The sequence below is a fragment of the Salvelinus namaycush genome, chromosome 16 (assembly GCF_016432855.1).
Source record: "Salvelinus namaycush isolate Seneca chromosome 16, SaNama_1.0, whole genome shotgun sequence".
NCBI lineage: Eukaryota > Metazoa > Chordata > Actinopteri > Salmoniformes > Salmonidae > Salvelinus > Salvelinus namaycush.
In genome coordinates, this window is record NC_052322.1 from 16719461 (window position 1) to 16791549 (window position 72089).

Genomic DNA, 72089 nt, shown 5'->3' on the forward strand with positions numbered 1-72089 from the left:
GTGTGTTACTAATGGTTTTCTTTGAGACTGTGGTCCCAGCTCTCTTCAGGTCATTGACCAGGTCCTGCCGTGTAGTTCTGGGCTGATCCCTCACCTTCCTCATGATCATTGATGCCCCACGAGGTGAGATCTTGCATGGAGCCCCAGACCGAGGGTGATTGACCGTCATCTTGAACTTCTTCCATTTTCTAATAATTGCGCCAACAGTTGTTGCCTTCTCACCAAGCTGCTTGCCTATTGTCCTGTAGCCCATCCCAGCCTTGTGCAGGTCTACAATTTTAGCCCTGATGTCCTTACACAGCTCTCTGGTCTTGGCCATTGTGGAGAGGTTGGAGTCTGTTTGATTGAGTGTGTGGACAGGTGTCTTTTATACAGGTAACGAGTTTAAACAGGTGCAGTTAATACAGGTAATGAGTGGAGAACAGGAGGGCTTCTTAAAGAAAAACTAACAGGTCTGTGAGAGCCGGAATTCTTACTGGTTGGTAGGTGATCAAATACTTATGTCATGCAATAAAATGCAAATGAATTACTTAAAAATCATACAATGTGATTTTCTGGATTTTTGTTTTAGATTCCGTCTCTCACAGTTGAAGTGTACCTATGATAAAAAATTACAGACCTCTACATGCTTTGTAAGTAGGAAACCTGCAAAATCGGCAGTGTATCAAATACTTGTTCTCCCCACTGTATATACACACACATATATATATATATGTGTGTATGTATATATATATAATGGTGTGTATAGACAGTATGGACAGTATATGAATAGGAAAGGTGTGTACAGCAGTAGTTATGTAAGATGAGCCTTGACTAGAATATAGTATATACATATGAAGTGGGTAAAACCGTATGTAAACATTAATAAAGTGACCAGTGTTCAATGACGATGTACGGTACATAGGGCAGCAGTCTTGGTCCTGGGCCCCCCACCCTGGGTGCACGTTTTGGTTTTTGCCCTAGCATTACACAGCGGATTGAAATCATCAAAGCTTAATGATGAGTTGGTTATTTGAATCAGCTGTGCAGTGCTAGGTGTGGGGGGGCAGGACCGAGTTTGGGAAATGCTGGGGTAGAGTACAGGGTGCTAGCCGGCTAGTAACAGTGACTAAGTTCAGGGCAAGGTACTAACTGGGCGGAGGCCGGCTGGTGACTATTTAACGGTCTGATGGCCTGGAGATATAAGCTGTTTTTCAGTCTCTCGGTCCTAGCTTTGATGCACCTGTACTGTCTCCGCCTTCTGGATGGTAGCGGGGTGTCTCGGATGGCTGAGGTTCTTGATTATGTTTTTGGCCATCCTGTGACACCTGTAGATCTCCTGGAGGGATATACTGGTTATTATATCAATATTTAAGCATAAAGGCACTTCCACCGCCATTTATCGCATAATTAATTTTAAAGACACAAAAAGAACCCACTTTCTCTTGTGTATTTTGTTTTGTCAACATTTGGAAAGTTTACCGACAAACGTGTCCTGTCGTGACATTTTTTATTCGACATAGAGGCTACTTTACTCACATAAAAAGGTTGGATGGAAATCTGGTTATTGTAACAAATTGACAGTGAGGAAAAAGTATCCAATGTTTCCCTTTAAACAATGTATCAAAATTCAGATACTGTTTCATTCAATCAAACATTCCTTTAGCTCAGGAAACATTCCATAGCTCAGGGGAATTTAACTGGGGTTCCGTGGAGGTACTGCAGGGGGTCCATGAAAAGAAAACACGATAAACACGATACTGTATATATATATATATATATATATATATATATGTGAAAAGAAGAAAGTGGAACACTTTTCCCCCAAAATATATTTTGAATTTCGCTAGCAACAGAATAAATCCTTTTGAATTACCTACCATAAAAGAGATGAGAAAGTCTCCTTTTTTTCTTGGCTAATAGACTATGTTAGAGTTTACACTTCCTCTTCCAATTATAACGTGGGCAGGTCAAACTAATGAAAATCTATCTACCGAATCTATAGTTGTTGATTACTTATCCTTGCCATTATCATTCACCTGATGATAAGACAAAACAAAATATTTTGCTAGCGTATGATGGGGGTCGCCGGTTTGCCTGAAAGGGGGTCCGTGGCAAGAAAACGTTGAAGGACCCTGCTTTAGCTAACAATGGATACATTTGATGCATGCAATTGTCTCTTGATTGATTGGCCTCGGAAATTACATAGAAAAAAATGCCTAATTTAGTTTTAGCTAAATATTATATTTGATTCCCATGGACTCTGCTACTTTTGGGGCAGAAGTTGCCATTGTGGGCTATGACGTACCCCCTTACATACCCATTGTCTCTATGTTTATTATGCACACTTTGAAACTAACAATAATTTCTTGTTGTGCTTGGATGTTTGTATTGAAAGCCAGTAGTTCACACAGTCACATGCCATTCAGATTTAGGCAGATTGGTTTAGGGAAAGGTTATTCCCAAGATTGACCAATGGTTCACCGGCAAAAAATCCTAGAATCTGCATGATCTAACCTGTAATGTCTTAACACTTCTCTTAGATGACATTCGAGACTCAAGAAGGCCTTTCAGTCCTCAGCATTTTATTCATATTAGTGGTTGTATAGGGATTCCATTCAGAAGGATTTGTCAGTTGTTTCAATTGAAGCAAAGGCAGATATCAGTCCGTGTCCCTTTGTGGGTGGTGGGAAATGATATAATCAGATGACAAATCTCTATCTTACTGTAAACCGTTGACTTCAACGGTGCCAATCCTACCAGTATTACAAGACAAGAAGGATAAAACATTCTTTGGCTGAACTGTGATGGATTGACCACTAGGCAAGAAGAACATGCCCTCATACTAAATGCATTCCTCCATTTCTACATTAACACCAATCTCCATCTACATTAATCATGAAAAATGGCCCAATGGTTTAGTCTACTACAGTGTGAGCAGCGGATTTCATCAGATAAATCCTATGTGTTTATTCCCAGGCTTTAGGCTCTATTTGGACTGTCTGAGTGGGACCTCCAACTTGGGAGATTTCTCATTGGGTTGCATGGGACTCTCAGGAAAGATGTCTGCCCTGACAAAGCTAAAAGAATTACGTGACCACAATGCAGCTCCAGTTGTTTGTATGCTCCCCTCCCCAACAAAGGGGAGGGAAATGGTAAACAAAGCAAAGCAAGGTGGGAAATAGGGAGATTATATAAATGGCCCACAACAAATTAGCAAGTCTCCACAGTTGTATGTGAATGTAGAATATGCTCACAATGAGTCCTTGTTCTCTCTTCCAAGTCAAAACAATCAATGACCAGCAAACCATATCCGACAAGAGCCTTCCTTGTAAAGAGACATGCATGCATAAGTGTAGAGGGTGGGAGACTAATTTAGAGTCCCACCTGTCTAATCACTTGAAATGATTGGGTTCACTCAATCTGTGTGTGTTTGTCATTAGGCTCCTAAACTGTGTCTATACACTCATAATACTCTCGTGTGGCTTCCCATAAAATCTCCTAGGACTGTGAGGTTGATACATTAGAAAAATAAACCTGAACAACACTTCCCTCTTCAGGACACAAAGACAACACCTCGTAATACTTGTGTGACTTCTTATCCCCTTTAACTGTATGATCCACTCTGGTACGAATGTTTTTGTTACTTGAAATGTATACCCCCCCCAAAAAAAAGTTTGAGGAAAAAAACATGAACCTGTAAATCACTGCCCTTTTCAGGACACAAAAAAATCCTACACACCCAAGTAACAAAGAACTTAAAGGAAGTTTTATTTAGGCCTACTATTACCAACTTCTGTCAAACAAAACTCCTGATGGAACAGGAGGGATAAAAGAGAAAGAGAGAAACAAAATGGGAAAAAAAGAATAACGGACCGGTAACAGTTCTTGCCTGTAGTTCTCATTTCCACTCTGTCCTTTATCGCACCATCAATGCCATAGTTCATATTTTGTCCCAAGGTTAGATGAATAAATAGGTAAATCAATGTTCAGTAATCCAGTACTCTCAGAAATGTAACAAAGACGTTACTTGACGCATCTACATCCACTACTATGGTAAAAAAAAAACATTTGATAAAACATGGACGGAAAACTGTAACAATTCGTAGTGAACTACAATGTGTGTACAGGTTTCTCCTTTTTTTGTTGCTCTGGAATATTTTTGACAGGTGTTATCCAATAGCTCTATAGACAGATTGTTGAGCAAGTGACATGTTTTCTTTTGTTTTAATGGTTTTCATTGTCAGAGAAGACCCCTGCAAGCACTTTCATGTCCTACTCCATCCAGGCTTTTCATTAATATCACTTGTAGAGTGAATCTTAATCTGTAAAATGGCCAAAATGTACAACCTCTTTTCAAGACAATGTACATTCCACATTGTGGAAAAATAGTGAAGACATCAAAACGATGAAATAACACATATGGAATCATGTAGTAACTGAAATTCTTCAAAGTAGCCACCCTTTGCCTTGATGTCAGCTTTGTCACAATCTTGGCATTCTCTCAACCAGCTTCATGAGGTAGTCACCTGGAATGCATTTCAATTAACAGGTGTGCCTTAAAAGTTATTGCATTTGAGACAATCAGTTGTGTTGTGACAAGTTAGGGATGGTATACAGAAGATAGCCCTACATGGTAAAATACGAAGTTCATATTATTACAAGAACAGCTCAAAGCAAAGAGAAACGACAGTCCATCATTAATTAGACATGGAGGTCAGTCAATTCGCAAAATTTCAAGAACTTTGAACGTTTCTTTAAGTGCAGTCGCAAAAACCATCAAGCGCTATGATGAAACTGGCTCTCATGAGGACCACCACAGGAAAGGAAGACCCAGAGTTACCTCTGCTGCAGAGGATAAGTTCATTAGGGTTACCAGCCTCAGAAATCAGCAAATAACTACACCTCAGATTGCAGCCAAATAAATGCTTTACAGAGTTCAAGTAACAGACATCTCAACATCCACTATTCATGGTCAAATTGCTGCAAAGAAACCACTACTAAAGAACACCAATAAGAAGAGACTTGCTTGGGCCAAGAAACACAAACAATGGGCATTAGACCAGTGGAAATCTGTCCTTTGGTCTAAATTTGAGATTTTTGGTTCCAGCTGCCGTGTCTTTGTGAGACGCAGAATAGGTCAACGGATGATCTCTGCATGTGTGGTTCCCACCGTGAAGCATGGCGTGGTGGTGCTTTGCTGGTGACACTGACAGTGATTTATTTAGAATTCAAGGCACACTTAACCAGCATGGTTACCGCAGTGATACGCCATCCCATCTGGTTTGCTCTCAGTGGGACTATCATTTGTTTTTCAACAGGACAATGACCCAACACACCTCCAGGTTGTGTAAGAGCTATTTGACCAAGAAGGAGTGATAGAGTGTTGCATCAGATGACCTGGCCTCCACAATCACCCGACCTCAACCCAATTGAGATGGTTTGGAATGAGTTGGACCGCAGAGTGAAGGAAAAGCAGCCAACAAGTCATCAGCATATGTTGGAACTCCTTCAAAACTGTTGGAAAAGCATTCCAGGCGAAGCTGGTTGAGAGAATGCCAAGACTGCGCAAAGCTGTCATCAAGGCAAAGGGTGGATACTTATATTTTCATTTGTTTAACACTTTTTTGTTACATGATTCCATATGTGTAATTTCATAGTTTGTCTTCCCTATTATTTTACAATGTAGAAAATAGTAAACAAAGATAAACCCTTGAATGAGTAGGTGTGTCCAAACTTCTGACTGGTACTGTATATTATGACATGGAACATTGAACATTTAACCATGATATCACATCTGCTAGGGACATGTCATGATGGGCCACTTAAAAAGACCAAAGATTTAGATTTAGAAAGATTTAGAAAGTTCTGACAGTGACAAGAAAAGCTCACATTTTCAACAACAAAAAGTATATCAATTTGTTTACATTTGATGTGTACAATCTTGGCTTTGGAATGTGACCCACGAGAAATAGACATTAAACCAATTATGTGTCCCAAATGGCACCCTCTTCCTTATATAGCGCACTACTTTTGACCAGTGCGCTAGGGAATACGGTGCCATTTCAGATGCAGACAGAGGTTTAACTGCATGTCTAGATATTATCCTTGTGATAGAAACACATTCAAACATCCTAAACTATTGAATACAGCAACCCCCCCAAAAAAATTCTCTCATGATTGTAGACCAAGGTAAACCCAATTGACGCCTACAAGAGGGAGTTGACCTCCACAGCCTGGGCCGTCTTCAGCACTGATCTGGAGTGTGAGTACGCCTCGAGTCACTCACCCCAACTCTACGGTACACCGTCTCCTGAACCTTCTCTTCTGTACATTCAACGACCTTAACTCTGGCCTTGTTTATTGACTTTAAACACCAAGGCAAAAAAATAAAAAAAGATTCAGATTTCTTGCTGTGAAACCATAAAAACAAAAACAATCACTTTGCGTTTTTCATCTGGCCAGGTCTTGCAAGCCCCTTGAAGGCGTGAAGCTTGCCGGCCCCGGTTAGCTCAAAGCTGTAGTCCATTGTGACGTAGGGAGGATCTCCCAGAATTCCTGTCTGTAACAGAAAGAGAATATGGACTAAGATGACGCAAGCATGAGTGACTGAACCAAAATACTTTGATAGGTAAAAGCTTACACCGATGGAGGAACAGGACAACAAATCAGTCCGAAAAAAAATTGAATAGTTTGGGGCAGTTTTATTATAGTTGATATTCAAGTGTGAAAGTCAAACAAAGACATTGAACAGAGGTTTAAGGAGCAGAGAGTATGTCGGTGGAGTGCTTAGTGTGTGGGAGGTATCATCTCGTCTTACCTGGCCTGTGAGGAGGGTGTTGGGCAGTGTGACAGCCCCCAGCAGAAGACAGTTGACCTGACGGAGGATGGAGGGAGCTACAGGTGTAACAAGGAAGTACAGGCCCCGTGCCATGTCCACACCTCGAAGGACACCTGCGGAACAGAGAGAAACACTACTTAATAGATTGCTCTCACCAGCTTGTCATCCATGTGGAGATGCCAAACTTTGTTATTGTTCTAGGTTTGATATACATGTATTACTGTTGTTACCACACATCAGAAGACTGAAAGAGAATGTGTTTATGGTTAATATTGTGTATATACGCGTACCAAAGCCCACACAGGGACAGACAGGGGTTTGGGAGAGCAGTACTGGGCTTCCCCTGCCTGATACCTTCTCATTCAGACAGCACAGCCCCACCAGACTGGCATTGGCAGTGTAGAGCACATGAGTTGGTGCCACCTCGCAGTGTGTCACACCCACAGCCACTGCTGAATGGGGAACCTGCAGGGAGAGGACAAGAGATGGACGTAGTGGCATTTGTTTTTATTGTTAAATGCTGACTTGAATCCTATGCTTATCATAAATAAACATGATTTGGCGCACGCACCCAGGCTGGCAGAACAGGACACTTCAGAATGGGTTGCATCAAAGCTTCAGATTGTGGCAACATTCTTCTTCAAAAAGTGATGATGATGATTTCTTACCTGGTAGGGGGTGAAGCAGTGTAGGGGTCTGACAGGGCCTGGTTCAGGGGACTGCAGCTGGCTGAAGTAGCCCAGCAGAGCCAGGTCACGCTGCTCGTTGCTGCGCTGGTGTCTCCTTTGGAAGAATAACACACACACAGCAGAGGAGAGAGAGAGGAAGTCAGAGAAGTAGGGCAGACGAAGGCTCAGCTTAATGGACAAGTGTTCCTGGCAAGAAGTGCAGGGTGAGTTTGTCTTTTCTCTACAAGTAAAGGGCAAGTATCATCCATCAGCAAAAAAATGTATATCCATGGCAACCAAGAAAGCTGTTGTGTTGTTAGGACTCTTACATTTCGCCCGGGCGCCCTGCTCCTTCAAACTCTGAGTGAATACGGAATAGAGTATAACTCCGCTGGGCAGGATGAGTTCCAGAGTTGTCCTCCCCCAAAGCTGACTGGACAGGAGGGTGTGTCTGCCAGCCGTGGGATGACCTCAGGAACTCAGGGGTGAGTTGGGGGCACATGACTTTATCCCCACTACTGAGCTGCACCACGTGAGAAATGGAGAAGAGGCGAATGATGTCCACCAACAACTGAAAGCCAAAACCTGAAGAAGCAGGCACATGTTTAAACGGCAGTATGAAAAACATTTGTAAATAATACAAGTATGAATTACTATGCATTATTTCTGTTAAAATGTGTGCTTGCTTTCCCCTGTAATTAAAGATTGGGCTATACATGAACATGGCATTTGAGACAAATTTTGCCCCCAGGTTGCCAAGAATACTGTGCTACTGACCTTTGACCCAACCCATGGTGTTGATGACGATGGGCGTCTCTCGGTTGTACAAGCGCCACAGGGACTTGAGGGACTCAAGATAGCGGTCCAGGTCTGTTTCACAGGACGACTGGCCATAGAAGATCATGTGCTCTGGGGCCCACTGGTGTGTAAAGGGGGGACCTGGAAACAACATGACAGACAGACCAGGCTTAGTTTGGATTAGTTAAGACCCCAAACGTTTATAGGACCTTTGAAAATATTGGGAAATACAGGTAGTTGCAGTGTATTTGCCATGTGTAAGGAAAACTCACTCACTGCACTAAAATGTATTGTACACATGATTGTAAAGGAAACAGTTACGATACATACCCAGCAGTGGCTCTCTGACAGTAGACAGGGAGAGACAACCTGAAGGAGTGAACTCTGTCTGGCCCAGGTCACACTCCAGGTATTCTACACTTGCAGTGCTGCACACACAGACACACAGGGAGGGTTATTGCTATAAGCATTTTATCACTGAAGAACCTTCCAACCAAACAAACATAAATCAACAACACACTACTCACTGGTTAAGTAAGGTATTGATGAGGTGACGGTTGAAGGTGGACTTTCCAACATTCTTAGCACCACATACAAGAATAACTGGACAGCCATCTAGCTCCTCTGTAGACGAAGAACAAAAACAGTCCATAGGTCATCAGGTTGAAATATCTCAGTCTCCATCATGTGGAATACAACAGAAACATGACATACTTGTCTATTGAAAAGAACTGAAGGGGGCCTGTTTGTCATGTTAAAGAGGGGCTGAACTCACTCATGTCACCTCACTTCTCCACATCCTCATTAAGAAATGCTAGAAGCAATGAGAGTTTGAAGTGGGTGTATTATGTTCTCTACTGTTGTGTGTCGTTTACTTGAAATATCCCAAACAGCCACCGTACATGTGACGAATGGCTTAGCAACCTGGGCCACATTCATGATTGCTTGGTCTACATGTCAGAGGTATGTTTTGTTCTATAGTACATATTTCTATTTGAACGTTCCCAAAGATTGTGTCCTGCTGAACGCGGCCTGGTGACACAGCATATGAACGTGATTGGTCAAGAATACCAAGCTCAGAGGATTTCCTGTTTTCTGTACCTTCTCTGGTATCAGTGTCTTTGATGACAGTTGTGTTTGTGATGCTAACGTTAGCTCACGAATGTGAGGATGTTTGAGTTGGAAAAAACCCAAGACCTTGATAAACACCAAGTCTCGTTCTTTCAACATAACATTGGCAACGATTTATGTATTGTTGTCTCATGTAAACAATCCCGAGGCGCTGCATGCTAATGGGTTTACTGTAGGTTGATTCTGCTGCTACAATTGGATAGAGCACACTTGGCGCAACCGGTTCGCCGTGCATGACAATACTCCCTAGGCATTACCATCCCGTGTTAGTGGGCAAGACTGGGCATGATTGAAATCAAAAAACAACTCTCAAATATCCAAGGACTTAGGAGTGTAATAGTTTCCCCTAAATGTCACAAATCTCCCTTTTGGAAGACAGTATACTTTTGGTTATAAAGTCAGTATTTACACTTTGTAGTCAATGTTGGCACTAGAATAAGTGTTTCTAAATAATACTGATGCCACGTAGATCTTTTTCAACCAAATAAGTCATTTTTTGGGGTTCATCTTTAAGATAGCAGGGCTGTGTGTGTGTTTACCTGCACATGCGTTAACCAGGCCGTTGAGAGCCTCCCTGTAGGTCTGTGACATAACCATGCCTCCGGCTGTTTTCCGCAGTGGGGTTATGCCAAGGCCAGAGAGCGGAGTGTCCAGCATAGCTGAACTGTCTCGGATGTCCCTCTATCATTCAAATAAATCAAATGTATTTATAAAGCTATTTTTACATCAGTAGTTGTCAAAACATGCTTTACAGTAACTCTACAAAGAAGAGGTCGGTACAATAAAAGTTTGTATGAAAAGGCCAGTAGTAACATGCTGTAGATAGATGACAACATAGGATTATCAGAGTCAACCCACCGAACTGAGTCCAAACAGCTCTTTGAGGTCTGGGAAACTGGTGAGGAACCGCGTCAGAGGGGTGTCCAGGGGCTCCAGCAGGATCACACAGGAGTCTGAATCTACTTCGCTCAACAACCTATTACGTGACTCTAAACAGAACACAGAAAATAAAGATTAAATGCTGCTTGTTTGTAAGGTTTCTTCAAACTCAAACCAACAATTTACTCCCTCAAGGGTGATCTAACTAGGCCTATAACTGGAAACAAATCACTCAAAGAAGGCAGCTGAGGATAGTGTCATGCAAATTATTTAAAGGGTGGATGGTCTCATTCAAAGGCTATCCTTACCTGTAGAGAGGTACTTGCGGACAATGGCTTTGGCCTCTAGACGGCCCGCTTTCTTGGTCTTGCTGGGGTTAGGGGAATCCCCCAGTGCTGTGACGGTGAGGGGGCAATGTGAGGAAGGGGAAAACAGTGGGTAGGACTGCTGACCCTCCTCAAGTGTGAAACCATGCACCTCCACCCGACCGTACAGACATGACAGAAGGCACTTCCCTCTAAAACACAGGGTCTGCAGGAGAAAGAGATCAGGGTGACTTAGAATAACTTTAATCCACACAGCATGGACAAAATTAATAATACCATTTATAAGAGACAAAACAGTAGCAGGAGGCATTAGTGAAAGCACACAGGAAGTAGCTTATAGCGGGGAGTGTAGTTGCCACTGAAAAGTAAAAAGTGTAGCTGAAAATACTGCGTAAGTACCTGACCCTGTTGCATGACCAGCACTGTGCGATTATGGATGTAGTCTCGCTCTGCACAGTGAACAAAAGCCTCCTCCTCTATCCTGCCAGGCGCAGCTTTGGCTGAGACACAACTCTCCTGGCCCTCCATACTCTCTCCACCACCATTTTGATGTAGAACAGACTTGGCAAAGGAGCTCCAGTCCTGGGACTCGTCTGAGTCACTGCCCTGCTCTGGTCCACCTGCTCCCCCGTTGGTCAGGTGACGAGTGGGGGTCCTCTCCGTGGCAGCCGGAGTCTTGACCTGTCTGAAGGACACAGCCTTGGCCGCCTTCTTCAGTCTCTTCAGGTTAGGCTTGTCCTTTCTAAGGTTAGATGCGTGGTGCTCGAGCTTGGCCATGGCTGTGCTTGGGCTGAGGTTTGAAGAGTCTGAGTTTTTGGGAATTCTTTTGGGCTTGAACCACTTGCCATTACATTGTTGCCTCTTGGACGTCTGCTTGGTTTTGGGGAGAGATTTGTGCGCTTTCATGGTTTCTTATGGCTTTCCCTTTGCAAGTAAGATGTAAGGTGGGGAACCCTGGAGAGAGAATTGTACAAATTGAACACGACTAATGCAATGGGCAAGCATCGATCTAGCTATCTGTACATACTATACTAGCAGGCAAGTTAAGATTGATTGTTGTTAGCTAGCGTTGGTGTAAATAGATAAAACGTTAGCTAGGTAAGTTATCTGTAGCTAACTAACCCAGCTCACCTAACTACTAGTAGTAACAAATTGAACTTCTCTTCGCTAAGGTGAATGAACACAGTTGCTGCCCAATACTACAATGATGTCAATATATCTCTGGTTAGCTAGCTAAGATAGCTTTTGTTACATTAGTTAGCTAGCCAAAAAACGTTACTGGTGTTGTATTGGAGAGCATATACCACGATCGGCAAGACGAAGGTTGGATACCAAACAGTACCCCCCCGTAGCTTCTCAAAAATATGCTTGGAGAACCTCTATAGCGAACGAATAAAAATCGTGTTGCTACAGTATACTGTTAGCTAGATAGCGTAGTGGTTTCACCATGTGAGCCAGCCAGACGCCATCCTGAGTAATAATTGGCCAACCGGTATCCCACAGCGACGGGTTACAGCGTTTGCTTCAAAGTTAGCAAGCTCATTTTGCAGTTACCTACCTTATATTAGTTACAAATACCTAAAATATGCATTTATTCAATTAACGCAACCTGGATACAAAATATTAACTGTAGCTCAGGCTAGACTGCCCAATTTTTTTTTTTTGGGGGGGGTGAGGTTATCGATAAAATAGGATGGACAGTAAATACCTTCACGGAGTTCACGCATGCTCAGTTGTTCGCGTAGCTAGCTGCTAGCGTAGACAGCTAACCATGCATCCACCAAAGAGAACATTAGCTCGAAATGTCATTATTTAGTCGATCCCCAAATAATGCAATTATATAACTACACAATCGTGTAATCTGAACGTGATGTTAACATGCTACCCACCATTCAATTTCAAAGCGTGTATTTATGGTTAGCTAGCTCGCTTGCATGATGCTAGCCTAACCGTCACATCCGGTCCCTACCGCCTGGCCTGGACGAGACATAACGCAATACATGTTCCTGATACGTTAGTCAAAATAACTGTTTATAAATTATATTAAATGCAATGCACCATTCCAACAACCGATAGCAGTGACACGATTGCCAGCATCCTGCAAAGGTAAACCGCGTCTCTGTTGTTTCTACTGGACAGATGAACGCTTAGGGAGCGTCTGTATAATGTCGGAAACGTCGAGGTGCGTAGCTAGTTAGGGGCCTACCTACTAAAAATGTCTGGGTAATACATTGTCTAATCTTAAACTAATTCTATTTATTTCAGTATTATTATCTCATATGTGTTGGCATATTTAGTACTACTCAACCCCTTCTGCAAATGTCCCATACCAGGTTTAAGTGAATATCTAGCTAATAATGCATCTGAAGTCTGGACTATGCATGACAAATGACTGATGATGCTGTAGTTAAGACTTAAGATTGCAAGAATACTAATAGCCTAATGATATTAATAGAAGTTACAGACAGTAGCCTATTTTCTATTAATTTCTTCAACTGTCATCTGTTTTCGGACTCTTTTTCAAGCAACTCCATGACACTGAATCCAGTGTCCCTTGAGAAGCAGCAATCTACTGTCAAGGGTGAGAGATGCTTACACAGGTGAGCAGCACCCATGCCCAACGGGTGTTGTCTTTTCTGAATGAGCAGAGGGGTCTTGGCTGGTTCTGTGATGCCAAGCTGACTGTAGGAGGAGATGGGAGGGCATACAATGCCCATCGCAACATCCTGGCCTGTTTTAGTAAGCTTTTCCAGGAATCTGAGCCAACCACTACCATGGTTAAGAAGGTCTCCCTCCCAAAGGAGTGCCCCACTGACGGCCTGGAACTACTTCTCGACTTTTTCTACACAGGGAAGTTGAAGCTTGACTCTCTGAATCTGGACAATGTGCAACAGGCTGCAGACAGCCTATGTGTACCAGATGCGCTCGCCCTCTGTCAGCAGTTCGCCACAGAAGGGACAGTCTCTCCAGAAGAACCTCAGTCTGCAGATCTTCTTGGTGAAGATGATGGCCTAATCTCACCTGTAACTTCTACTGAAACCAAGGTCCCCCTAAAAAGGGGGAGGCCCCCCCAAAAAAGAGGGAGGCCCAAAAAATCCCAAACCCCTAGTAGCGGCTTAAGTAAGAAGGATCCTCCAGAAGCAACCGCCACCACAACTCGCTCTGGGCGTAAGGTGAAGGTCTCCAGAAGGCTGCTTGGAGAGGGCCCCAGGCCGCAGCTCCTGCCCCAGGGGACCACCAGCAGGGGAACACCACAACTAGTTATCAGCCTCCCTCAGCCTACAGATACAACAGAGGTAGGCTAGAATACGTAACCTTATCCTAAAGTGTTAACGTAAGAATAGATTAGGAGGATATGTTCCTACAGATTTGTAGATTTTATACTAGAACTATAAAGTAGGCCAGGGATAGGCAACTAGATTTAGCCGCCGGACGGTTTTTGTCAGAGCAAATGGTCGGGGGGCCGGAACATATTTATAAGAATTTGTACACTGCAAATTGGCCACAACTATGCCCAAAAAGAGATTGTATTTGAAAAGAATTTCATACCTTATTTCTGTTAAGACACAATCATGTCTCTTTTTTTTTATTCATGGGAATACTTGGGAACAGATTTCCTAAATTAGATATATTTTTTAGCTGAATTCCTGGTGTTTTCCCCCAAAACCTTTTTTATAATAATAATTTACTAAAAACTTTGGCGGGGCCAAAGAAAATCACTCATAAACCGGTTTTGGCCCGCGGGCTGCCTGTTGCCGACCCCTGCAGTAGGCCTATACCTTACTGCAAGTGCTTAGGCTATAACTACAATATGATGGATAATGCATGAAATATTGTGTCTCCCAGTTACAGGTGGATGGGCCAGAAGATGTGATGAATGACAACAGAGATGATGATTCATTGTGTTTGTTTATTTCACAGGTAACAGACATGGTCACTGGCATTGTACCAGATGTTAGCTATAAAGCTAATTCTCATTTGCAGCCTCATGATGATGATGACGAGGATGATGGTTTGATGGAGGGGGTGGATGAGGACACTGATGAAGAGTATGTGCCCCATGCCCTACCGACTACCACCTCCAGCCCCCAAGGCAGACGTAAAGGACCAGGTAAAGCTGTCAATAAAGAGAACAGCGAGGAGGTGGCCAAGGGCTCCAAAAAGGGCTCTGTTCAGTGCCCCACCTGCAATAAGACCTTCCTCAGCAAATACTATCTCAAAGTACACAACAGGTATGCATCTCACTGCTATCACGTTGCATTGACTTTGCATTGATTCTGTCTTTATTATACAATCTTTTGTTTTTAAAGGTTGGTCCTGTTGAGATAAAAATATCTTGCAAGAGAGACCTGAATAATGAAAAAGACTGGTATTATTGAGTGACTGGTGTTGGTGTGTTATTTATGTTCTTCCACTGTTCACCAGGCGTCATACGGGTGAGAAGCCCTTTGCATGCTCTAAGTGTGGGAAGAGGTACTACAGGAAGGAGAATCTGATGGACCACCAGGCCCGGAACTGCAAATGTGGTGAAAAAGTAAAAGCGGTGAGTGATCAGCAGGACTAAAGTCATGTCCGCTAGTCATCAAAAGGAAGAAAAGTGAGCATAAAGGGGAGGGACTACCATGACTTGTCCAATAAGAAATGCTTATTTTTGTTTTCGGTTGTAAAACATTTTGACACTGTGTGCCCTAAATTATACAATACCTTACATTTTCCCTCATGCACTGTATGTGTGTATTCTTGTTGTTACTACAGGTGCACAACTGCCTTCAATGCCCCATGTCATTTGACAGAGTGGTGGATCTACGGCTACACACGGTCTCCCATACAGGGGAAATGCCCAATAAGGTCCAGCATCTACCACCTCACACCCTTGAACACGCCCACAGGACAGTAAACATCAGGGTTGGTGTCAAGTCTGAATTGAGTTGCGAATTGCTCTTTAATTCCAACCCAATTCTTGAATTTGTATTGGCCACACACCACAGGAAGCATCATTTGAATTGAATTTGAATTAAAGGAAGTAGAATTTTATTCAATGAAATTCTAATCATTTATTCTACACGTCACCATAGTAATGATTATTTTGACATCATGTACTGTATGTTTACCAATACCATGTAGCATAAGGTTGAAACATTTTCATTTGTAAAACTCATTCTCCTAAAACAATTGTAAATCATTACAGTGATTTGGAAATATTCTAAGATCAGGTTGTCTATAATAATTCATGAATTTGTTTTTAAATATATGAACAAAAATACATTTCCCAGATTACGTTAGATCAAACACTGCAATATGGAAGGGAACAATCTAACAACTCATGTCAAAGAAAAATAATCAAACTAATATTTAAAATGGTATGTGTATTCTTTGCATTAATTATGTGGCATATCCTTTTGATAAAACATTAGTCAAATGAATTAGAGTCATGTTTCACATCTCAGTTGAATTAGTTTGAATTGCTTTGAATAAAATTATACTTCCCCCAGTTCAAATTCAATTCAAATTCTGCTTCCTTTGGGGTGTGGCCAATTTAAAATGAATTGTTTGAATTGAATTAATATATTCCAAATTGACCCCAACCCTGGTGAACGCGTCATTAATTTACATTTGAAGACTTCTCTCTCTAGTGTGCTTTGTATCAAACGCATATTGACATATTATCGCTTGATCTTGTATCTATTTCAGTGTACGTCATGCTCGGAACAGTTTATGCGTAAAAAAGATTTGAGAAATCATGAAATCAAAATCCACGGTGCACCCAAACCACATGCAGTAAGTCTTCTCTCTTTCATTTGCGTTAATTGGTCGGCCTTTTCCTCTATTCAAACCTTTTTTGCTTCTGCATTGTCGTCTAACCTGTGATTTTAATATTTCCCACAGTGCTCTCTGTGCAGCAAAGCCTACCTGTCTAAAACGGAGGTGCGTCTGCATGAGGCTTCCAAGCATCGAGGCGAGAAGCTCTTTGTGTGTGAAGAGTGTGGCCATCGAGCCTCCAGCCGAAACGGCCTGCAGATGCACATCAAAGCCATTCACAGGTGGGGCCGAGACTGGGCATGGTAGTGGGTGAGGAGTTTGTTACCGTGGGGGAGCTAGACTGTTTGACTTAACCGATATAGCCTACTGTCGTATAATGTGAAGTAATGTATCAAATAATGTGATGTCCCTGTTTGTTTGTCTCACTTTCTCAGAAATGAGCGTCCATTTGTGTGTGAGTACTGCAACCATGCGTTTACCCAGAAGGCCAACCTCAACATGCACCTGCGCGTTCACACTGGAGAGAAGCCCTATCAGTGCCACCTCTGTGGGAAGACCTTCCGGACACAGGGTAAGAACTGCCGTCCTCTCTCTAGGCCCTGCAGATACCATAGCAGGACACACCCATTTCTAACAACGAACATAGTTGCACAGGTCCTACAGTATGATTTAGTCTCATAGTTATCATTTAGCTAGACTAAAACACACTCTGTCTCTCAGACTAACCCATAAACTCTCACATTAACATCCAGTGAGCTCTCACACTGCCTATTCCAACGCTTAAACATTGTGCTTGTGCCGATGCCTATGTGTGTGTTTGTATGTCATTCCAGCCAGTCTTGACAAGCACCATCGCACCCACACGGGAGAGCGGCCTTATAGCTGTGAGTTCTGTAACCAGCGCTTCACAGAGAAGGGCCCGATGCTCCGCCATGTCGCCAGCAAGCACCAGGACGACCGCCCTCACTGCTGTAAGATATGTGGCAAGACCTTCAAGGGTGAGAGAGGAACTGTCATGGTTGACAAGAGATTGTGGCATCACTGATGATACTACCTTTTCAGTTGAAATAATATTTTCTGTTATGTTTTAATCTAATCAGTAGATTTCTTCCTGAAAAGATTCAATCCTGACTTTAGTTGAACAAAATGCAGCAAAACACGTTTACTGTATGTTTTCTTATTGTCTTGTTTGTTAAATCCTCCAGCCATCGAGCAGCTCCGCGTCCATGTGCGTCGCCATCAGGGCATGAGGAAGTTTGAGTGCGAAAAGTGTGGCTACAAGTTCACCAGACAGGTAAGCCATGCATTTCCAGTGTGCTAGCTTGGTTCCTCAAATTTCCATGCATGTTTAATGCTCACCCAGCCACTGAGGGGACAAATGAAGCTGTATAAAATTTGAATTGAATACCGAAGTATCTCCTCTATTCCTCCAGGCCCACTTACGACGTCATATTCAGGTCCACAACCGTACAGAGAACTACAACCCGCGGGAGAGGAAGCTACGGAACCTGATAGTAAAGGATGAGGGTTCGCAGGAGGAGGATGAGACTAGCCCCTCACCAACACCACCCACTGAGAAGGGGACACCTGAGGGTCTGGCACCTGTCTCTGCACCCAGTGTCCCTCTTCCTGTCTTTGGACCTGGACTCAGCGTGTCTGGACCTGGAACTTTACCAGGAGCCAGTGACATCCTCAGGGTGATTATCCAGCCCCTGGTGGAGGAGGTGGTGTCCAGCCAAGGGCAGATGGTGGTGGGCTTTAACCAGGCTGTGGTGGGGCATGGGCCTGGCCAGTTGGAGGTAGGCTTAACCCAGAGCCAAGGTGTGGTAGGCCAAGGCCAGGTAGAGGTGGGCCTTACCCATGGCCAGGTCGGCTTTCCCCAGGTTGGGGTGGGACAGGGGCATGGCCAGGTGGAGGTGCTCTCCTCCCAGGGTTTGGGTGTGGTGGGGCATGGTTTCATTGTGACAGATGTGATGGACCAGACTCTCCTGGTGGCAGGAGACTACCCCATCCCTGAGACCACGGTGGATCTAGAGGACATACGGGAGGATCCTCCTGCTAAGAGCAAGGCCTGAGGCAACGTATTGTGACGTGGAATCTACTTGGGAAAATACATGGGATTTGAAAAAAGTAATTAACTGTTGTTTTGAGGGTGAAATTTCAACCACAGGATTATGTCATCATAGTAATCAAATTTCAACATAGTATAAAATCTGTTGAATTTGTACCTTTAAAACAACGTCAGATCTTCAACGTTATCTCCACTATCAGGAAAAATAAACAACAGGCTGGGCAGCACCTAGTGGAGAATCTATCTACAGCAGGGCTGACCAAACTGGGGCTTGTTTTAGTTTTTTTTTTTAAATGTATTTATTTTTTACAAAGTCAGTCGGGGTCTCAACTTACTGTTTAGAGATACCATAGTAGAATACAAAATGTGCAATTTCAATAGTTTTCTTCTTGTTATGTCAGTCACTGACAGTCAATCAATTAGCCCATGTCAGCTAACATTTTATAGATTGCTAGGTAAGTCAGTCTAGCCAGCTATCTAAATCTTGTTGTAATCATGGCCGAGTTACTGACCGGACACCCAAGGCATGTGCCCAGGGGCCCTGACCTCCAATGGGCCCCCATTGATTTTTGTTAGTCACTCTCACACAGATATCATAAGAACATGCAGGGAATTCACATAAAAATTGCTACATTTTCTCTCCATCCCATGGCAAAATGAGTAGAATTGCATTCAATTAGTTTTGCTTTCAATTAGTTTTAAAACTGCAAACTGTTCTTTCTGCCCCATGAAAAAATGTGTATAATTGCAGAAAGCCCTGATTTAAAACGGCAACATTTTCTCCACGCCCCAAGGAAAGTGTGTCGGATTGCAGGACGTTAACTTTAAAGTAGCACATTTTTCTCTCTGCCCACCAATAGAGGGGCCACTAAAAGGTTTTGCCTTTGAGATGGGTAAAAATCTTTCATGGGGCCCCCAAAATGCTAGGGCCCTGCACATTTGCAAGTTATTAGCGTTATGAACATAGAAAGTAATACATCTTTAATGCTGGCAATCAGAATGTGTTGTTTGGTGTCAAGTTATATGGCTACAATTTGGTTAATGTTTGAAATGTATGTATATGATTACAAAAAAGCAATTGTTTTAAGACCCTAAAAAGCGATTGTTTAAATTGTTATATTTCTAAATAAATTATGTCTATTTGTTCAGCCCACCATTCAGATTATACTTTGGCCCACCAAGCCCAAAAGTTTGAGGACTCCTGAACTACAGCTACCCTTTAGTCTCCCATCCAGGGTTTTAACCAAGCCTAGCGCTGCTTAGCTATGATATTTGTCACTATTACCAATGCGCTATCTAGAGAATGATTGTTGAGAGATCTAAATAGATTCACTGTTGCTATCGAAGTCATTCATTAATTTGTAGACAAACTGGAATTAATGCCAGACTAAGTCAACACAGATGGAACTAGCCAAGCAGAAGATAAATCTCCTTCAAATGTTGACATTTTGTGTTTTCAAACAAACACAATTCAATATTACTTTTCTAATACAGTAAATAGCCTAAATTTAAGGCCATTTTACAAACTAATGTAACATTCAAATTAGTAACACATCCATGGCCACATTTTGAGGTTACTGTAACTTTACATTTCTTCTTATGTAATCATATAAAGCATGCATTTTCAAGATACAGATAACTGCCAAACTAATGGAAACACTTGAGTAAATGAAGGTAAGTGTGCTTCCTGAGTTAATTAAGCAATTAATATGCCATCATGCTTAGAGTCATGTATAAAAATGCTGGGCAGGTTATTATTTTGGCTCCCATGGCTATGCCCCCACAGGATGACAATGGCACCATCCACAGGGCACGAGTGGTCACTGAACGGTTTGATGAGCATGAAAAATATGTAAACCATATACCATGGAGTGTCTCAGTCACCAGATCTCAACCCAATTGAACAATTTTGGGAGATTCTGGATCGGCACCTGAGAAAGTGGTTTCCACCACCATGAACAAAACACCAAATTATGGAATTTTCATGAAAGAATGGTGTCACATCCATCCAATAGAGTTCCAGCCACTTGTAGAATCTCTGCCACGGTGCATTGAAGCTGTTCTGGGTTGTGGTGTCCCAATGCCCTATTAAGACACTTTATGTTTGTGTTTATTTTGGCAGTTACCTGTACCATGCATAGGCCAGTGGGGATGTTCACAAGTGCTGTTATAATCTGCCAGAATCTTGAACAGCATTGATCACTTGCGCCATGTACTTTTAATGTCATCTCAACTGCAATCCAGGTCATTTGGTTCTGCTATTAGATGATAACCCAATCTGTTGTATAAATAAACAGAAAATCTGACATGTGCTTTTAAATGGTTGAAAGCATAGTGATGGATATTTGGGTGACAACTAAACCAAAAATCAGACATTGTTTTTCCATTGGAATTTGGTGGTGCTTGTAGATGGTTGAAAGCATAGTGATAACACATTGGAAATTCCAACTAACTTTAGACTGGGTGAATATAGGTCGTAATGTCATTGATCAACGTTATCAACTAATTATACAATTATCTGCGCTGAAATGACGTGGTGTGCCCGGCACAGTGGGTATTGCAGTAGCCATGTTTGTCTAAATGAATGGCACACTTGGAGAGTTGCGCTGTACAGAAGAACCTCACCCAGTGGAAGCCTCTACTCAGCCCAGTAGACTATGAAACCCCTCGAGACATTTCCCTACTCTGTGGACTTCATATTCATTTTGCCTGTGCATGGGGTCTGACAATGAACTACAACTTGTTTTAGGCTGCTTCCAGTCATCACTGGCCAGGCCATCATTGTAAATTAGAATTTGTTCTCGTCTCACCTTGATAAATAAAAGGTTACATTTAATACTTAAGTAATTTAAGGTTATGTATTAAGGTTTTTATTAAGTTCGTGTTTTTACACGTACATCAGTGATGAGACAAATCAAGCCAATAGGTCAGTTTGTGAGAAGTGAATGTAAATGAATGGGAGTGTCTTGCATCAACAAGTCAAGCAGTAACCAGAACTAAGTAACAGTCCTGCCTGCAGTTTTATTGTGATAACACTCACTGTAAGGACATCACTACAGTATACCAACCCAAAAATGTTTGAACACAAACAACTTGTATGAAAACGAAGAAAACACAAAAAACATAATAGCATAAGGTAAGTAAACAATACTAAAAATGACTTTAGTCAAACAATGTTACAGAAATAAGCTGAGAATATGTTATTACTTCCAGTTGACAGTGGTTGTTTTACCATGACCTATTTTCATATGTACCTGTGCCTCCTGTTGCAATGGAAAAAAACGAACATTATCAGAAATAACACTACAAAAACATATACATTTTCATAAATAAAATTAAACCACTAATAAAATAAAGCATCTATAATGAAGGCAATCTTCAAAGAAAATATATGACCAGTAATTCATGCAGGCTACATTGGTAGTCATGCCAACAAAGTCTGAAACAGTCAGTCCGGATGAGGGAGAGGAAAATGGTGATCAGCATCTGATAGAATATTGTCATTAGCCCCATTTATACCTGCATCCTTTGTCCTGATCTTGTCCACATTCTGATTGTGCACACATTTTGAGACAGGTGTAGATAATCAAAAGACACATTGTGATCTGATTGTGATCAGATCATCCTGCCTACCTCCAGATGTAGTAAGACACACATTGTGTCTGGATATCTTACAAGTCTAGACAGATCTGGACAGAGAAACCATTTATATAATAATTATTCCGCCCTCTGAAAACATTGACAGGTGGGACCATTAACTGATTAGATCAACATGTCTTACAATAAATCAATATTATTTTGAAAGAATAGCTATGAAATCATTTGTATATAAAGGAAGGGACCAGAAAATCTGGTCACAATGCCGACACAGTGGGAAAGGTGACACCTAGACAGTCAAAGGTGACACCTGAATGCATTCAACCGTAATGTGTCGTACGTATTTAACCCAACCCCTCTGAATCAGAGAGGTGCAGGGGGCTGCCTTAACGTTCAAGGCGACTGGGGAGCAGTTGTTATTGTTGGTGCCTTGCTCAAGGGCAGAAAAGCAGATTTTCCCACTTTGCCAGCTCAGGGATTTGAAAAAGTGACCTTTCAGTTACTGGCCCAACGCTCTTAACCTCTAGGCTACCTGCTGCCCTGGACGAATAACAGACATTTTAAAACCACGTGTAGACACGTTTCTTGAAATGTTTGCACAATCAGAATGTAGACAAGATCAGGACAAAGGACCCATGTTAGCACCAGGTATAAAACAGGGATATAGAAATAGAATGAGAACTAATCTACGGAATTTATCAGCCCAGTCCGAGTTGCATCATATGCAACCATGTTCTGATTCCCCCTTTGGTTCCATAACAGGTTCCTAGCAGTATAGCTCTGGACAAATCTCCAGATACATCTCTCAACGGTTATCAAATCTGGTTTAGTGCTGAAAAACCTTTTTGTGGTTGTGTTGGCTTTTGGAATGTATGGGCTCATGCTATTGATTCTGAAGGATGATGTTGGCTCTCACTCTAAACAACCGAAAAGTGGAAAACAGCTCCATAGTTACTTGATTATGTAAAAAAAAATATATACAACCATAATCAAGACGAAACACTACTACTGCCTGCCATAGATGCCCATGTATGGGGCAGCTTGTGCTTTCCCCAACATGAGACCTTCATACCCAGCCAGTCTATTAGTCCAGTCAATAATAGACAAACTGATCGTGAGCTATGACAGAGTGGCAGGCAAGTAAATAACAAGGGGATGACAAACTGCACACATGCTCTGTCACAGAAGTGGCACAGTGTAATGTAATGACAGTCCTATAGTGATCATCCATGCAGGACAATTTGATCATTATAAGCAGTTCATCACTATAACCGCATTCACTATAAGCAGAGTGCACTATAACGTTTTTCTACCGTCTATCTGTAGTATCATAATGAGGTGTATGTTTTCACAGTAAACCTAAAATGGCACTAATGGTTGAAACAGGATGATATCCCCTGAACCATTAGTCCATGTAGTGTGTTACACTGGGTTGACGTCGTGGTTCTGGTTGAGATTGAGGTTGTGGTTGTGCAGGGCCTGGTTGCGGTGGTGTCGGTGCAGGTGGATGGAGTTGGCCTCGGGCAGGTCGATGGGTTCGAAAGTGTTGGATACGGCGGGCATGAACTGGCGGAAGATACTGACACTGCCATGCCAGAAGGTGGGCTGGGGCAGGCGGCCCGTGGGGGTCCAGGTACGGGTTGAGGGGTCGTAAGCTTCCACCACGTCAGACAGCTCAAACGTGTTGTCATAGCCACCAGACACGAAGAGACGACCGCCCAGGGCTGCCACACTGCCTCCTACATGGACCTGAAGAAGGTAAAAATGTTATTATCAGTTGAGAATATGCCAATCTTAAAACAAAACTTGTGTAGTCTGCAATTACAGATACACATGCATTACATATGTTGATAAGAAATACTATTGTCAAGGCTGATGGAAAAAGTGTGTCAAGCCATAAGTCTTAACACCTCGAGTGTGTTACATACCTGTGTCATGGGACTGATCTTGTCCCATCCATTCTTCTGAGGGTTATAGACGTCGACCTCTGCCGAGTCATCCCTAGAACGCAAGAATCTACAGTGAGAAATGTCACGCCTAGGCAAAATCATATACCATTCATCCTCCTTTTGTCTGTTTGCTGATGATAGGCAGTTTTTTAAACATTAGAACAGAATAATTAACCTGTATGTAATACCACATTATGTAGAGTTCATTTTTTTATCTCATCCAACTGTTATAAAGTTGATCCCATTGAGATTAAAAACATTTTTTATAAAGTGGCACATTCCTGTCCATATTCTCCTCACCTGACAAAGTATATGAGCCCATTGAGAGTGACCGTTTTGGGAGCGAAGGACCACGGCGGCAGCTCGCCACAGTTGACTAGGGTCCATCGATTGGCTTCCGAATCATAGCACTGGATGGCCATGTTATCCTCCCCAGTGGTGGTCATGGAGCCAATGGCGTAAAGGCGCCCCCTGCAGGGGGTGGTGGAACAGTTGTCCATGGCGTGCAGCATGGGGGGCAGGGCCTCCCAGCAGTCCAGCGCGTGGTCATAGCGCTCCGTGCTGTCTGGCGCCACCACGTACAGCTGGCCCTTGAGGACACAGGAACTGTGGTACTCCCGGGCTTTCAGCATGGGCGACACCTCGGTCCACTCATTGACGCTGGAGTTGTAGCGCCACACGCCGTCATAGAGTCGTGAACCGTCAGATCCTCCTAAGGACAGGAGAGAAGGGTGTCAGAGATGGAAGAGATCCACAAAAATACAAGTAGCTACAGTGCATTCGGAAAGTACTAAGACCCATTGATTTTTCCATATTTTGTTACGTTACAGCCTTGTGCTAAAATGAATTAAATAAAACATTTTCCTCAATCTACACACAATACCCCATGATGACAAAGTGAAAACAAGTCTTTAGAAATGTTTGCAAAAATAAATAAATGAATAACTTATTTACATAAGTATTCAGACACTTTGCTGTGAGACTCGAAATTGAGCTCAGGTGCATCCAGTTTCCATTGATCATCCTTGAGATGTTTCTACAACTAGGAGTCCACCTGTGGTAAATTCAATTGATTGAACATGATTTGGAAAGGCAGACACATGTATATATAAAAGGTCCAACAGTTGACAGTGCATGTCTGAAATGGAAGAAGTTTGGAACCATCAAGACTCTTCCTAGAGCTGGCCGCCCGGCCAAACTGAGCAATCCGGGGAGAAGAGCTTTGGTCAGGGAGGTGAACAAGAACCCGATAGTCACTCTGACAGATCTCCAGAGTTTCTCTGTGGAGATGAGAGAACCTTCCAGAAGGACAACCATCTCTGCAGCACTCTACCAGTCAGGACTTTATGGAAGCCACTCCATAGTAAAAAGGCACATGACAGCCCGCTTGGAGTTTGCCAAAAGGCACCTAAAGACTCTCAGACTATGAGAAACAAGATTCTCTGGTCTGATGAAACCAAGATTGACCCTTTGGCCTGAATGCCAAACGTCATATCACTACGTGACACCATCATTACAGTGAAGCATGGTGGTGGCATCATGCTGTGTGGATGTTTTCAGCGGCAGGGACTGGGAGACTAGGGGAAAGATGAACAGAGCAAAGTACAGAGAGAGATCCTTGAAGAAAACCTGCTCCAGTGCGCTCAGGACCTCAGACTGGGACGAGGGTTCACCTTCCAACAGGACAATGACCCTAAGCACACAGCCAAGACAACACATGAATGGCTTCGGGACAAGTCTCTGAATGTCCTTGAGTGGCCCAGCCAGAACCCGGACTTCAACCCGATCAAACATCTCTGGAGAGACCTGAAAATAGCTGTGCAGCGACGCTCCCCATCCAACCTGACAGAGCTTGAGAGAATCTGCAGAGAAGAATGTGAGAAACTCCCCAAATGCAGGTATGCCAAGCTTGTAGCATCATACCCAAAAAGACTTGAAGCTGTAATTGCTGCCTAAGGCGCTTTAACAAAGTACTGTGTAAAGGGTCTGGTGACCCATGTAAAATGGGATATTTTTAATTTTTTATATACATTTGCAAAAATGTCAAGTCTGTTTTTGCATCGTCATTATGGGGTATTGTGTGTAGATTGATGAGAAAAACGATTTAATCAATTTTAGAACAAGGCTGTAACGTCACAAAATGTGGAAAGAGTAATGGGGTCGGAATACTTTCCGAATGCACTGCGGTGCTTATTGAAAACCCTTTGCTGTTCGAGCAGAAATCCCCAAGAGGTCAACCTGACATGAGATCTGGGCATCAGCTTTATGCGGAAGTGGCCCTCCACAATATTTGCAGTTTTTTACATGATGAATAACTTGGAAACTGAATAACGATACGAGTCCACCAGACATCCCACCAGGGGTCTTTTCACAAATCCAGAACAAATTCAAGAAAGCGTACAGTATTATACAGAGCCATTATTGCATGAAACTCCGTTCCATCTCATATTTTTCAAATGACAGCAAACCTGGTTTCAAAAAACAGATAAAGCAACACCTCATGGCACAACAATTTGACCTAGATTTTTTGTGTGTATGTATGATAGTTTGTGTGTATGTATTGATATAGGCTACGTGTGACTTATTAAAAATTGATGTAGTTCTGTCCTTGAGCTGTTCTTGTCTATTAAAGTTCTGTATTATGTCATGTTTCATGTTTTGTGTGGACCCCAGGAAGAGCAGCTGCTGCTTTCGCAACAGCTAAATGGGGATATACAATTTCAATACTTTAATCAAATGCAATATCTTCTTTCAGTTTCCTGGCCATGTGCTGTACTCACATTCTGTGTCCGTATGTAGTTTCACCTTGTAGATGTAATGACAATATTGCCACAAGGACATTGAATCAAAGGTACCCTACTAAATCAACCTGTCAGCATGAAGACACCTTTCATAAAACCAGCCCATTCCCCAACCATGTGTTCTGTGCTGCAGCCATATGCGCCTTCTGCCAGCGATGGTACGGTATGAGAGCACTACTAATGATTTATGACCCCTATCACTGACCAGAATTACAGGCAGCGTTCGAGGGCCTGGGATATTTTCTCAGTGGAAACACTGTCTTTTCCTGAACCTGAAGGCCACTCGGTAATGATGATTGCCCCTCATTTAGACCTGGGTTCAAGTAGCCTACTATTTAAAATCACTTCCAATATGTTATCTGTGCTTGATTGAGCTTGTCTGGCTTAACAGACAAGCTCAAAATGGCAGTCCCAAAATGGCAAACCCTGCATGTCTAGCACTACAGGCAGCTTCAAATACATACTCAAAGTATAATACAGATTTCAAATTGTATTTGAACCAATGATGTACACTACCGTTCAAAGGTTTAGGGTTAGACTTAGAAATGTCATTGTTTTTTAAAGAAAAACGTTTATGTGTTTTATTCCCATAAAATAACATCAAATTGATCAGAAATACAGTGTAGACATTGTTAATGTTGTAAATGACTATTGTAGCTGGAAATGGCTGATTTTTAGATGGAATATAGGTGTACATAGGCCCATTATCAGAAACCATCACTCCTGTGTTCCAAATGGCACGTTGTGTTAGCTAATCCAAGTTTATAATTTTAAAATACTAATTGATCATTAGAAAACACTTTTGCAATTATGTTAGCATAGCTGAAAACTGTTGTCCTGATTAAAGAAGCAATAAAACTGGCCTTCTTTAGACTAGTTGAGTATCTGGAACATCAGCATTCGTGGGTTCGATTACAGGCTCAAAAATGTCCAGAAACAAAGAACTTTCTTCTGAAACTCATCAGTCTATTCTTGTTCTGAGAAATGAAGGCTATTCCATGCGAGAAATTGCCAAGAAACAGAAGACCTCGTACAATGATGTGTACTACTCCCTTCACAGAACAGAGCAAACTGTCTCTACCTAGACCAGAAAGAGGAGTGGGAGGCCCTGGTGCACAACTGAGCAAGAGGATAAGTACATTAGAGTGTCTAGTTTGAAAAACAGACACCTCTCACAAGTCCTCAACTGGCTGCTTCATTAAATAGTACCCGCAAAACACCAGTCTCAACGTCAACAGTGAAGAAGTGACTCCAGGATGCTGGCCTTGTAGGCAGAGTTCCTCTGTCCAGTGTCGGTGATATTTTGCCCATCTTATTTTTATTGGCCCGTCTGAGATATTGCTTTTTCTTTGCAACTCTGCCTAGAAGGCCAGCATCCTGGAGTCACTTCTTCACTGTTGACATTGAGACTGATGTTTTGCGGAGGAGTATTTCTGTCTGTAATAAAGCTCTTTTGTGGGGAAAAACTAATTCTGATAGGCTGGGCCTGGCTACCCACTTGAGAGCCAGGCCTACCCATGGCTGCACCCCTGCCCAGTCATGTGAAATCCATAGACTAGGGCCTAATTCATTTATTTCAATTAACTGATTTCCTTTCGTTGAAATTGTTGCATGTTGCGTTTATTTCTGTTCAGTATAATTTCAAAACGATGCATTAAGGTAATCATAGTATAAATGTGGAAAACTAAATGTAGACATTAATAACTGCATTTCTATATCTTCCAAAATACTTTTTACAATAGTGGGGGGGTGCCAAGATGGAGGAACAGTGGCTCTAAACAGTGTCAGTCATCTAGTGTATATATAAATATTTGATGTGAATCCAGATCTGTCTCTCAGTGATGAGCCCATGGACCACTGCTGCAGTCTTAGCAGGACACCATATCCCTCCCGCCTAGCTAACTTACCTCAATTCTCTTCTCTCTCACATAGAGCAAGAGTAGCTGGCTGCTGTGGTTTATTTATACTCACACTGCCTGCCTGCTATTTCATAAGATGCAAAATGGCTGGAAAGCTGCAGAGCATTCTGGTAACAGAGTGACTAAGACACCACACAGCAACGGTAACCACTTATGTACACTGCAGTCCATTGTAAAGTTAAACTCAATGTAGATTATAGCTGGATACAATGTGTTTAAACATATAGCCTGTGTTACATCTTAAAGATGTTATGCTGCTTTATCCAGTAAAATCAAACTCCAATACCTTTTATACTTTGTCACATGTAAAACTACTTATTACCCTTCATAAATCCATTATAAAGTATACCTCAATGATAAGTGTTACCAAAACATAAATAGTGTGTGCAAGAGTGTACAGTATGTCAAGGCATTGTCAACTTACCTGTGACATACATATCGTTGCCCAGGGCAGCTATACTGTAGCCCCCTCCCAGGTGATCAGGGAACTCAGCAAGATAGCGCCACTGTCCAGTCTGAGGGTTGTAACAGTCCACAGTGACCAGCTCGTCGCAGTCCTGGTCACAGCCTCCCACCACCACCAGGATCTCAGCCAGTCCGGTTGAGGGCCGTGGCCGCATGCGTTGGCAGGGTCTGTCGTGGCGGTCGTACTCACACGACTGGAAGCTCCGGGCCTCGCTCACCATTCTCAGGCAGGAGGGGGAGAGGTAGACCAGTGGGTCGCTCTCCACGTGGGCGAGTAGATAAAACCGGCGCACGAAGGGTAGTCTGACCTGCTGCAGCAGCTCGGGCCAATAGTGGAGCCGCCTCTGTAGGTCTGCTTTGATCCAGCGCACCGCAATCTGATAGGCCGTCTCCTCCTTGTCCACACACAGCGCGTCGTCCGACACAAACTCCAGCAAACGTTTCCAGGGCAACCGCTCAAAGTCCTTGCCTTTGGCCAGATCCACAATGTTCTTGAGGACAAAGCGGCGTGCGCTGACGGCTAGATCGCGGCAAGCGTAGGCCTCGGCAAAGTCCTGGATCTCCAGGCAGTTGGAGACGTCTAACCTCTGCTCAAGGAAGGCACAGCAGGCCTCTTTGACCGAGGGGAACTGGAACAGGTCGGCAGTCTTCAGCAGAAGATCTACATTATCCTGGGTGACTGTGACTCGGCCCGTATAACAGAAGTCCACCAGCAGGCCCAGCAGTTCAGCAGACACCTCGTGAAGGACCACACGGTCCATGGCGCTCTCTCTCAATGTCCCGGCGAACATGGCCCTGAAGTAGGTGCTGGCTGCGGCCAACACGGTGCGGTGGCAGTGGAACTCCTGGCCCTCGGCGCACAGAGTGATGTCGAAGAACTTGCGCTCAGCACGGAGCTCGTGGATCCCCCGGAGAAGGTTGAAGGCGTGGGCCGTGTCGAAGAAGGGCAGCGTGGACGGCTGCGTCTGGATCACTGGCTTCTCAGATATCACTCCTCCCTCTAACCCCCCTCTGTTCATCACCCCTCCCTCCATCTCTCTGTTTGGATATCTCAAAGAGGTTGTACTCAGAAGACTGGGTTAATCTGAAAAACAGAAACAGCATTATCATTTCTCTTACAATCACTTCTAAACGGGTTCACAGATTCAGATTCACTCACTGTACCATAACTCTTAATACATATCCTACAAACCAAAAACACAGTAAATAAGCAACACTGTAAAAATTCAACAGAGTTAGCGTTAGCAAGGCAAGCTACTTACAGAAACCGGTTGTATTTTCAACACAAATAACAACCAGCTAAATTACAGTAAAATAAACGATGAGGATCCCCCTGCCTGATGAGACCTACTGGGCAAATTAAAACAGGAAAACAACACTGTGAAAAAACAGTTGCCTGTGTTCTAGAAGGTACCACTGCAATTTGGACAGCTCCAGTGACTATGAGCAGCTCCCTGTCCGTGTTTAAGAAAGAGAGCTCTGGGTCTATAAATACACCAACAGTCAGTGTCCATTTCCACTGTGTGGGGAGGGGTGTGTGTGTGTGTGTGGAGTACGCCTAATACGTTGTGGATTACCTCAACTCCCATATCTCTGTCTGCCTAACGTACATCCTCCTATCAGCCCCCCCGAAGTTAGTTGTCAAACTAGAGCCTGCCACTGGCCTGCTGACAGTCACCCTCAGACCCAAACATTGCACTTCCTGTCATAACACCCACAAATCAGCTTGTTAAAAACTCCGGACAGACTAAAGCTACCATGTGTTCTAACCAGGCCAAACCCAAGAAATACCTACTTGACAAAAAGAAAGTCTCACTGTTCTCTGAAAACTGTTGTAAAACTATTAATCACCTAGCATGCCGCAACATAAGGAGAGCTCCCTGGTTTCGCACTGAAAAGTTATAACAAGTCTGCTCTAATAAGGAGAACATCCATGACAAGGAGGGAGTCTCAAAAGAAAATGTTACAACGTTTTAGGAGCTGGTTTAAAACTGTGAGTCACTGTGTCATGTCACAAGATTCACACATTTAAATAGAAGCCCCTGGATTCTTACTGGAAAGTTATTTCTTGCTAATGTTGCCTTTAAATCTGTAACCTTCTAGACTTAGCCTATTTCTAAGACGATTATCAGGTCAAATTGTACAATTCATATTGAACATCGACACGGAAGTTGACTCATCATCAATGCTATTCTACATGTTATGTCATTGGGGAGCTTCAACAACAACCAGTCATCTGAAGGTTCAGTAAAACCTTCATGGCTATTAGTATCCAACATGATTCCAGGTGGGATACCAGGAAAATCATGCCTACTTAAAATACACAGGTCTTTACAGAGTTGAGCTTCATAAAGGCCTTCCATTGCAAAAAAACAAAAGACGCAGTGCGTAGAACCTCAGCGGAGCACACAGCTCACATTCCACACCAGGATTCAACAATGCAGCCAGCCGTCAGTCGGTGAGCCCTGAACCAACTCCCAACTTTTTTTTTAACATTCTGAGAACGGAAGTAAACATTTTGCCAGTTCTGAGAACGTACATTTTTAGTTTGCAGGGAGGTTCTGGGAACATTTTACTATGGTTCCTTGAAAGTTTCCCTGGCAGGTTATTTGAATGTTCTAAGAACAGAAATTATAGGTTATTTGAAGGTAATTCAATAATGTTCTGAGAACATATTATTTCAATAAGACTTTTAATAACACTACTAGCTTAGTTTGGGTTAACTGTTTTGAACTTCAAGCACAGATACTGTAGGACACATGGAAATTAATTTGCTTAGACATTAATCATGTGAACAGTTTTTTTGATTGTGACACGGTACCAGTGAGATTCAAACCTATGATTTTCTGTTCTCTATCCCTGGAATTAGTCTGGTAAAGTAATGAAATGTCAAGAAAATAAAGTTGTTTTGTTTACGTTCCTTAAAACTTCTTATGGCTCCTTAACTCCTTAAAACCGTTAACGGGATCGATATGACAACAGCCAGTGAAAGTGCAGGGCGCCAAATTTAAACAACATAAATCTCATAATTAAAATTCCTCAAACATACATGTGTCTTATACCATTTTAAAGGTAATCTTGTTGTCAATCCCACCAAAGTGTCCGATTTCAAATAGGCTTTACAGCGAAAGCACCACAAACGATTATGTTAGGTCACCGCAAAATCACAGAAAAACACAGCCAATTTTCCAGCCAAAGATAGGAGTCACAAAAAGCAGAAATAGAGATAAAATTAATCACTAACCTTTGATGATCTTCATCAGATGACACTCATAGGACTTCATGTTACACAATACATATATGTTTTGTTCGATAAAGTTCATATTTATATCCAAAAACCTCAGTTTACATTGGCGCCATGTTCAGAAATGCCTCCAAAATATTGCAGAGAGCCACGTCAAATAACATAAATACTAATCATAGACTTTGATGAAAGATACATGTTTTACATAGAATTAAAGATACACTTGTTCTTAATGCAACCGCTGTGTCAGATTTCAAAAAGCTTTACGGCAAAAGCACAATATTCAATAATCTGAGAACAGCGTTCAGTCACAAAAGGAAGCCATATAGTTACCCGCCAAATTGTGCAGTCAACAAAACTCATAAAAAGCATTATAAATCTTCACTTACCTTTGCTGATCTTCGTCGGAATGCACTCCCAGGACTCCCACTTCCACAAGAAATGTTTGTTTTGTTTGGTAATGTCCATCAATTATGTCCAAATAGCTATTTTTGTTAGCGTGTTTGGTAAACAAATCCAAAGTCAGGAAGCGCGTTCACTAAAAGCAGACGAAATGTCAAAAGGTTCCGTAACAGTCAATAGAAACATGTCAAACGATGTATCGAATCAATCTTTAGAATGTTTTTAACATAAATCCTCAATAATGTTCCAACCGGAGAATTACGTTGACTTCAGATGTGCGATGGAACAGAGCTCCCTCTCATGTGAACGTGCATGGTCAGAGCATGGTCACCTCATGGCAGACCTGACTAATTCCTGTCTCCTTCGGTCCCACTTCACAGTAGAGGCATCAGACAAGGTTCTACAGACTGTTGACATCTAGTGGAAGCCGTAGGAAGTGCAAAGTCATCCATATCCCACTGTGTATTCAATAGGGGCTGGGTTGAAAATCGACCAACCTCAGATTTCCCACTTCCTGTTTGGATTTTTTCTCAGGTTTTTGCCTGCCATATGAGTTCTGTTATACTCACAGACATCATTCAAACAGTTTTAGAAACTTCAGAGTATTTTCTATCCAATGCTAATAATAATATGCATATATTAGCAACTGGGACTGAGGAGCAGGCAGTTTACTATGGGCACCTTTCATCCAAGCTACTCAATACTGCACCTGCAGCCATAAGAAGTTAAATGTGCTGAGAATGTTCAAAAGCCAAGCAACTATCCTGCACCATTCTCAGAAAGTTGTGGGAAGGTTGAATGCAAAATAAACATATGACAACCACGCTCTCACCAAGCTCTAAGAAATATATGGTTCTCAGAACGTTATGTGCTAGCTGGGTACTCTGTAACTGTACATGAACAACACTGTTTTTTGACAAACATACATGTTAGAACTATATCTGTGGGACACATAGAGAGTAGGTTAAGTGATTTCCAAAGACCCGAGAGGGGTATTAAGCAATTTACGAGTAGTGTTTACCAACCTAGAATAGCAGAGTGAAAGCGATAGCCTTCACTCAGAGCGAGAGAGAGAGCAGAGGTGGGTGGAAGGAAAGAGCAGAGGTCGGTGGACTAACTTGCTGGTACGTCAGGACCAGGAGAAGAATACAGAGAAAGTATTGTGACCATCAGGCACCATGTGACTAGAACCTACCCACCAACCCACACAGGAAGCATTTTATGTTTATTGGCAAACGTGGACGATACATGCCACCACCCTCACCACGTTTCATAACAGTAGTGGCCTGTGTGGCTGGCCCAGGAACTAGGAACTTGAATCATGCTCTATAGTTAGGGGGTTTCACCAAGGAGGTCATACTTCCTAAGATAGGGCCAACACAGTCAGTCACAGTCAGTCATAGTTCTCAATAAAAAGCCAGTCGTCATCTAATAAGTTGCTGGACTATTTTTCTTGGGTGGAAATGGGGAATGGCTGATGAGCTAAGCTTGGTAATATAGTGGTAATAGATGAATTGCTAGGTGTCATTTCCTTCTAAATACACTTGTTGACACCAATGACTGTAGGGTTGACAGTTCAAAATACCAAGAGGTAAATGTCAGACCACATGGTAACAAACAATTTGTTAAGAACATAGAAGAACAAGGCCTCACTTTCAGCCTGAAAGTCTTCTTTAGGTTATTTTTCTAGAAACATAATATGGCACACATCCTGAAGCCGCAGAGTGAAACCCTAAACAAAATGTTTTTAAAAAATCCTCCCCAGTGATCCTGGAAAGAAGTACATTGATCTCCATGAATGTGTGCCTACAGCCAAAAGAGTCATTATGTTATGAAGTATGGTTTCAGAAAGTCTTCGAATCCAGCTATGAAATGTTTATTTGGAAGCTAGGCCTATTCTGTGTACATGGTTGGGGTAAATAAAAACCAGACTGAACTGTTTTCCTTCCAGTGGGTCCAACTTCACTATTCAGCCAAAACAACAACATATTCTGTTGGCCCCCTGCTGGTAGGCCCTGGTAAACACCAAAGAAGCAAAATCCTATACCTAATTACTCTCAGTTCAAAAGCAACACCAAAACTATGGTTCCGTAAAGTGCCTAGTCATCACTTAACCTAGCTATAAATAATATAAAAAAAGAAAGAACAGTGATTAGAAACCCAGGATACATTTGAAAAAGTACTAGCCACCAGCAGGCCAATATAAGCCTGGTCGCAGATCTGTTAGTGCTCTCTAATTGCCACATCATATGGTTTGGCAAGACAGCACTAACCGAGCTAGGACCAGGCTAATATTGCACCTGGTAGGTAAATGTCCATGACAACACAGATGCTGCAGGGCCTGCATACTAGGGGCCTGGAGAACCAACAGAGTGGAGCGAGCTAAAGCGCCGGGTTCTCCACAGCTGATCCCCGTGCAGCCTGGCTTTAAAAAGAAAACAAACCCAGTCAAGCACTTTTCACATTCCATCTGGAGAGAAGAGGGACAGTTTGAGCCCTGAATGTGGTGGGGCTACTTAGATAAGAGTAACACTGGGTGGAGTGGTGGAGGTGGAGGGCAAAGCCTTGTATGCTGACTGATAGCACATTGTCTTTGCTCACCAACCTATAACCTTAAAGTACTTTTCCATAAAAGGTGAGTTCATGTTCTATTTGTCACATGCACAAGTACAGTGAAATGCGTAACTGGCAAGCCGTACCCAACAGTGCAGTATTCAATATCAAAAAAGTATAACTAATAACAAAATATAATTAATAAAAAAACACATGAAATAAGAGAGAAGCTACAGTATATACAGGGTCTGTATATACCAGAACCAAATTTACAATGTGCAGGGATACTAGAGTATTGAGGTAGATATAGGCAGGGATTAGGAGACTGGTAGCAGGATAAATAATAATAAATAGTATGGCAGCAGCATAAGTGGTGGGTGTGTGCGTGGTGAGATTGTGTAGGTACAGTGGGGAGAACAAGTATTGGATACACTGCCGATTTTGCAGCTTTTCCTACTTACAAAGCATGTAGAGGTCTGTAATTTTTTAATCATAGGTACACTCCAACTGTGAGAGACGGAATCTAAAACAAAAATCCAGAAAATCAACCAACCCAAATCCATAGTAAAAGCCAAATCCATGCAAGTGTTTCAATTTATGATACAAAGAAATGTATCAAGACTACATTACTACAATATCATAAACCCCATGGCATTAATCTTTTTTTCCCCTTTCTAGCAGTAAAGACAGTAGGCCCAGAGGTATCACGCCCATAGGGGGCACAGAGGCACATGCCCAATCAGATTTGTCCTGTTAAATAAAATAAACATTTGTTTCTTTATTATGACTTTTTTTTTCTCTCTATGAAATACTAGCTTCTAGTCACATAGCAATTTTATGAAGTTGGCTTTAGCTAGCCCAGATAGGTTCCCAATCTCATAACCAGCTACCAAGAAACCATTTCAGGCTATCAATCAGGTTAGAGTAGCTAACTTGTTAGCCTCTTTTAGAATTTGAGAGTGAAATACTTACACACTTGTCTCTAACATATAGGCTCAACATTCACGAACAGTCCCATTACAAGTCAGAATGTTGAACAAACTTCATTTAAACTTACTTTACCTGTTGTCCGACAATTTTGACTCTATGTCGGAGGTAATCTGATACAAAATATCTACAGGGAAGTGTTATCAACCCAACCTTCAGTATGCTGGTCTGTATATTGGTTTGTATTTTCAATATTGATGCAATTCGCACGTGACAAACACTTGCACAATATGGCCGAGCCTAACCAAACCACAGACCGAACGGCAAACACTTCCATCTGATTGCGAGGAAACGTGCTTCGGTCGACTACGTTCGGTTACATTCGGCTATTGTTAACATATACTCTTTACAGACAGACATTACAGTATGTTGCTTGTAAAAATACAAGGCTATGTTTTTTAGGGCCCAATTCTTAACAGTCCCATTTTTACCACATTCTTGCCGGGATAAGCCTTTTATATGTCCCGTGCACATGCCAGCAAGTTCAGGAATGGGAGTAGGCGTGGGCCGATGTAGGTGAACATCTATTTGAATAAATCCATTGAATATACACCGTCACAAGGAAATACATTTTTTTATTATTTTTAGGCAGGTCCTAAGAACATTATATTTATTTCCAAAAGAATAGAATGGGATATTTTGAGATGAATTATGTTACTGGTCTGTGCCCCATGCACATAAAATCAAAAGTTATTATGTTCATTAAACAGACAAGACAGTCTACCCTGATCACAGTCACACACACAGCATTTAATAGTGGGCTATATTATATAATGAAATATAACAGAGTAAAATACAAATGTTTTTCCCAAACAACTTGCGTCATGGCAACGTGTGGAACCGCTGTCATATAAAAAGTGATATTTGGAAACAGCCCAAGGCAAGCCCATGTTCTTTGAGCCACATTTCATCTCTTTCCTACTCTCTTAACGGCAGGTAGCCTAGTGGTTAGAGTGTCGGGCCAGTAACCGTAAGGTTGCTGGGTCAAATCCCTGAGCTGACAAGGTAAAAATCTGTCGTTCTGCCTCTGAACAAGGCAGCTAACCCACTATTCCCTGATAGGCTGTCATTGTAAATAAGAATTTGCTCTTAACTGACTTGCCTAGTTAAATAAAGGTTAAATAAATGTTTTTAAATGATACTCTCACTCTGCTTTGTTAGGGAGCAAGCGTAGGGTTGAGAGTCCTTCATCATGATACCGAAGGAAAATAATATCAATCTATATTTTAAAAAGCATGTGAGTCTGGTTTTCATATTTCACAACCTCTGCAGGCTTTTGGAGTTGCCTTTACGCGATCAAGTAAAATAATAGGCCTTCCGTGCATGTGGTGGGCTATGCGAAGAGATGGATGAAGTAACATGCCTAGCAACCATTAAGAGCTTAAGAGCGTAGTGCATGCCAATTAAGCATTAAGGCTGCATTTCATACTAAACCGTAGGCAGAACTTTACCGCAATAATGACTAGATCGGTTGGCGGAAATAAAAGTAAAGGCGTTTGTCTCCGGCAATACCTTTCATTTATAAAGAAAAGTTGAAAAAAAGTTGGCGGGATGCTAAAGCTGGCGGAACAACGTCTTGGTTTGAAAGGCGTAATATTGTGCACCAGGTGCAATGCGTCAAGAGATTGAAAATACAGGCGACAGAAGCTACCGGCGTCACAAAAAGTTGGGTAAACAACACTTTCCTGTGGATAGCCTATCTCCACCTACCGCCAATAAGAATGATGTTATTCAACATTCTGGCTTGTAGAGACTATAGCATCTTTTGTAAGGCGACTTCAGTCAGACTGAAAATCCATGGAGTAACCACGGTAACAGTCTGAACTTTAGGCAACTACCTTGTCTAACTATCTTAGCTGGCTTGCCTGCAGGAACGGTTGGTAGACTTTAGAAAAGCAAGCAATAACTAAACGCTGGGGTCGCGTTAAGAGTTCAGAAATCTGCATTTTCAAAACTCAGACCTTCAAAAAACAAATGGTGTTTTAAACCATTTCTCCTGTGTTTTATATTGAAAGTCAAAAGAAAAAAATGCTTGCTTCAATAGTGATCATGGGCGTGCAACTATAGTTTTCATTCACAGATAATACATTAGTAGAACACATTCGGCTGAAAATAGCTTCATTTTCATCAGATGACAACAGAAGTGCAACGCTATTGGCTAGCAGCACACATGAGCTAACAATGAAAAGGTAAGGTATCTTTTGCAAAAACGATGCACATTTTCTAATGTTTATCCTAGAAAGAATGTAGCCAGCTACATTTCCTAGTGTTTTGGTTGAAATCAATCTTGCATTTTACCAAAGAAATGCAGGCTACACTGAGAGAAAAGTAGCTACACATCAATCAGAGCTCTGTCTGCTGATAGAATGCCTGATGGTGAATTCTCAGAGTGGAGAAGTGTAACTGAAACACAAAATGAGTCTGATGCCGAGCAGAAATTACAATAAGAAGAATATTGTATAGGATATTTCTTGTGTTTTATATTTTTTTGTGTGTGAAAAACGCAGAATTGTTTTAACGCGAACCCTGCTAAATGTAACTTTACTGAAAAACAATGAAACTCCTTTAAATCTTTTACCCAGATTTTAGCAGAGATGCAGATACGCATATTTAGTTTCTTTAAAAATATAACCAGCCAGGAGGATACAGACATAGAATTGGGCATGCTGATTATTGCTCTACATTGCAAGAAAAAGCTGTTTCGGGTGTTTGAATGGAAAATTATCAAATTTATGGACGGGGGCTACCACACAGGTATTCACTTTGTGCCCCCTCCGATTTTTGGGGTGCATGTCACCCGAGTAGGCCTAATCCGCATAAGATTCTGTTCATTATAAACAAGGAAAACTATTAAAAGATTGACAGGTATTCTACGAGTTACCAGTGTCTTTGTTTATGCGATTATAACAGCATATACTACCTCCTATATCATGTAGAAGTCCATTATTATTTAATGTCAATATACTGTCCAATCACGACGGTCTCCTTTCCATCGAGGAAAAACAAAACCTTCTTCGCAGACATAAAATATATACATCATTAAGTAAATACACTTACCAAATGTAACGTATTCTAGTCAACGAATGGGTTATAGTTTTAAAAGCTTTACATTTGTTTACATTTCCTATCTGAAAATAAACTTTGATGTTGCTTCTCTTCTCCAGTTATCTGCGCCATGATTCTGCGTCGTGTGAAGAATTGGGACAGTCACAGATTATCCATTATATTTCCCAGATATTCTAGTGGCCGCTCTAACCATGAAAATAAATGTCTTAAAAAATGGAAGGCAGGAGGCAAGATCAGGTGGGATCATTCTAGCCAATGAGAGGGCAGAAGCATGTGAACAAGTACAACTGTTTCCACTGGTTACCAAAGCCACAAAGTCAAAATTGGCTATATCGGAAGGTGTTTTTTTTTGTGTGTGTTTTTTCGTCTTCATTTAAAGTTAGGGTTAGGCATAGGGTCAGCAGCGTGATACATGTTAGGAAGATAACTTTGTGGCTATGGTAAATAGTGACGACCAGGCATAACTCACAAATAAAGTGTTTTTTCTCTAAATGACCGGGATGTCACCTCTCCTACTTATATCAGTACACTCGTAACAACCTAATCATTACGAAACGTATATTTGATCAAATAAGCCACACGTAGCAAATAAGCCATTACATGTGTTGTTCACCAAATTCGACACACATTGACCACACAAAAACTCCTCGCTTGGTGAGTGAAAAAAACGAAAAACCGCCACCTGCTGGAGATGATACATTTTGGGCCCAGTTATCCCTCTCGCTTCGACTCTTCCTCTCTGGTACAGCCTCCAAACGTGCTTCTTCTTCTTCTTCGGTATAGTGACGGTCCACACAAACAAACGTTTAGTGTGCATGCCGCCACCTACTGTGCCAAAGGCCTGTGCTATCCCAGGATCCTTTGAAAGTCCCTACCCCATTGAAGCTAACATTTAAAAGGTTTAAGGTAAGGGTTAGGATTAGGTAAGGTTTATTTTTAGGGTCAGGGTAGGGGTTAGGGTTACGTTTTAGGGTATGGACATCCCAAGTATCAAATATTGCACTGACCCTGTGCCAAATGCTCCTCATTGGATACAGTAGTTGGCACAGTGTGACATTCACAACTTGTTACAATGTGGTTACATACAATGTAGCAAGAACCTAAAACCTAAAACTACTGGATATATTTTATTTTGATCACCATATTTATCCTTAACAATCATTTTTTTTTGGTGTCTTCTTCATGCTGTTGCTTGAATCTGCATCATGCAGTTATGGGTTATTTTTTCTTATTTAAATAGAGAAAATCTGTTGCAAATTAAACCATATTGCACACATGAATTGTCAACATTTAGTTATGCTCTTGTTATAAAATGTATATTTTATTTATTAGAAGCGCCCCCCTTGCCAAGAAACTGAAAATCTCAACACTGTGTACTACTCCCTTCACAGAACAGTGCAAACTGGCTCTAACCAGAATAGAAAGAGGAGTGGGGGGCCCCAGTGCACAACTGAGCAAGAGGACAAGTACATTAGAGTGTCTAGTTTGAGAAACAGACACCTCTCACAAGTCCTCAACTGGCAGCTTCATTAAATAGTACCTGCAAAACACCAGTCTCAACGTCAACAGTGAAGAGGCGACTCTGGGATGCTGGCCTTCTAGGCAGATTTGCAAAGAAAAAGCCATATCTCAGACTGGCCAATAAAAAGAAAAGATTAAGATGGGCCAAAGAACACAGACACTGGACAGAGGAACTCTGCCTAGAAGGCCAGCATCCCGGAGTCGCCTCTTCACTGTTGAGACTGGTGTTTTGCGAACCCACAAATACTTAAGATACTCAACTAGTCTAAAGGCCAGTTTTATTGCTTCTTTAATCAGAACAGCAGTTTTCAGCTGTGCTAACATATTCACAAAAGTGTTTTCTAATGATAAATTAGCCTTTTAAAATGATAAACTTGGATTAGCTAACACAACGTGCCATTGGAAAACAGGAGTGATGGCTGCTGATAATGGGCCTCTATACGCCTATGTAGATATTCCATTAAAAACCTCCCATTTCCAGCTGCAATAGTCATTTACAACATTAACAAGGTCTACAATATATTTCTGATCAATTTGATGCTATTTCAATTGACAAAATATTGCTTTTCTTTCAAAAACAAGGACATTTCTATGTGACCCCAAACTTTTGAACAGTAGTGTATATATATATATATATATATACACTGCTCAAAAAAATAAAGGGAACACTAAAATAACACATCCTAGATCTGAATGAATGAAATATTCTTATTAAATACTTTTTTCTTTACATAGTTGAATGTGCTGACAACAAAATCACACAAATGATCAATGGAAATCAAATTTATCAACCCATGGAGGTCTGGATTTGGAGTCACACTCAAAATTAAAGTGGAAAACCACACTACAGGCTGATCCAACTTTGATGTAATGTCCTTAAAACAAGTCAAAATGAGGCTCAGTAGTGTGTGTGGCCTCCACGTGCCTGTATGACCTCCCTACAACGCCTGGGCATGCTCCTGATGAGGTGGCGGATGGTCTCCTGAGGGATCTCCTCCCAGACCTGGACTAAAGCATCCGCCAACTCCTGGACAGTCTGTGGTGCAACGTGGCGTTGGTGGATGGAGCGAGACATGATGTCCCAGATGTGCTCAATTGGATTCAGGTCTGGGGAACGGGCGGGCCAGTCCATAACATCAATGCCTTCCTCTTGCAGGAACTGCTGACACACTCCAGCCACATGAGGTCTAGCATTGTCTTGCATTAGGAGGAACCCAGGGCCAACCGCACCAGCATATGGTCTCATAAGGGGTCTGAGGATCTCATCTCGGTACCTAATGGCAGTCAGGCTACCTCTGGCGAGCACATGGAGGACTGTGCGGCCCCCCAAAGAAATGCCACCCCACACCTTGACTGACCCACCACCAAACCGGTCATGCTGGAGGATGTTGCAGGCAGCAGAACATTCTCCACGGCGTCTCCAGACTCTGTCACGTCTGTCACGTGCTCAGTGTGAACCTGCTTTCATCTGTGAAGAGCACAGGGCGCCAGTGGCGAATTTGCCAATCTTGGTGTTCTCTGGCAAATGCCAAACGTCCTGCACGGTGTTGGGCTGTAAGCACAACCCCCACCTGTGGACGTCGGGCCCTCATACCACCCTCATGGAGTCTGTTTCTGACCGTTTGAGCAGACACATGCACATTTGTGGCCTGCTGGAGGTCATTTTGCAGGGCTCTGGCAGTGCTCCTCCTGCTCAAAGGTGGAGGTAGCGGTCCTGCTGTTGGGTCGTTGCCCTCCTAGGGCCTCCTCCACGTCTCCTAATGTACTGGCCTGTCTCCTGGTAGTGCCTCCATGCTCTGGACACTACGCTGACAGACACAGCAAACCTTCTTGCCACAGCTCGCATTGATGTGCCATTGATGTGTGATTGACTTGGAGTTACATTGTGTTGCTTAAGTGTTCCCTTTATTTTTTTGAGCAGTGTATATATATATATATATATATATACACTTGGAAATCCCGTTTTTGACTGCAGTGGGCCTTTAAGAATTATTTAATCAAGATGGTGTATTGTCTTTTGTCTTCTGAATGTATTCAGTGAATCATTCCAGCCTCTTCCATCATGTCTTTGGGTGGGTGGTCAAAGTCCCACATTGTCTAATGAATGCCTGGCTTGCAACCAAACCAGGCCTCATTATCATGGGTTTTCTCCTAGCCAGGGCCCAACTTGGAAATAAATATTTATTTAGATAAAGTCTCTGCCTCAAGGCTTGTCAAACCTTATCTTGATGTCAGTAGAACATGTGTGCATATATTCATGCCCACTTCCCACTTTTAATCCACTTAAAAGCTTCTGATGCGTGAGACGTCTATTTTTAGATAGTGGTATGGCATTTAATGATGTGCCTTGCTGTTTGATTTCTCTTTTTATTTGTCTTGGAATATGCTGGCTGTCTTGATCCAAAGACCGACTGGTTTTGAGTGGACAGAATAATATCCATACAGCAATTTGTATTACCATATCCTCAATACATAATAACAAAATAAAATACAAATGTTATAGTATGATTTTTTTTCTTCACATTACAATTAATTGAATGCCTTGAGACTGATAGATGCTGGTGATAGTCAATCAAAGCGAATCCTCTTTGTAAAGGTCTCAGTACGCAGAAAATGCAGCTTGTAAAGGCATCACTAGTTACTCAATAACCATTTTGAAGCATATGAAGGAAAACAATGGTATACATGACCTTCATGCTTAATTTACAGAACTGCTTATAATTCAGACCATTCTTTGTACCACTCGTTCGTAAGTGAACAATAATACGATAATGAGCAAAGAAAAGGGAGTCTTGAATGTAAAATAAGGGTTAAATTACCCCTTGCAGTGCAATTAAAACTGGCCTCTCCATGAACTTTCTCTGGGCTCACTTGAGGTTCCCTCAGGCTGTTTAGGCCAGGGAAATGCTGACAGCACAGTACAGGCTCTACTTATAGAAGGAACATTGATTGCATTATCACTGCAGTTCTCAATTCATTACTTATGAATCTGAGGATACAGGCAAGAGATTGGAGTTGATAACTTTATTGTCTATGTTTATTGCTATTGTTCAATTTGTAGGATTCTTCATTAAATTCCTAGTTTAGATTTGCCCTTGAAAAATATTATCCAAATCCTATTTGTTAAAAGCTTTTGTGTAATTCTTATTTCTGTAAGACTTACCTCATTATATGTCTATTATCATGTATCATTGTCACACCCGGATCTGTTTCACATGTCTTTGTGATTGTCTCCACCCCTCTCCAGGTGTCGCCCATCTTCCCCATTATCCCCTGTATATTTATACCTGTGTTGTCTGTTGCCAGTTCGTCTTGTTTGTTAAGTCAACCAGCGGTTTGTCTCAGCTCCTGCCTTTCCCCAAGTCGCTCAGTTTCTCATCCTCCTGGTTTTGACCCTGTTCTGTCTCTGAACCCGCCTGCCTGACCACTCTGCCTGTGCCTGCCTGCTGTCCTGTACCTTTGCCCCACTACTCTGGATTATTGACCCCTGCCTGCCTTGACCTGTCGTTTGTATGCACCTGTTGCTGTATTAAACATTGTTACTTCAACAGTTTGCATCTGGGTCTTACCTTCATACCTGATAGTACGAACTGGCCATGACTGACCCAGCAGACCCGGACCAGCTGTGCAACGCCATCTCCTCCCAAGGAGCCTCCATTGGTAGGCACAAGCAATTACTTTGTGGTCTTATGGAGGGGGTCCAAACGTTGGCTGAGCGCCATGACCGGTACAGGTCGGTAGCGTATTGCTGCCACTCAGATTTTTTTTTTTTTTATGTAATTATTCCGAGATGAGATTACGTTACTACGAATTAATTGAATAACTCATTATATCGAGAAAGAAAACGTTATAACAAGAAAGATGTCATTATTATGAAATAATCCAGTTGCACATTATTGCTTGGCTTCCTCTCCTGCACAGGTTGACCTTATGGCTGGTCGATCAACTTTTATTTGCTCCTCGGTTTGAAGCATTGGGATATATTAGTGTCATTGAGCAATATAGACGGTGTTGTCATTAGTTTATGTATATTGCGGAGAATTCTGTTTTCTCTAAGGCTCTACAGACATAAAAAACATTCAGACCTCCTTAACATAGGGTTATTCCTTATGGATCAACAGATGCAGCTGTAGGAGTGGTGGTGGCCACTGGAGGGCAACTTTAACACTGGAGCATATGTAGGAGCTCATCGTCATGAAGTTCATCTATCAGACTGTTAAAAAGTCACCACTAGCCCAGTACCCTGCCCTGAACCTTAGTCACTTTTCTAGCCAGCTACCACCCTGTACCCTACCCTGCACTCTAGAGACTGCTGTTCTATGTACATAGTCATTGAACCCTAGTCACTGTCACGTCTGCTCCTGCTATATATATATATATATATATAGTGTATTCAGACCCCTTGACTTTTTCCATGTTACAGCCGTATTCTAAAATTGATTAAATCGTTTTCCCCCCTCATCAATCTACACACCAATACCCAATAATGACGAAGCAAATACAGGCTTTAAGAAATATTAGCAAATTTTAAACAAATAAAACAATGGAGATATCACATTTACATAACAATTCAGACCCTTTACTCAGTACTTTGCCCCTTTTTTAAATTTTCGCCTAAAATTCTATACCCAAAACTAACTGCCTGTAGCTCAGGACCTGAAGCAAGGATATGCATATTCTTGATACCATTTGCAAAGAAACATTTTGAAGTTTGTGGAAATGTGACATGAATGTAGGAGAATATAACACATTAGATCTGGTAAAAGATAATACATAGAAAAAACCAACCTTTTTTGTATTTTTTTTGTACCATCTTTGAAATGCTAGAGAAAGGCCATAATGTATTATTCCAGCCCAGGCCTCATTTTTTATTTTGGCCACTAGATGGCAGCAGTGTATGTGCAAAGTTCTAGACTGATCCAATGAACCATTGCATTTCTGTTCAAAATGTTGTATCAAGACTGCCCAAATGTGCCTAATTGGTTTATTAATAACTTTTCATAACTGTGCACTCTCCTCAAACAATAGCATGGTATTATTTCACTGTAATAGGTACTGTAAATTGGACATTGTGTAACGTCCTGACCAGAGTTCTTATGTGTTTTGCTTGTTTAGTGTTGGTCAGGACGTGAGCTGGGTGGGAATTCTATGTTGTGTGTCTAGTTCGTCTGTTTCTGTGTTCAGCCTAATATGGTTCTCAATCAGAGACAGCTGTCAATCGTTGTCCCTGATTGAGAATCATATATAGGTGGCTTGTTTTGTGTTGGGGATTGTGGGTGGTTGTTTCCTGTCTCTGTGTTTGTATTCTGCACCAGATAGGACTGTTTCGGTTTGCCACATTTTGTTATTTTGTTCGTTGTAAGTGTTCACTGTTTTTGTTTAATTAAACATGTTGAGCACTGGCTACGCTGCGTGTTGGTCCGATCCCTGTTTCACCCTCTCTTATAGTGAAGAGAGGGAAGGCTGCCGTTACAGAACCACCCACCAAACTCGGACCAAGCAGCGTAGCAACGGGCAGCAGCAGCAGCAGCGGGACCAGGAGAAATGGACATGGGAGGACGAGCTGGACGGAAAAGGACCCTGGGCAGAGCCAGAGGAGTATCGCCGCCCCAAAGCAGAGCTGGAGGCAGCAAAAGCAGAGAGGCGGCGTTTCGAGGAGCTAGCTCGGCAGCAGGAGCCGGATCTGGGTTACACCACTTGGGAGGAAATAGACAGGTGGTCGGTTGACCCAGGGAGAGTGCCGGAGCCCGCCTGGGATTCGATGGAGCAATGTGCAGAGGGATACCGGCGAATGAGGTTAGCACGACGACGCGGTAAGAAGCCCGTGAAGAAACCCCAAAAATGTATTGGGGGGGGGGGGGCTAAAGGATAGTGTGGCGAAGTCAGGTAGGAGACCTGCGCCCACTTCCCATGCTTACCGTGGAGAGCGGGAGTACGGGCAGACACCGTGTTATGCGGAAGAGTGCACGGTGTCTCCTGTATGTGTGCATAGCCCGGTGCGGGTTATTCCACCTCCCCGCACTGGCCGGGCTAGATTGAGCATTGAGCCAAGTGCCATGAAGCCGGCTCTACATATCTGGCCTCCAGTGCGTCTCCTCGGGCCGGTGTACATGGCACCAACCTTACGCATGGTGTCCCCGGTTCGCCAACACAGCCCAGTGCGGGTTATTCCACCTCGCCGCACTGGACGGGCTACGGGGAGCATTCAACCAGGTAAGGTTGGGCAGGCTCGGTGCTCAAGGGAGCCAGTACGCCTGCACGGTCCGGTATATCCGGCGCCACCTTCCCGCCCCAGCCCAGTACCTCCAGTTCCAGCACCCCGCACTCGCCTTATGGTGCGTGGCCCCAGCCCAGTACCACCAGTGCCTACACCACGCACCAGGCTTCCAGTGCGTCTCCAGGGGCCTGTTCCTCCTCCACGCACTCTCCCTATGGTGCGTGTCTCCAGCCCAGTACCTCCAGTTCCGGCACCACGCACCAAGCCTCCTGTGCGTCTCCAGAGCCCTGTACTCACTGTTCCTTCTCCCCGCACTCGCCCTGAGGTGCGTGCCTTCAGCCCGGTACCACCAGTGCCGGTACCACGCACCAGGCCTATAGTGCGCCTCGAGAGTCCAGTGTGCCCTGTTCCTGCTCCCCGCACTCGCCCTGAGGTGCGTGTCTCCAGTCCAGTACCACCAGTTCCGGCACCACGCACCAGGCCTACTGTGCGCCTCTAGCAGGTCAGAGTCGGCCGTCTGCCCAACGCCGCCTGCACTGCTCGTCTGCCCAGCGCCGTCTGAGCTGCCTGCCTGCCCAGCACCATCTGAGCCATCCGTCTGCCCAGCGCCATCTGAGCCATCCGTCTGCCCAGCGCCATCTGAGCCATCTGTCTGCACAGCGCCATCTGAGCCATCCGTCTGCCCAGCGCCATCTGAGCCATCCGTCTGCCCAGCGCCATCTGAGCCATCCGTCTGCCCAGCGCCATCTGAGCCATCCGTCTGCCCAGCGCCATATGAGCCATCCGTCTGCCCAGCGCCATCTGAGCCATCCGTCTGCCCAGCGCCATATGAGCCATCCGTCTGCCCAGCGCCATCTGAGCCATCCGTCTGCCACGAGTCTTCAGAGCCGTCCGCCAGTCAGGAGCCGCTAGAGCCGTCCGTCAGTCAGGAGCCGCCAGAGCCGCTAGCCAGTCAGGAGCCGCCAGAGCCGCCAGCCAGTCAGGAGCCGCCAGAGCCGCCAGCCAGTCAGGAGCCGCCAGAGCCGCCAGCCAGTCAGGAGCCGCCAGAGCCGCCAGCCAGTCAGGAGCCGCCAGAGCCGCCAGCCAGTCAGGAGCCGCCAGCCAGTCAGGAGCCGCCAGAGCCGCCAGCCAGTCAGGAGCCGCCAGAGCCGCCAGCCAGTCAGGAGCCGCCAGAGCCGCCAGCCAGTCAGGAGCCGCCAGAGCCGCCAGCCAGTCAGGAGCCGCCAGAGCCGCCAGCCAGTCAGGAGCCGCCAGAGCCGCCAGCCAGTCAGGAGCCGCCAGAGCCGCCAGCCAGTCAGGAGCCGCCAGAGCTGCCCTACAGTCATGAGCTGCCACTCAGTCATGAGCTACCACTCAGTCATGAGCTGCCACTCAGTCATGAGCTGCCACTCAGTCATGAGCTGCACTCCAGTCATGAGCTGCCACTCAGTCATGAGCTGCCTTCCAGTCATGAGCTGCCTTCCAGTCATGAGCTGCCCTCCAGTCATGAGCTGCCCTCCAGTCATGAGCTGCCCTCCAGTCATGAGCTGCCCTACAGTCATGAGCTGCCCTACAGTCATGAGCTGCCCTACAGTCATGAGCTGCCCTACAGTCATGAGCTGCCACTCAGTCCGGAGCTGCCACTCAGTCCGGAGCTGCCACTCAGTCCGGAGCTGCCATTCAGTCCGGAGCTGCCATTCAGTCCGGAGCTGCCATTCAGTCCGGAGCTGCCCCTCTGTCCTGAGCTACCTCTCTGTCCTGAGCTACCTCTCTGTCCTGAGCTACCTCTCTGTCCTGAGCTACCTCTCTGTCCTGAGCTACCTCCTAAGTCATGTGGGGGCCTTGGGGAGGATTCTTAGGCCAAGGTCGTGGGCGAGGGTCGCCACTCAAAGGACGCTAAGGAGGGGGACAAAGACAGTGGTGGAGTGGTGTCCTCGTCCACCGCCGGAGCCGCCACCGCGGACAGATGCCCACCCAGACCCTCCCCTTGAGTTTTAGGGGTGCGTTCGGAGTCCGCACCTCAGGGGGTTGGTACTGTAACGTCCTGACCAGAGTTCTTATGTGTTTTGCTTGTTTAGTGTTGGTCAGGACGTGAGCTGGGTGGGAATTCTATGTTGTGTGTCTAGTTCGTCTGTTTCTGTGTTCAGCCTAATATGGTTCTCAATCAGAGACAGCTGTCAATCGTTGTCCCTGATTGAGAATCATATATAGGTGGCTTGTTTTGTGTTGGGGATTGTGGGTGGTTGTTTCCTGTCTCTGTGTTTGTATTCTACACCAGATAGGACTGTTTCGGTTTGCCACATTTTGTTATTTTGTTCGTTGTAAGTGTTCACTGTTTTTGTTTAATTAAACATGTTGAGCACTGGCTACGCTGCGTGTTGGTCCGATCCCTGTTTCACCCTCTCTTATAGTGAAGAGAGGGAAGGCTGCCGTTACACATTGCAGTTAGATGAACAAGAATTTAAGCTTTCTGACAATATTAGATATGTCTATGTCCGGTGAAATGTTCTTGTTTCTTACAACGTCATGCTAATCACATTAGCGCACATTAGCTCAACCATCCCGAGGGTGGGACACCGATCTGTAGAGATCCTTGAGAGTTTAAAAGCTTGCCAGTCCAGGCCTAAGCCTGTGTTCCTGGCCTTAACCCAAGCATCATCTCTTTTATGAATGACTTCTGATAATTCCAGAGTGTACCAGGCATTCGATCTACCATTAACCCTTAATTGTTTTGAAGGGAACATGATTATTGTCACGGATCCCCCGGCACTGCTGCTCATTCCGTTCACCATCTCCGGAGGTCTACGTCACCAGCCTTCTAGGCATCACTGAACTGGATTCATTACCACCAACCCCGGACTGTCTTGTCTCATTACGCACACCTGGTTCCTATTCCCCCTGATTGGTATGTGTATATATGTGCTCTCTGTTCCCCATTGTCCTTGTCGATTATTGTCCCAGGTCCGTTGGTCTTGTGAGTACCTGTGCTCTGTTGTATCGGCTTTCGTGCTACGTGTTATTGTGCACTTGTTATTACGGATCTCCTCACGTGTTATTTATAGGTTTACACCTCGCTCTTTTGTGTGGGTTACATCCCTGTGTTATATATACAGTGGGGAGAACAAGTATTTGATACACTGCCGATTTTGCAGGTTTTCCTACTTACAAAGCATGTAGAGGTCTGTAATTTTTATCATAGGTACACTTCAACTGTGAGAGACGGAATCTAAAACAAAAATCCAGAAAATCACATTGTATGATTTTTAAGTAATTAATTTGCATTTTATTGCATGACATAAGTATTTGATCACCTACCAACCAGTAAGAATTCCGGCTCTCACAGACCTGTTAGTTTTTCTTTAAGAAGCCCTCCTGTTCTCCACTCATTACCTGTATTAACTGCACCTGTTTGAACTCGTTACCTGTATAAAAGACACCTGTCCACACACTCAATCAAACAGACTCCAACCTCTCCACAATGGCCAAGACCAGAGATCTGTGTAAGGACATCAGGGATAAAATTGTGGACCTGCACAAGGCTGGGATGGGCTACAGGACAATAGGCAAGCAGCTTGGTGAGAAGGCAACAACTGTTGGCGCAATTATTAGAAAATGGAAGAAGTTCAAGATGACGGTCAATCACCCTCGGTCTGGGGCTCCATGCAAGATCTCACCTCGTGGGGCATCAATGATCATGAGGAAGGTGAGGGATCAGCCCAGAACTACACGGCAGGACCTGGTCAATGACCTGAAGAGAGCTGGGACCACAGTCTCAAAGAAAACCATTAGTAACACACTACGCCGTCATGGATTAAAATCCTGCAGTGCACGCAAGGTCCCCCTGCTCAAGCCAGCGCATGTCCAGGCCCGTCTGAAGTTTGCCAATGACCATCTGGATGATCCATAGGAGGAATGGGAGAAGGTCATGTGGTCTGATGAGACAAAAATAGAGCTTTTTGGTCTAAACTCCACTCGCCGTGTTTGGAGGAAGAAGAAGGATGAGTACAACCCCAAGAACATCATCCCAACCGTGAAGCATGGAGGTGGAAACATCATTCTTTGGGGATGCTTTTCTGCAAAGGGGACAGGACGACTGCACCGTATTGAGGGGAGGATGGATGGGGCCATGTATCGCGAGATCTTGGCCAACAACCTCCTTCCCTCAGTAAGAGCATTGAAGATGGGTCGTGGCTGGGTCTTCCAGCATGACAACGACCCAAAACACACAGCCAGGGCAACTAAGGAGTGGCTCCGTAAGAAGCATCTCAAGGTCCTGGAGTGGCCTAGCCAGTCTCCAGACCTGAACCCAATAGAAAATCTTTGGAGGGAGCTGAAAGTCCATATTGCCCAGTGACAGCCCCGAAACCTGAAGGAACTATGAAATAACACATGGAATCATGTAGTAACCAAAAAAGTGTTATTTGAGATTCTTCAAAGTAGCCACCTTTTGCCTTGATGACAGCTTTGCACACTTTTGGCATTTTCTCAACCAGCTTCATGAGGTATTCACCTGGAATGCATTTCAATTAACAGGTGTGCCTTTTTAATTTGTGGAATTTCTTTCCTTCTTAACGCGTTTGAGCCAATCAGTTGTGTTGTGACAAGGTAGGGGTGGTATACAGAAGATAGCCCTATTTGGTAAAAGACCAAGTCCATATTAAGGCAAGAACAGCTCAAATAAGCAAAGAGAAATGACAGTCCATCACTACTTTAAGACATGAAGGTCAGTTAATACGCAAAATTTCAAGAAATTGGAAAGTTTCTTCAAATTCAGTCGCAAAACCATCAAGCGCTTTGATGAAACTGGCTCTCATGAGGACCACCACAGGAAAGGAAGACCCAGAGTTACTTCTGCTGCAGAGGATATGTTCATTAGACTTAACTGCACCTCAGATTGCAGCCCAAATAAATGCTTCACAGAGTTCAAGTAACAGACACATCTCAACATCAACTGTTCAGAGGAGACTGCGTGAATCAGGCCTTCATGGTCAAATTGCTGCAAAGAAACCACTACCAAAGGACACCAATAATAAGAAGATACTTGCTTGGGCCAAGAAACACGAGCAATGGACACTAGACTGGTGGAAATCTGTCCTTTGGTCTGATGAGTCGAAATTTGAGATTTTTGGTTCCAACCCCTGTGTCTTTGTGAGATGCAGAGTAGGTGAACAGATGATCTCCGAATGTGTGGTTCCCACCGTGAAGCATGGAGGAGGAGGTGTGATGGTGTGGGGGTGCTTTGCTGGTGACACTGTTGGTGATTTATCTAGAATTCAAGGCACACATAACCAGCATTGCTACCACAGCATTCTGCAGCGATATGCCATCCCATCTGGTTTGCACTTAGTGGGACTATCACTTGTTTTTCAACAGGACAATGACCCAAAACACATCTCCAGGCTGTGTAAGGGCTATTTGACCAAGAAGGAGGGTGTTGGTGCTGCATCAGATGACCTGGCCTCCCCAATCACCCGACCTCAACACAATTGAGATGGTTTGGGATGAGTTGGACCGCAGAATGAAGGAAAAGCAGCCAACAAGTGCTCAGCATATGTGGGAACTCCTTCAAGACTGTTGGAAAAGCATTCCTCATGAAGCTGGTTGTGAGAATTCCAAGAGTGTGCAAAGCTGTAATTAAGGCAAAGGGTGCTTCTTTGAAGAATCTAAATGTTATGTTTTTTCATAGTTTTGATGTCTTCACTATTATTCTACAATGTAGAAAATAGTGAAAATAAATAAAACCCTTGAATGAGTTGGTGTGTCCAAACTTTTGACTTGTACTGTATTTCACTGGTGTATTTGTTAAAATAAGATCAATCAGAGTTGACTTTGAAGGATCTTAAGGATTGGCTGTGTAGGCTTAGTCACCAGCTGGGTTGGGTTTAGATCATTAAACATGTTTTTAGATTGTCTAAAGCCTGCGTTTCCCAATCATAGTTTAGGTCACCCAGGATAATAACTTGTGATTTAGTAAACAAAGACAACAAACTAGTTAATGCCTTCGAGTGCAAAAAGGTTAACCAAGGGAGGAAGGTAGGCCCCTATAACAGTTATGGATATTTTTACCCCAGACAAACACTTAAAGATAATAGCTACATTGTTTTGGCATGGGGAAATGGATTTCAGAAAAGTAAAAATATTTCTTTATAAAAATGGCCACTCCACCACCTCTACCCTGTCTGTCAGCTCTGAACACATTATAACCCTCAATATTATTAACAGAGTCCCGATTGAGAGGCTTAATATCAGATGTTTACAGTCACACCACACCATTACTGTACCCACGTGACCTGTCACTATAAAAGGCGGTGTGGCATGACATACTGTCTGTTGCTTTACTCGAACTCCACAGAGGTGGAGGAACGACATGAAAGCTTGGCGACCCGTTACTCTACTCGAAGAACCAAGGCTACATCCATAACCCAAAGTTCTCTTTTGTTTTCGTAATGGATCACAAAACAACAATGGGTGTTGTAACTTTAATGGGTTACAGAGTTAATGTTTACAGTTAATTCATTGAGCTGTATCTACAGATATTTTCTTTAGAGTTATTTACAAATGTAATTGTATTAGAATTTGTGTGTTGGGAGAACTACATACATATTTCTGTTGTATTGGATTACGCTATTGACTGCAAGTTCCAGAATGCCTTGCGACAGGAGGGAGAGAGAGAAAACGGGCCAGTTATGTACAAGTGACAAGTGATTATGCTGACTTTCGCTAGCAACTTTCTTTTATAGTTTTGTAGAATCTAAAGTTGTTAAATGTAACGTGAACAAGTAGTATTACTAAAAGAAGCTTTCTTTTCAAACCCGACGTCCCGAGTCATTATTTTGAAGATAGTTATTCTATTATGGGAGAGGCTGTACCAAAGAGGTCGTTCAAACAACAGAGTGGGATAACCAACCATTTAACTTAGTCCAGATGAGTCACTGGGATGTCCTTGTATCCACCACAGGATGCAATAGAATATAATTACTCAACAGGGTAATACAGAATTTCAACTCTGGTATACAACCATAAACACAAGCAAGCTGAAAGCTAGAACTTAAAACATGAGGCTTCAATTGGGTACAAAAGCACCAAGAGTGGAAGGCCTCTGTATAGAACATCCATCTCACGGATGGTTGATAAGTATGTACAAGGTTCACGGTACGCTCACTTATCTGGGTGCCATGTCCAGAACCACAGACCCCACTGATGGTGTGGACATAACATTGAGTCTGTAGTACATCATGAATGTCATGGGTGTTGCCCAACTTGCAGCAGCACAGATAGAGTCCGGGAGACCCCTCTGAACAAGGCCCATGAAGTGGCCATACCCCTGGTGGAGTGTGCTACCACGCCGTCTGGAGTTGGTTTACATACTTCAGCGTATGATTCTGACACTGCATTGATCATCCAATGTGCCAGTCTCTGCTTTAAGACAGTGTGCCCTTTGGATTTCTTCCCATAACACATAAAAAGCTGTTCTGTTTGACGAACAGTTCTTGTTGCAGCAAGATAGGCACTCAATGCCCTAACCGGGCGAAGTGTATGCAACTCACGACTCTCCTGTGGGGAGTGAGGAAGAGGTGAAATGCCGCTATGATTAAGGGCTGGTTAGCGTGTGATGATGAACGCAAATGCTGGATTTGGCTGAAGCACTGCCTTAAATACATCTTCTGCTAAAGTGAGCCATGAAGGATGGGTAGAAAGTGCATGTCTTGACTGAAAGCATACATAGCTCAAGTGAAGACAGGCTCAAATGGTGGGCTCCTAAGTGACTTTAGGACAACATCTAACTCCCATGAGGGTACTGAAGGAGCCTTGGGGGGCTATAACTTGCGGGCACCTTTCGTGAATTGCGATACTGGAAGGTGTGTCCCTGGTGATGCACATGCAATCTGGTCATGACCCATAGAGATGGCTGCCATATACACTTGTAGATGGGGACTTCCCCGCAGCCATAAACTCCTGGAGGAAAGTCATAATGATAGAAATTTGTCAGGAAGATGGCGATTCCGCATGGTTGACACACCACTTCCTGAACACATTCCACTTTTAGGAATACAGGGTTCGCATAGAGCAGTTGTTCCCAAACTTTGTATAGTCCTGTACCCCTTCAAACATTCAATCTCCAGCTGTGTACCCCCTTCTAGCACCAGGGTCAGCGCACTTTCAAATGTTGGTTTTTGCCCTCATTGTAATCCTGCCACACACACACTATACGATACATTTATTAAACATAAGAATGAGTGTGAGTTTTTGTCACAACCCGGCTCGTGGGAAGTGACAAAGAGCTCTTATAGGACCAAGGCACAAATAATAACAACAATCAATAATTTTGCTCTTTATATAACCATCTTACATATAAACCTTAATTGTTCATAAAAATTGTGAATAACTCACCAAAGGTTAATGAGAAGGGTCTGCTTGAAAGGATGCATATAACTCTGCAATGTTGGGTTGTATTGGAGAGAGTCTCTGTCTTAAATAATTTTCCACACACAGTCTGTGCCTGTATTTAGTTTTTATGCTAGTGAGGGCCGAGAATCCACTCTCACATAGGTACGTGGTTGCAAACGGCATCAGTGTCTTAACAGCGCGAGGCAGGATACTCTGAGTGCAGCCCAATCCAGAAATCTGGCAGTGGCTTCAGATTAAATTACATTTTCACAGGACCGCTTGTTGCAATTTTGAGGAGGCTCTCTTGTTCAGATATCGGTAAGTGGACTGGAGGCAGGGCATGAAAGGGATAACGAATCCAGTTGTTTGTGTCATCCGTTTCAGGAAAGTACCTGAGTAATTGCACACACAACTCACTCAGGTGCTTGCTATATCACATTTGACATTGTCTGTAAGCTTGAGTTCATTTGCACACAAAAAAATCATACAATGATGTGTACTTGTGTGTTGTCCTTGTTAACGCAGACAGAGAATAGCTCCAACTTCTTAATCATAGCCTCAGTTTTGTCCCGCACATTGAATATAGTTGCGGAGAGTCCCTGTAATCCTAGATTCAGATCATTCAGGGGAGAAAAAACATCACCCAGATAGGCCAGGCATGTGAGAAACTTGCCATCATGCAAGCGGTCAGGCAAGTGAAAATTATGATCAGTAAAGAACTTTAAGCTCGTCTCTCAATTTAAAAAACGTGTCAGTACTTTGCCCCTTGATAACCAACTCACTTCTGTACGTTGCAAAAGCATTTCATGGTCGCTGCCCATATCATTACATAGTGCAGAAAATACACGAGAGTTCAGGGGCCTTGCTTTAACAAAGTTAACCATTTTCATTGTAGTGTCCAAAATGTCTTTCAAGCTGTCAGGCATTCCCTTGGCAGCATGAGCCTCTCGGTGGATGCTGCAGTGTACTCAAATGGCGTCGGGAGCAACTGCTTGCACAGGCGTTGCAACTCCACTATGTCTTCCTGTCATGGCTTTTGCTCCATCAGTACAGATACCAACACATCTTGACCACCAAAGTCCATTTGATGTCACAAAGCTGTCCAGTACTTAAAAAAAAATCCTCTCCTGTTGTCCTGGTTTCCAGTGGTTTGCAGAAGAGAATGGCTTCCTTAATTGACCCCCCATAAACGTAACGGACATATACCAGGAGCTGTGCCAGGCCCGGCATGTCTGTTGACTTATCCAGCTGTACGCATAGAATTCACTGGCAAAACATCTCCTGCCATGTCACTGATGCGTTATTAAACAGTGTTGTTTGATGAAGTCATTGTATATATTTTTTGGCCTTTTCCCCCAGCATTGTCCCAGCCATAACCGCGGAAGCAGGAATAATTAAGTCCTCCACAATAGTATGGGGCTTGCCTGTTCTAGCCACTCGGTAGCTCACCATATAAGTCGCTTCTAGCCCCTTCTTATTAGTGGTATCTGTTGCTTTTATACATGTCTTTTTACTTGAAAGTCGTCTTAATTATCACTCAAAAAACTCCCGTGGCTTATTTTTCAAATTGGCACGTTTTGTTGCTAAATGCAAGATTGAAGGTTTCATCTAGTCATGAGATAGTACGTTTGCACATATAACACACTGTGGTTGAGGAAGGGCACTACTCACAATATGTGAACCCCAAATCATAGTAGTTCTCATCATATTTGCGCCTCTTCGATGGTCCAACGTCCCTGTCTGTTGTTCGGTGCTTTCCCGGGTAAGGGGGAAGTAGCTCTTTGGCTGCTTCAGATTCACAACTGTCGGTGTCCATGCTAGCTGGGCTAACAACAAATGTAGAATTACTGATGCTAGCATTGGATGTGCTCTTGGAAGCAGAACAGGTGCAAGTGTAGTACTGCTGGTAGTAGCAGTACTACCAGTAGAGGTGGTATGTGTCTCTATGGATGCGGGCCTTACTTTTTTTTAACCATTTATCAATTTTCGAGAAAACAGATTGAACAGCAGCTACGTTTGGCTACATACGGACCGTTAGTGGTATTCCTGCGAGAGAGTAACGGTTAATGTGATTGGATGTTAGTTATTTGACTAGGCTACCTGTATTTGACATTGTATTGTTATTTCGCTGAACACTTAATGGTTTAATTTTATTTTTGGCAGTGAAACGAGGCTACTCAGGCGAGAAAAAAACCTCACCCAAATGTATAGCCCAGTTGGAAAATAAAATGGACCATTTGAAAATGTGAAGAATAAACAATGCTGAAAAAAAAGTATATACATATAAAAAAATAAAAAATAGAATAATTTTTATTTGGCGTACCCCCGACGGCATTGTGCGTACCCCTGGGGGGTAATGCTCTGGCCAATGTGGAGCAACAAGTAGAACTGACGTGCTCTCAATACTGATCTTCCTCAAGACTGCTGAATTGCTAAGCCTAGCGGCTGATTCAGTGCTGTCATGTGTCCTTTGTAGGAAGCGATCAGATGCCCTGCATTGTTTGTTATGCAGCTCTTGGTCTGAACTGTGATGGAGAGAAGCAGGCAGAACAAGCAAAGCAAATGATTTGTCCATACGGGGAAATGGCATTCTAATCTGCACCATGAATAAGCGAGTGAATATGCTTGCCATGGCAGGGGCTCTGTCATTTGGCATGCTCCATGTGCATTGGAGCTCACACACAAAGTATTTGAACAATGGGATGGATGTCTCAGTCTTTGAAGAACTGAATTCATCAAACTTGGATGTGGATACCATGGCAGTAGGTGCATGTTCCACGCTTGCACTCGCAAAGATTTCAGACAACCGACCGGGAGACCCATGAGGCGACGTACAATTGGCCCAGGGTCGTCCGGGTTAGGGGAGGGTTTGGCCGGCCGGGATGTCCATGTCCCATCGCGCTCTAGCAACTCCTTTGGATTAGATACAACGAAATTGGGGAGAAAAAGGGGGGAAAACAAAATAAATAATAAAGATTTCAGACAAGGATATTTTCTGGTCAACCGTCACTGCCAGGCCGGCTGGGTATACGATACTATAGCTGTGGCACATAGCATAATCATCATCAGAGTGCTCATAGTCTGTGTCATAAAAGTGGGAGGCTCTTGTGGACAGTACATCACAATCATCCGATTCAACATCTATGCTCTGTTCAGAGGTAGGGGTTGGATTTGGTACTGGCGGGGGAAGCCTGGCCAGGATGTTCTTGAGGGCAGACTCAATGGTTGGTGCCCAGGTGAAGATGAGCGATGACATGAGTGGAATGACATCCTGTGTACAGCACTAAATCAGTGTGCAAAGAATGGATTTTCACATAAGAGAAGTGTGTTCCAAGAAAAAGTTAACAAAAAATAGCTTTTTGTTTCAATGTGTCTCGGTCAGTGGTGTAAAGTACTTAAGTAAAAATGCTTTAAAGTACTACTTAAGTAGTTTTTTTGAGTATCTGTACTTTATTATTTATATTTTTGACAACTTTTACTTTTACTTCACTATGTTCCTAAAGAAAATAATGTACTTTGCACTCCATACATTTTCCGTGACACCTAAAAGTACTCGTTACATTTTGAATGCTTAGCAGCACAGGAAAGTGGTCCAGTTTACACACTTATCAAGAAAAGATACCTTGTCATCCCTACTGCCTCTGATCTGGCGGACTCAATTAACACAAGTGCTTTGTTTGTAAATGATGTCTGAGTGTTGGAGTGTGCCCCTGGCTATCCATAAATTTAAAAAACTAGAAAATTGTGCTGTCTGGTTGGCTTAAAAAAAGGAATAAGAAATTATTTATACTTTTACTTTTGATACTTAAGAACATTTAAAACCAAATACATTTAGACTTTTACTCAAGTAGTAATTTACTGGGTAACTCACTTTTACTTGAGTCATTTTCTATTAAGGTATCTTTAATTTTACTCAAGTATGACAATTGGGTACTTTTTCCACCACTGGTCTCAGTGTATGCCTCGATGGCCTTTGTATCGACATCGGAAGCTTAGAGAGAAAGTTATGCTTACCGTTGGCCTGGACCCATCGTGCTTCGGGGTCAAGACTCCCGCCTAAATATATATCAAGGTCTGGGCTCGAACTCACGCTTATATGAAGCTATCTGACTGGCACAGTCAAGCGTGGACTGTCAGTCTTGGCGTTGGTGGACTCAATCAAGCGAGGAAAGGTAGCCTTCAGCCTGAGCTCCGTGATCACAGCAAAACTCCAAGCTGGGGAGTTACACTGGATCAATGGGCTGGTGTGGCAGTCAAGCGGGGACTGGCATGAAACTGCGGTTCAACAAGCGCCAACAACAGGTACAACAAGCTAACTCGCTACAGTAGCTATGTGTGGCTAACTTAGCTAGCTACCTGTGAGCTATCTTCTGAGGTAACGGGATAGACCCAAAGCTAACTAGCTACCTTACACACAAGGAAAGAAATGCCTGACAAAAAGCAATAAAAATTAGCTAGTATGGGCAGGCACAATAACAGGAGAGAGGAGGCGTAGATTAGATAAAAAATCAACTACTCACGGTACCTCCTCAAGTCGTTGAAGAATTGTAATTCCGTAAGAAAGTAATCCGAAGAGGATTAATAGCAATCTCATAATTTTAAATACATAAATGTGAGAGTGAAGAAAAGACAGTACGTCAGGCCACACCACCTTTTATAGTGACAGGTTACATGGGTACAGTAAGGGTGTGATGGGTACAGTAAGGGGACTGATATCCCCATTTTGTTCAATTTTCGCCTAAAATGACATACCCAAATCTAACTGCCTGTAGCTCAGGCCCTGAAGCAAGGATATGCATATTCTTGGTACCATTTGAAAGAAAACACTTTGACGTTTGTGGAAATGTGAATTGAATGTAGGAGAATAACACAATAGATCTGGTCGAAGAAAATACAAAGAAAAAAACAACCATTTAAAAAAAAATGTTCGACCACCATAATTGAAATGCAACAGAAAGGTCCCAAATCTAGCCATCACTCTGGTTGGTGTCTACACGAGGGCAGCAGTGTATGTGCAAAGTTTCAGACTGATAACTTGAAGTATGAGCAAGCTACATGACATTTAGTGTGAAGTCACCCAGGTACATTTGGGCAAATCGTGAAGGACACATTTACATTTACATTACATTGTTCTGCAAGAATATCGTCAAATCTGTATATTTGGACTTTGATTTAGCTTTTCCAGTATTAGTAGCCATATTGTAAGTTCAACATTTGCAAAACACCCAGTTTTCATAACTCTCCATGTTCTTGCAATTTTTTTGTCCAAAAGGAAAAGGCTTGCTATCGCACAAGGTTAGCAGCAAAATTGTTTCTGTAAAGGCCAGCTCATTGGCTATCTAGCTAGCTTTGTTTGACCCCGATTGGTGCGTATTTGACAAAGTTACAGTCAATCAAGTGAAGACCGCCCGTGTCATCGACATGAGGGCGTCCCTCTCTGACCAAATGTGGTGTCCTATAGGATATACTACACTCCTAATGGATATAGTGAAGTCTGGTTATGTTCTAGGATCTCTGAGGAATAAATACGAACGTAATTTGAGTGGTTGAAACAACGTTTAGGGTTAGATTTTCACAGATTCCTTTCTTTGCAAATTGAACTAGTGGAAAGACAAAATCGATCGTGCATGCTATATGGACCTTTTTAGGATATGAGCAAGGATTTTATCTCTGGGACCCTTGGGATGATAAATCAGAGCAAAATTTCGGAATGTAAGTACACATTTCACCTTCGGAGGGGAATTTATCAAACCTATTGCGGTGAAAAAAGTGTTTTGTTGTTAGGAGCTCTCCTCAAACAATAGCATGGCATTTTTTCGCAGTAATAGCTACTCTAAATTGGACAATGCAGTTATATTAACAAGAATTTAAGCTTTCAGCCGATATAAGACACGTATATGTACCGACATTTGTTGTTTCTCTAAAATCTGCAATCGTGACACACGGCGCTGAATGATTTATAACTGCCCCGTTGACGGGACGCCTATCCCTAATAGGAAGTTTTTAAGCATCTCAATCGCATGAAGGGGAAAGAGTTCCGTTAGGCCGTTTGGCGACCCTTTACAAAATGAATGACAACTCAGAAATCTCTGCAATGTACACAAACTAATGACAACACCATCTATATTGCTCAAAGAAACGAATATCTCCCAATGTCACAAACCGAGGAGAAAATAAAATGTAATCAACTCAAGCAAACCGCCAATAGGTCAACCTGTGCATGAGAGGGAGCCAAGCCTGCAGAGTAGCCTATGCTAGTTTCAGTATAATAAAGGCTATTTATCATAATAATGTGCAACCGATTATTTCGTAATAATGTGATCTTATCTCGTAATAATTAAATCAACAACAAAAAAATCGTAGTGGCAGCAATATGCCTAAAACTTATGAAAATTAGCATTTATTTTTACATGTGAAATGTTTCTCCTTTGAGACACTAGATGGAGATATTCTTCACTTTTAGTTTTTTGGCACCCTTGTCTCTCTTGACTGCTCAAGATTGAATCAAGAGCTGTAGGAGAGGCATTGGAAGGTAAAATGATTTATTTCCAGCAGAAATTATATAAGGCTGTGTTCAGTGAACAAAAACAATTCCTAAGCAGATCTTTTGCTTGCCTCTTTAAAATGGCTCATATTGTAGTGCAATATTTTGTAGCCAGTGTCCAAAACTCACAAGCCCCAAGATCACACATTTACATTTCTCTTTCAAACTTATGGCTCCTAAGTGCACTGCCAATGATATTAATTGTATCTGTAAAAAAAGATATATTCTTAGCTTGCATTCATCACATTCTACATAGAGTAGATGATAATAATTTATTCTGGCAGCAGGATATTACCAGAGGTAAAGAGCCCATCATTAAGAACTTTGACTGATGTCCTCCTGACATCACTAGCCACATTGCAGTATGTCTCTGCTTGATGGAAATGTACCAGAATACCTAACAAAAATTAAAGGGCATGTCATGAAAATAGATTATTCCCTATTCAGTTAACATTTTGTAAAATGTAAAAAAAAAAAAAAAAAAAAAGATTTTTTTGCTTTATGTGTAGTGTTGTCATTGACATATAATTATGCATTTATGAAGATGCACATTAGACTGTGGTCGTGAATCAGCCGAATGGATGCGACGTCAAAAGAGTGATTATACACACACACATCTGTAAACCACACATAACTCCAGCTGGTAGTGGGATGGTACAGCAGGACTGATTAATGTAAGGCTTGCTAGACATCAGTCCTGATGACGTTGTTTCCATGACGTTGACTCCAGACATTTAGGAATTCAGCACAGTCGAATTGTTAATTATTATTAATATGACAGTTCAAGTGTGGGATTGAATATCAATACACACCTCTGGAGGGAGAGGTGGTAGAGAGATGGAGAGAGAGAGAGGGGGGGGGGGGGGGAGAGAAAAAGATGGACAGAGAGAGGGAGGGACTAGGAAAAACCCAGTATGGGGTAGGAACAAATACTCATAACCTGCTGAGCTAGTACACTTTAATTTCAGACAATAGTAATCATCTCCCTGTGCTCTGATGTGCTTTGCTTAATTAAATGCCATGCTAATTGTTTCATAGTATTGCTCTTCCATGGGGTGGAAGCTTTGGAGAGTTTGTAATAACACACCTTGGCTTTCCTCTATCAGGCAGACAAAAAGGGTGAATTCCTGTGAATCTCCAAGGAAATGCTTATTATGTATGAGCTCATGTGGGGTGCATTTTATGGCTGCCAACTGAAATGTAGGTGGTTTCTTTCTATGAGCACCCCATCCAAGTGGAGCACCAAGGGAGCATTTTCACTATTCATCAATGCCGAACAATACCTTGTTGATTTGGTCATTTTATGCCATTGTAGATGCACTTGATGTCTTAGTTCAATAAAGAGGAATAAGCAGTATGTGGATTTACATCACACTGCTTCAGCACCCTCTGCAAACCAGACCTGAGTTCAAATACGTGTATATGAATATTTGTTATAAAAAAAGTACATTCGGTGTATTTGAGTATTTTAAAATACACAGCCCAAAACAAGTACTTTTATTTGAGTATTTGAAAGGTTATTTGGTAAAAAAAAAACTAAACAAATTGTATTTGAAAGTATTTAAAAAAACATATTTCAAATACTATTATCATAAATACCTGGGTTAAATGCATGGGAGTGTATTTAAGTCAGTGTATTTAAGTATTTCCAAATACTTTCCAAGTGTATTTCCAAATACATTCCAATATTATACTAATTGTTTTTTTCTGAATACTTGTTTTGAAAAGTAATTGAAATACCTGAAATAGTATTTCAATCCAGGTCTGCTATAAACACATTGACATAATCTGGGTAGACATGCTGGAGAGAATGTACATAGGGTGGAAGACTAAACATACAGTATTTTAGTGTTGTTTTTGACATGAAAACACCGCTATCACTTAACATCAAATGCTAGGCGTAACAGTGGTTCCTTCTTTTATGCATACAGTGTCATCTAAGCAAACCTGTTATTAAGATAACATTCATATTTGAATTAATACGTCATTCTCTTCAAGGCAGATTATATCTCACCAGCGCAGGTCAGGAACAAAAAAGAAAGAGACAATGAATCTAAGACCCTTTGTAACATCTGAGTTGTTTGGATTCAAAATCTGAGTTGTTGACCAATAGTATTACTGTAAAGTTAACCTCCAATCAGATATCAGACCTACAGTCCTGTAAAGACACAGAACCTCTGCTTCTCAGAGGTGTGACAATAGGGGTTGGCAAGAGCAACACAGAGAATGCTGAATTCCTAACACAATACAGTTGATAAGAGTCCCTTCGGGGGCTGGGCCGTCCTACATCATTTTAGGGTCAGGTGGGTGACCTGTGTGGTTGTTTGTTGTTCCATGCAGCCTGAGCCCATACAGTTAGTTCTTTGTCAACCACGTCATAAAAGGATGTTTTTCATTTAGAGGGCAAAACAACTGCTTTTGTTTCCTGATGCCTCATTGGATGGCAATCAGAAGCCAACGATCTGTACCCTCGTGGACGATTGCTGTTTGTCAGCCCTTGTTTTAAAGACTTGGTACTCGTTATCACCCTTTAACGCCCCTTATTCCCAAATGCAATACATGTTTAAATCCAAATTACATACACACATGGGATGGTATTCTTCCTCTCAATACAGCCATTCAACGCTTGCCTGAACAGTCTAGTCTCATGTAGTTTGTCATGAAAAAAAACACACAAGTCTGCTTTATTATCATGATAAATCATGTCTGATGTCAGATTTGCTGATGGTGTACGCATCATAATCAGTAACTGAATGAGAGCATGGTGATGTGCATAAAACATGGATGGAATTAGGGGAAATGTCCCTCTGTCTTTGAAATGACATTTTGAAGTTTATACGGCCTATTCCTAACACCATCAAAGAGCTCCAACAGAACATTAGAAGTCTTTACATTATGTCCAGTCCCTTTATTTCGTAACGTCAGCAAAATGTTCTACTTTTTTTATAGACACATTCATCATATTTCTGTCTTGTCTACTTCAGACATGGGGAATAAAGAGCAACTGCTGCTTCCATCCGGCCTCCCACCCACTGCAGAGACTCACCAGACATTCATCCCTTACATGATCCCTATCTCCTCTCCATTAACACTGCACAATTAATCATCCATGTCACATAATGTATGCAACTGTAGAGGATGGCCCAGGGTAACCTAGCTCAGAATGACATATTTAAACAACATAGAGGAGGTTTAACTGCTATATTGACTATACCCTTCAAGAGGAAATCTGCAGTTGATACATCCATTTTTGGACTTATAAATTAATGAAATGCAGGGGCACAACTTTCCCGTGGGACAGGGGGACATGTCCCCGCCACATTCTGACATTGCATTTTTGGATGCCCCCCCAGTTTTATCATTGTGATGCAAAATGAGGCAACAGTGTGCTTTAGGACCATGCAGATGCCTCCGAGCGGTCGGGTAGGCTGTTTGGAGTATTTATCCAACTTGATTAAAAAAATAAATTATGTCCCCCCACTTCTAAAACCAAAGTTGCGCCCTTGATGAAATGTACCCATTGATTGTTGAAGAATTTAACTTATAAATGCCTCATGAGCTTAGTTTAACTGTTGCAGCCCATCAGAACCCAACATTTTTGTTTTTGTACTCCAATGTTTGTAAACAAATTAAAAGTAAACAAACACTGTATAGCCTCAAAACATGATTAAAATGTTCATTTTAACACCTTGCATCTATAGCACTGTCTGAATTTGAGAGTGGTTACATTTCTCCAGACCCATTCCTCAGCTTTATACCGAAACAGTGGTGAGGATTACGTTTTGCTATTGTTTTAACTCCGGATTACTCCTTCAAGTGGAATTTTTGTGTATTGACTGTGACTTTTAGAATTAAAATCTAATACACTCTTGTGTAGTTGTATGCAGTTTATGAAGTCAGTCATCATCATTTTCATAATTACTTCCAATGTACTAAAAGATTTATACGTTTTGCCTTAATGAGAGATAATGAGGGAGGAGATTTATAAATGGAGACACTATCTTTGACCCACCTCGGAATGTTGAACTTGCAGAATTCAGAACACGGAACACTCTGAACACTTTCAACAGTCAAAGTGAAAGAAAGTCAATATATTTTTTATTAACTCCACGAAGAAGTCAAGTGACTGTATGATGAGAAGGAAGTTTGCTGAAAAGAGAGACATGAAAGGAATCACTGAGAGATGTCTGAACGTCTTGTACTCACCATGTTAAACCGACTCAGTAGGGTGCAGTGGTGCATGTGCTTCGCTCCAGGCCCTGTCATGGCTGCTGCTGTGACTCACCGGGTGCAGAATAATGTATGTCCACAACAAGGTACACTGACTCACTGACTGACTGACCCAGCCAAACACAGGGCTTCAGCTAAAGATCAAGAGGTCAAATAATCAGTGTTGGTGGAGCAGACATAGCAAAATGTCACAGTGACATTATATGTCAAGCACCGGTTTAAATTCCTACAGGAGCATTAGAAACTACCATTGCATATTGTATTCAACTTGAAAATCATTGGGTGAAAGCTACTATGTTGGCGGAATGTTCTCACTGGTTTACTTATTATGCAAAACCACAACACTGCTGGACGGCATGTTATGCTACGTCAACCATATGAACAGCTCATAATCACGAGGGAAATGTGTTCCCTGCATTCCTCCCAACAGACTAATTCCCTGCATGTGGAATGAAATGACACCGACATGACAGTGGCCCTGCTGCTAAAGTGTTCATTCTGGTTCAGTTTGTGGAAAATAACAAGACATTAAACTCCAGGAGGCGTCGAGAGCTGGATGTTTCTGCTTCACAGACTGTCTATGGAGTGCAGCTTCGCCTCTCATCACTAGAGATACACACACACGCACGCACACACGCACACACACACACACACACACACACACACACACACACACACACACACACACACACACACACACACACACACACACACACACACACACACACACACACACACACACACCCCCCGAAGACACTTGACACTTACCATAGTGGCTCCTGCCATATTGTAGAGGCAGCTGTGTTATTAGGACGGTGGATGGCGCTTGTTGAGTCTTGGTGGGCTGGAGAAGGACTCAACTGGTCATTAGCTAGGAATAAAAGAACCCTGCAGCACTAACTACTGGTGTGTTTGGTGTGATGATGATCTGCTGCATGGGTGCATTTAGCTTTCAATGGCTCTCATGCGAGCTTACCGCCTTGTGGTGTATTGTAAAATGTTTCTCATGGCAAAACATTGTATATTATGTTTGTACGAGTGGAGCTGATTCATAACACAGCAATATTAAAGAATTAACTGGCTAGGCACAAAAAAACATGACCTCATATTGTAATGAAAAAGTTACATCAAAACAAGATGACTTGGTGAGATGTTTTCATCCTGTAGAAGATGTGATTATTTCCTGCCAAACACACTTTAAAATGGAAATATAAGTGTTTGCGACAGTCTCAGAACAGTGAGGGTTGTGTTTAACCACACAGAAAGAAATCTCATACTTCTGCCTCAGAGCCGACTATCAGATCATTCTGCCCCAGTAATTTCACACACCGAAAATCTGAAATTAGACACAATGCATCAGCTAGAGGTAGGGAGAGCAGGGTCTGCACTTTTCCAAAAAAGGGTTCTTCCTAGAACCATAAAGGTTTCTTCAGCTTACAAATACCCTAGTGCCTAATTCTCTGCACAGTGTGCTCTTTATTGCTGCTTAGTTTTGTCCAATGTCATCACTACACTCCCAATGGGATGCTTCACTGAATCCCATATCCATTTGACTCCCGAGTGGCAGAGCGGTCTAAGGCACTGCATCGCATTGCTAGAACAGTCATTACAGACCCTGGTTCGATCCCACAACCGGCCGTGATTGGGAGTTCCATAGTGTGGCGCACAATTGGCCCCACGTCGTCCGTGTTAGGGGAGGGTTTGGCCGGGGCAGGCCGTCATTGTACATTAGAATTTGCTCTTAACTGACTTGCTTAGTTAAATAAAGTTAAAACAAATAAATAAATGTACGTAAACTCTGAGGAGTGTCTGAATTGGCTCAGACTTATAATTGTTATAAGAATTTGACTGAAAAGGTTTTGATGTTTTTTCCTCACAAGATATTATATTTGAATTTCTCAAAGGATAGTAAGTAGACTTATCTCATGAGTAATTTAAACAAAACAGCACATTTAGAATAACCTGCGTTTCCTCTTTCATGAAGAGGGTATAATGAATATTGTTTTTCCCTGTGACTCTAGAAAGGTATGAACTCTCAGCTGTCAATCATTTATTTGGAATCATCTTTGTTATCTATTCTTTGCTGTTATCTTAGAGGATTTTTTGTTGTTGAATTCTTGGAATATAGAACCCCGCACCCCTCCCTCCTCTCCCTTTGGGATCTGTTGCCGTGGTGATGACTATAAGCATTTTATCCTGAGGAATGTGAAAAAAGCAAATTTAGCCTCTCATTTCCTGTTGTAGCTGCTGGTACCAGTCATTGGTATGAGGCTCCATACATCTTAAATCACTTACAAGACAAAGCATGAACAAAGAGATGTCTACTAGGCCAGAGGCCTAGAATCTTAGGAAATGAGAAAACCATACAACCGTTCTCCAATGGACAGGATACAGCATTAGGGATTTTATTCCATTTATAACATCTGAAGGTCTAACTTTTTCAAACCTAAACTAACCACCATTGACGTATAAACAATACCAAGTTTTCAGTAACCTGATCACCCAGGCTCGATATCCACAGGGTGTCACAGCATCTAAAGGCTTTGGATGAGACCCATTTAAATAAGACAGAATTCCTGAGAGGACAATAAAACCTTTTGCATAGAGTAATTTAGAGTTCACCCTGCACATATACAATTTTCCACTGATATCATACATCCATATAGATGGCATAAAAGTTCTCCTCAGAGGACATGTTTTAGATAGATACCTGACATGACTGCTATAGTATTATTCTATTGCACGTTCCAGTAATCAACCCTCTGGATACTGTAGAGAGAGAGAGATACATTTTGGCCCCTCAGAGAGGGGAAGGTCATACTAACCCTTAGGCATTGTCTTGGGCCATTTGCCATGCGGACGGTGGTGACAGAGAGCACATAAATTAGGGCCAAGCCTAAAAGGGTGCTGGCTGACTGGGGTCGCTGACTGGAGTACTTTAATTGTTAATCATTATAACAATTATTTAGCTTGAGCTTTTTTTCAATTGTGTACATTTTCACTGACTGGTTTAAAGCAATCTTTTTTAAGTGGTTTTGGTAGTCACAGAATGTTTCTGTGCATACAGATGCAATAAAGTGGTCAATGGAATTCGACCAAAACAATGGAAATGCCACAGAAATGCCACTCATGCAGAACAAATAGGAATAGCTGATTGGCAGCAGAGAGAGGCCAGGTGCGTCAGTGCACATGAAAGAACAGTGAAGACATGAGACACGCAGCTCAAAAGTCTCCCCTATTGATCTTGTTTAGGAACAAAATTCTACTCTAGGCTGCAGTGAAACTGTAATTTGAATAACGGCACAAAATGTTACATTCCATTCACTTCATTTGGATCAGCTTTACGTGTCCCCAACCGATTGTGTTTTTTTGTTTGTTTGTTTGGTTTGTTTGTAACTTATTTTTTTACTTATTTTGTACATAATGTTTACTGACCAAAAATAACTTCTGCGATTACTCACCACGGACTGGCAGAATCCTTTTTTTCCTTTAACGAGTCTGACGAGCCTGACGCAAATTATATACTGCTTTCTCAGAGACAGGCCTAGATCCCGTGATTTGCGTGAAGAGGAAAAAGGGGCCAGAGGGCAGGCTGCCTAATGAGAATTCGATCGAATAAACCCCCACTTCCTTCCATTCTGCTAGCAAACGTGTAATCTTTGGAGAATAAAATCGATGACATATGGGGAAGATTAAACTACCAACGAGACATTCAAAACTGTAATATCTTATGCTTCACGGAGACGTGGCTGAAGGACGACACTATCAACATACAGCTGTCTGGTTATACGCTGTACCGGCAGGATAGAACAGCGGTGTCTGGTAAGACAAGGGGCGCCGGACTACGTATTTTTGTAAATAACAGCTGGTGCATGATATCTAAGGAAGTCTCGAGCTATTGCTCGCCTGAGGTAGAGTATCTCATGATAAGCTGTAGACCACACTATCTACCTAGAGGGTTTTCATCTGTATTGTTCGTTGCTGTTTACATACCACCACAGACTGAGGCTGGCACTAAGACAGCATTGAATGAGCTGTATTCCGACCATAAGCGACTAGTAGCCGGGGACTTTAATGCAGGGAAACTTAAATCAGTTTGACCAAATTTCTATCAGCATGTTAAATGTGCAACCAGAAGGAAAAAAAAGTCTGGACCACCTATTTACTCCACACACAGAGACGCATACAAAGCTCTCCCTCCCCCTCCATTTGGCAAATCTGCCATAATTCTATCCTCCTGATTCCTGCTTACAAGCAAAAATTAATGCAGGAAGCACCAGTGACTAGATCAATAAAAAAGTGGTCAGATGAAGCAGATGCGAAGCTACAGGACTGTTTTGCTAGCACAGACTGGAATATGTTCCTGGATTCTTCTGATGGCATTGAGGAGTACACCATATCATTCACTGGCTTCATCAATAAGTGCATCGATGACGACGTCCCCACAGTGACCGTACGTACATACCCCAACCAGAAGCTATGGATTGCATTAGAATTATAATTCCAGCATCCAAACTCTGCAGCAGCCATTTAATGAATGAAAAGAGACATCTGTAACATCACACCAAAAAGTTTGCCATTTGGAGATTGTCAAGACAAGCTTGGATACTGGGTAGTTGTGCAAGGTAGGGATGTATTTTTTGTTTGTCGATATTGACATAGTCTATTTGATCATGGTGTTGAAAACGCAAACCGTGATATTGAAGCACCCAAAGTCTGTATGCTTTGCTTATTGGTTATGTGGTGCATTGGTGGAAAATGAATTGCATAGGCTGATCATTGTCTGCAGCTGGCTCTGATCGTAGTGTAAATGAAACAGGCAGGGAGAGTGAACTCATCCGTGGTGGTTGACAAACCCTTCTGGCCCATAGTCCTGCATTGTATCAACTGTGCCACAAAAGCATGCTGAAGTGGCAAAGTCCACATTTATAAACACAGGATCACTACAGTTATTGTTATTTGTGGTGGTGAACATTAATTTTGAGGGGGAGGCTGTGCAAAAAAAATTTTAGAGTACAAGCTGAGGGTCATGTAAAACATATTTTATACTTTGGGGACGAGTTGGACCAGCATACAACATAGCTCAGTATTTTAATTATGTATTTTATACAGTGATTTTTGCTAATCTTTGCTCATAATTATCGAAATGGGATTTTAGTAACCAGAGAAAGTGTACAATGACAGGATGTTCAGGCTCAAGAGAGCCCTGGACCTCTCCATGAAGGTTAGAACACATACTGTAAATCATGACGTATTTTTACGAAAATCCACTTTGTTCGAACAGATTGTTTTAACAGCTGCCAATGACATCGTCCTTGCGCTCTTTACATAATGGCTGCTGACAATACATAGGTGTAACGGATGTGAAATGGCTAGCTAGTTAGCGGGTACGCGCTAGTAGCGTTTCAATCAGTTACGTCACTTGCTCTGAAACCTAGATGTAGTGTTGCCCCTTGCTCTGCAAGAGCCGTGGCCTTTGTGGAGCGATGGGTAACGATGCTTCGTGGGCGACCGTTGTTGATGTGTGCAGAGGGTCCCTGGTTCGCGCCCGTGTCGGGGCGAGGGGACGGTTTAAAGTTATACTGTTGCATTGATGCTGTTGACCCGGATCACTGGTTGCTGCGGAAAAGGAGGAGGTTGAAAGGGGGGTGAGTGTAACGGATGTGAAATGGCTAGCTAGTTAGCGGGTACGCGCTAGTAGCGTTTCAATCAGTTACGTCACTTGCTCTGAAACCTATTAGTAGTGTTGCCCCTTGCTCTGCAAGAGCCGCGGC

The 72089-nt window shown here is 42.8% G+C and overlaps 3 protein-coding genes across 6 annotated transcripts; 1 reads left to right on the plus strand and 2 right to left on the minus strand.

The window, feature by feature from the left end:
* Positions 1-5649: 5649 nt before the first annotated feature.
* nol9 (nucleolar protein 9) lies at positions 5650-12286 on the minus strand. 3 transcript variants are annotated; one of them, XM_039010049.1, is made up of 13 exons: positions 12181-12286; positions 11022-11576; positions 10605-10827; positions 10276-10406; positions 9957-10098; positions 8814-8910; positions 8617-8714; positions 8266-8427; positions 7818-8073; positions 7489-7603; positions 7111-7285; positions 6800-6933; positions 5650-6541 (listed from the first exon to the last, which is right to left on the minus strand). In XM_039010049.1, exons 2-13 carry the CDS (start codon positions 11526-11528, stop codon positions 6419-6421), a joined length of 2163 nt encoding a protein of 720 aa, XP_038865977.1. In that variant the 5' UTR covers positions 11529-11576; positions 12181-12286; the 3' UTR covers positions 5650-6418. The 3 variants fall into 3 exon arrangements, with proteins under 3 accessions (XP_038865977.1, XP_038865979.1, XP_038865978.1); XM_039010051.1 differs by lacking the exon at positions 12181-12286 and adding an exon at positions 11927-12076; XM_039010050.1 differs by lacking the exon at positions 12181-12286 and adding an exon at positions 11754-12076.
* A 233-nt stretch (positions 12287-12519) lies between these two features.
* zbtb48 (zinc finger and BTB domain containing 48) lies at positions 12520-19601 on the plus strand. Its single transcript, XM_039010613.1, has 10 exons — positions 12520-13918; positions 14544-14854; positions 15048-15165; positions 15378-15470; positions 16314-16400; positions 16509-16663; positions 16817-16953; positions 17216-17380; positions 17588-17676; positions 17816-19601. Exons 1-10 carry the CDS (start codon positions 13211-13213, stop codon positions 18455-18457), a joined length of 2505 nt encoding a protein of 834 aa, XP_038866541.1. The 5' UTR covers positions 12520-13210; the 3' UTR covers positions 18458-19601.
* A 1823-nt stretch (positions 19602-21424) lies between these two features.
* On the minus strand, positions 21425-39584 carry klhl21 (kelch-like family member 21). Of its 2 annotated transcripts, none has more exons than XM_039010615.1 (5): positions 39428-39584; positions 29144-30268; positions 24300-24711; positions 23979-24051; positions 21425-23799 (listed from the first exon to the last, which is right to left on the minus strand). In XM_039010615.1, exons 2-5 carry the CDS (start codon positions 30216-30218, stop codon positions 23473-23475), a joined length of 1887 nt encoding a protein of 628 aa, XP_038866543.1. In that variant the 5' UTR covers positions 30219-30268; positions 39428-39584; the 3' UTR covers positions 21425-23472. The 2 variants fall into 2 exon arrangements, with proteins under 2 accessions (XP_038866543.1, XP_038866544.1); XM_039010616.1 differs by lacking the exon at positions 39428-39584 and adding an exon at positions 30447-30648.
* Between the last annotated feature and the right edge of the window lie 32505 nt (positions 39585-72089).

What these genes read in the sequence shown, in the direction of transcription:
- klhl21 (XM_039010615.1), bottom strand. Translation starts at nt 30,218, where the DNA reads ATGGAGGGAGGGGTGATGAACAGAGGGGGGTTAGAGGGAGGAGTGATA. An exon ending in GGGCTCATATACTTTGTCAG is followed by an intron (nt 24,052 to 24,299) that starts GTGAGGAGAATA and finishes CTTGCGTTCTAG; the next exon opens with GGATGACTCGGCAGAGGTCG. An exon ending in AGATCAGTCCCATGACACAG is followed by an intron (nt 23,800 to 23,978) that starts GTATGTAACACA and finishes TACCTTCTTCAG; the next exon opens with GTCCATGTAGGAGGCAGTGT.
- nol9 (XM_039010049.1), bottom strand. Translation starts at nt 11,528, where the DNA reads ATGAAAGCGCACAAATCTCTCCCCAAAACCAAGCAGACGTCCAAGAGG. An exon ending in ATCAATACCTTACTTAACCA is followed by an intron (nt 8,715 to 8,813) that starts GTGAGTAGTGTG and finishes CTGTGTGTGCAG; the next exon opens with CACTGCAAGTGTAGAATACC. An exon ending in TGTCAGAGAGCCACTGCTGG is followed by an intron (nt 8,428 to 8,616) that starts GTATGTATCGTA and finishes TGTTGTTTCCAG; the next exon opens with GTCCCCCCTTTACACACCAG.
- zbtb48 (XM_039010613.1), top strand. Translation starts at nt 13,211, where the DNA reads ATGCTTACACAGGTGAGCAGCACCCATGCCCAACGGGTGTTGTCTTTT. An exon ending in TATCTCAAAGTACACAACAG is followed by an intron (nt 14,855 to 15,047) that starts GTATGCATCTCA and finishes ACTGTTCACCAG; the next exon opens with GCGTCATACGGGTGAGAAGC. An exon ending in GCTACAAGTTCACCAGACAG is followed by an intron (nt 17,677 to 17,815) that starts GTAAGCCATGCA and finishes CTATTCCTCCAG; the next exon opens with GCCCACTTACGACGTCATAT.